The 72,089-nt window shown below is 41.2% G+C and overlaps 1 protein-coding gene across 1 annotated transcript; it reads right to left on the bottom strand.

Moving 5' to 3' along the window:
- Nucleotides 1–46,029: 46,029 nt before the first annotated feature.
- On the bottom strand, nt 46,030–52,105 carry LOC139326238 (vomeronasal type-2 receptor 26-like; the record flags this gene model as incomplete). The annotated part of the gene is made up of 2 exons (XM_070956394.1): nt 46,030–46,940; nt 51,988–52,105. Coding segments are annotated over 2 exons (1,029 nt in total), but the record flags the coding sequence as incomplete, so codon positions are not given.
- Between the last annotated feature and the right edge of the window lie 19,984 nt (nt 52,106–72,089).

The following is a 72,089-nucleotide window of genomic DNA, read 5'->3' as shown; positions in this document are numbered from 1 at the left end:
GGAACTACATCTGCATGGAGGGAAACAAGCAGTGGGGGACCCCAAGGTTCCATTTTAGGCCCAGTTCTCTTCAACATCTTCATGAATGATTTGGATGAGAGGAGAAATGGAAAAAATCATCAAATTTGAAGACAACACTAAAGTGGCAGGAATAGCCAACACCCCAGAAGATAGGCTCAAGATCCAGATGGATCTAGGTAGACTTGAATCCTGGGTCTATCTAACAAAATGAAATTTAATGTAGAGAAAGGTAAAGTTTTATACTTAGGCTAGAAAAACCAAATGTACACTTACAGATGAGGTGAAACCTGGCTCAATAAGTGTAACTGTGAAAAGGATCTTGGAGTCCTAGTGGACAATCACTTAAATATGAGCCAGCCACAGCTAAAAAAGCTAATTCAATCCTAGGTTGCATTAACAGAGGGATAAAATCAAGATTACATGAAATATTGGTACTGCTTTATAATGCCTTGGCAAGACCACACTTGGAATAGTGCATCCAGTTTTAGTCTCCATATTATAAAAAAGATGTAGAGACTCTGGAAAGAGTGCAGAAAAGATGATTAAGGGCCTGGAGACTAAAACATATGAGGAACAGTTGCAGGAATTCAGGATGTCTAGTCTAGTGAAAAGGACTAAGGGTGACATCATAGCAATGTACCAATATTTGGGGGGCTGCCACAGAGAAGAGGAGGTTGAATCCAGGTTGAATCTCTCCTTGTTCAGTTTCCATCCATTATTCCTTGTCCGGCCTTTGGGTGCTTTGGAAAATAGCTTGACCCCCTCCTCTCTGTGGCAGCCCCTCAAATATTGGAAGACTGCTGTCATGTCTCCCCTGGTCCTTCTCTTCACTAAACCAGCCATGCCCAGTTCCTGCAACTGTTCATTGTATGTTTTAGCCTCCAGTCTCTTAATCCTCTTGGTTGTTCTTCTCTGCACTTTTTCTAGAGTCTCAACATCTTTTTTATAGTGTGGTGACCAAAACTGGATGCAGTATTCTAGGTGTGGTTTTACTAGGGCTTTATAGGGTGGTATTAGTACCTTATTTTTTTTTTGTAATTTTTTTTTTATTTTCAAATAAAACCAACATAAAAGCATCATCCTTTCAAACAATTACAGACAGCGTTTCGGTCAGTTAAAATCCTTTCGTGCTCACAAAATCTTCAAAATATCAATATATGACACATACTTCTTTTCTCCTAAAAAAACACAAATTTTTACACATTTTATCTTAATTTCACTTCATATATCATATTTAATCTCCATATTTTATTATCTATCCAACAATGAAACAAGCCCTATATCAAATAATATTGATTATCTTCCTGTTCTCTAATTTCAAATGTCAGTTTACTCATTTCGGCACACTCCATCATTTTCTTAATAATTTCTTCATCAGTAGGTATTTTCTCTCCTTTCCAGTTTTTTGCAGATACAATTCTATCCGCTGTTAAGACATTCACAATTAAATATTGCAATTCTCTATTAAATGTCTCTGGTAAGATCCCTTATAATAATATCTCTCGTTTAAAATCAATATGTCTCTGTCATTTTTTCCAACCACGTATGAATCTTAGTCCAATATCTCTTTGCTTTTCCACATGTCCACCACATATGGTAGTATGTTCCTGGCGTCTGGTGACACTTCCAACATTTCTCCGATTTGTTCTTGAACATTCTGGCTATCCTTGCTGGGAGTAGATGTCACCTGTAAAACATCTTATACAAATTCTCCTTATATGCTGCAGACATTGTCATCTTATAATTATGCAACCACAGTTTTTGCCAATTCTCTAAATCGATACCATGACCAAAATTTTTTCCCCAAGCTATCATTGATTCTTTAACTTGTTCTTCTTCCAATTTCATTTCTAACAAATAACCATATAATTTTTTTAATTACATGGTCGTCAGAGCCCATTAAAATCTTATCTAAATTAGTTAAACCATTATAAAAACTTTCTTGTTTAAGATCTTCTTCATATCTAGAGCGTATTTGCATATATGAAAACCAGTCCATCTTATATCCCAAATCGTCTAGTTCTTGCTTCAGTTTAAGTTCATCCTTTTCATTCAATAGTTCACTATACCTAACAATTTGTTCCTTTTTAAATACTATCAAATATGTAAAAGCTTCAATTGTAGACTGGAATTTTCAAATAATATTGCTTTTTGACCTTCTCCCAATTCAACAATAAAGCTTCCTGTATCTGATGTTTTCTAAAATACCCCTGTATTTTTGCACCCTTATACCATAAGAAAGCATGCCAACCCATCAATAAATCATGACCCTCCAAGTTCAATAATCTTGTATTTCTCAAAGTTATCCATTCTTTAATCCACATTAAACATGCTGCTTGATAATAAAGTTCAAAGTTAGGTAAACCAAAGCCACCTCTCATTTTAGCATCTTGTAACAACTTTAACGTTATCCTCACCTTTTCCCCCTGCCAAATATATTTCAATATCATTTTATTGAAATCCTCAAAAAATTCCTTCCCCAACTTAATTGGAATTGTCTGAAATAAGTACAGAATTCTAGGTAAAATATTCATCTTAATAGTTGAAATCCTACCAATCAATAATAATTGCAAGTTTCCCCATTTCACCAAATCTTGCCCTATCTGTTGTTTAAGCTTGTTATAATTATTTTCTTTAAGTGCACCACATCTTGCTGTCAAATGTATCCCCAAATATTTTACCTTGCATCTTTGATATCTCAATCAGTTCTTCTTTTTGTTTTTTCAACATATTTTTAGTCATTATCTTCATTTTATAATTATTAATTTTCAGGCCTGCTACTTTCCCAAATTCACCTATAGTTTCTATCAGTTTATTTATTGTTTTTAATGGTTCTTCTATTATAAAGACCAGGTCATCAGCAAAAGTTAGCAATTTGTATTCCTCTTTTTGGATTTTCATGCCTTTTATTTCTTTTTCTTCTCTGATGTTTCTATTTAAAACTTCCAACGTCAATATAAACAAAAGTGGTGATAACGGGCATCCCTGTCTTGTACCTTTTTCTATCTCAATAGCTTCAGTCATTTCTCCATTAATTATTACTTTTGCAGTCTGCTTATTGTATATAGCTTCAATTGCCTGGATAAATTTCCTACCAAAACCCATCTCTCCCATTTGAAGTGTCATAAATCGCCAATTAACATTATCAAAAGCTTTTGAGCGTCTAAAAATTTCAAAGCCATCTGTTTTTCGGGGTGAGCTTCATAGTATTCTAGTGTATCTAAAATTACTCTTATATTGTCTCTTAAATTTGTCTTTTTGGGAGGAATCCATTCTGGTCTATATGTATAAAATTGTTCAAGTATCTCTTTAAACTGTCTGCCAATATTGAAGCAAAAATTTTATAATCCGAGTTTAACAAAGATGTAGGTCTGTAATTTTTGATTTGTTGCGGGTCTGTGTCTTCTTTATGTATCAGCATAATATACGCCTCAGTCCATGAATTGGGTATTTCCTTCTTTGTCATCACTTCATTCATAACCTCTAATAATGGGAGAGCCAAAGGTTCTTGTAATGCCCTATAGTATTCAACCGGTAAGCCATCTGGTCCTGGTGCCTTCCCATTCTTTTGCTTCTTAATTGCTTCTGTTAACTCTATCATTGTTATGTTTCCTTCCAACATTTCCTCAGTATCTGTGGGAATCTGAGGTAATTTTGCTTCTTGTAAGTAGTTTGCCACTTTTCCCTCTTCTATTATCTCTCTTTTATAGAGGTGACTATAATATTCTTGTATTATTTTCCACATCTCTTTATTTCCAAATTTACTTTGTCCTTGATTATCAACTAGTTGAATTATTTTTCTTGATTCTCTTTCTTTTTTCAATTTTTTTTTAAATTTTTATTATTAAAGAATTACGGTACAATTTCACTATTTCCGGTTACATGGTGTTAATATATATATATATATATATATATATATATATATATATATATATATATATATATATATATATATATATATATATATGCATATTCTTTCTAGCCAGGTTTTACCTATGTAAACTTAGTTGTTCTTCAGCCCTAGGTTCTGTGAAATCTCATTCACAAGTTCTTGGGCCCTTTTTCTGCTGCCAAACTGCAACTCTGTGTTGCTTCCTTTTACATAGGTAAAACCTGGCTAGAAAGAATATGCACATAAAAGCCTATGAAAAAAGAAAAAAGATATATATATATATATATATATATATATATATATATATATATATATATATATATATATATATATATATATATATACACAGTAATAGCTTTGCATTAATTACATTGTCATTTACATGGTATTAATTCATTGTCTCAATTCAAGAGTATTATCTGTAGGATTTCTTACTGTTATAATTTGATACCTAGAATTACCTCTCTTTTTCATAAAATTGCATTCTTACTCCCTTTTACCTCCTATCCATATACCCATTTAGCTAATCACCCTTCCAGACTCCTTTATCTCTCTCAAATTCACTTCACTTTTCTTTTCTTCAGCCACTCGTACCACATGTCCCAAACACTGTAATAGTCAGTTTCTTCTCTGTCATTGATTTCTAGCATCAGTTTATTCATTTCGGCACAATATAGTATTTTTCTGATTACGTGCTCTTCAGATGGCAACTTTTTCTCCTTCCAGTGTTGAGCAAAAGAGATTCTCGCTGCTGTTATTATATGTGTAATGAGGTATTTCTACTTTCTTGTGATTTCTTTCTTTAAGATTCCCAGGAGAAATATTTTTGGTTCTAATTCGATTTTTTCTCCTATTATTTCTGACACCCATTTATGTATCCTCCTCCAAAAATTTTTAGCTTGTGGGCATGTCCACCAACAATGATAATAAGTACCTTGCTGATAGTCGCACTTCCAACAATTTGGGGCCATATTTGGATAAATTTTAGCAATCCTGGCCGGTGCTAGGTGCCATCTGTATATCATCTTGTATTGATTTTCCCTATAAGTTGTTGCCCTAGTCATTTTTAAATTATTATTCCAGATTTGGTCCCACTCATTTAAATTTATTGTTTGTCCGAAATTTTTAGCCCAGGATCCTTAACTACTTCCTCCATCAGATCATAGTCTACCAGATAGTTGTAAAGTTTAGCTAAAATTTTATTGTCCGTGCCCATCCATATTTTATCAAAGCCATTGGTACCTATTTCTATGCCATACTCTTCTTTATCTTTTTTGTGTCCTGATTTGATTTGTGTGTATGTCCACCAATCTATATGTGTGCCCTGTTCTTTTAATTCTTCCATCATTTTAAGATTCCCTGCCCCATCTAATATTTCTTTATAATTCGCTGTTTTGCCCAATTCCAATACATTTGGATAGATAATTGCCTCCATAGTTGATAACCATCTGGGAACTTGAGTATATTGTTTTCACCTTATTTCTGCCCATGTTGACATTAGAGTATCCCTAATTTTATGTTTGTAAAAGTATGCTCCTTTTCTTTTCTCTGTGTCCCATAAGTGGGCATGCCATCCCTTCTGGAGATCATGCCCCTCCAGTGTCAAGATTCTTTTATTTCTCAACGTTGCCCATTCTTTTAGCCATACTAAATTTGCTGCTTTTTGATATATTTCCCAGATTGGTAATCCAAGGCCTCCCTTTGTCTTTTTTATCTTGTAAATTTCTAATTGCAATTCTAGGTTTCTTCCCTCCCCAAATAAATTTCCTAATAATAGAATTTAGTTCCCGAAAAAATTTCCTGTCTAATTTAACTGGGGCAGTTTGGAATAAATATAGCATCTTTGGTAAGACGCTCATTTTGATTGCAGCGATCCTCCCTAGGAAGGATATCTGGAGCTTTGCCCATTTTTCTAGGTCTTGTTTGATATTCTTAACTAGAGGTATGTAATTGTCCTCTTTGATGGCTGAACATTTTATTGAGATCCATACTCCCAGATATTTTATTTTCTTTATAATTTGTATCCCCATTGACTCCTCCAACAATTTCTTTTGATCTTCAGTCATATTTTTCGTTAACATTTTAGTTTTCGATTTATTTAACTTGAACCCTGCCACCTTTCCATACTTACCAATTTCTTCCAAAATTTGAATGCCTGTTTCTAATGGTTCCTCCATAATTAATGCCACATCATCCGCAAAGGCTTGGGTTTTATATGTTTCCTTTCTAATTTCAAGTCCCTTAATTTGCTTATTTTCTCTGATCCTTTTTAGTAACACTTCTAATGCCAAGATAAATAAAAGCGGTGATAAGGGGCATCCCTGTCTCACCCCTTTTCTGATTTGGAAGGTTTTTGTTAGTTTTCCGTTCACTAATATGTTGGCCCTTTGTTTCTCATAGATCACATTTATTGTATTCATAAAATTGTATCCGAATCCCATTTTGTTAATTTGTTGCTTCATAAATTCCCAGTTCAAATTATCAAAGGCCTTTTGGGCGTCTAAAAAGACCAGCGCCAGTTCTTTATCAGGGTGTTCCTCCTAGTACTCTAGCACATCTAGAACTGTTCTTATATTGTTTCTTATTTGCCTCCCTGGCAGGAATCCATTTTGGTCGCTATGTATTATCTTATTTAAAATTACCTTTAACCTTTCCGCCATAATACTGATGTAGATTTTATAGTCAGTGTTAAGGAGGGAAATCGGTCTATAGTTTTTTATCAATTTAATGAGGGAAGAATCTGTTCCTTCTTTTTGCAGAAGTGTGACATACGCCTCCCTCCATGATTCTGGGATTTTAGATTTTATCAAAGCCTCATTGAAAATATCTAATAATTTTGGTAGGAGGATATCCTCTAAGTCTAAATTTTGGTATAGTTCCGCTGGGAGTCTGTCCGGTCCCGGTGATTTGTTCTTTTTCAATTTAGCTATCGCGGTCTTCAACTCTGTCCTTGTGATTTCTTTGTTTAACATCTCTCTTTCTTCCTCTCCAATCACTGGAAGGTCTTTTTCCAATAAATATTGCTCTACTTTTTCTTTGGAGATGTCTTCTTCCTTATACAGGGTAGAATAATACTCACGAATGATCTCTAATTTCTCTTCTTCCGTATTAATGATATGGCCCTCTTGGTCTTCTAATTGGTAAATAATCCCTTTCTCTTTTTCTTTTTTATATATAAACTTTATTGAGGTTTTTTACAAAACAAAAAAAAATAAAAAATAGAAAAAAGAAAAAAGGAAAAACAAACATTCAAACAGAAACATAAAACATAAAACACATAAGTATGATAACATTTTCAATTAGTATCGGATGTGCAGTGTTTTAACTATTTACATAAATAGTATTTGGTGACATTTCAACTCACTTTTAACCAATATTTAACACACCTTTAGATCTTTCTTTCATTTTGTCATGTAACCACTTGTACCACCTTTCCCATACCATATAGTAAACTGACTTCTCATCATTTAATTCATAAGTTAATTTAGTCATCTCTGCGCACTCGAGTATTTTCTTAATTGTAAGCTCTTCTGGTGGTTGAGTTTTCTCTTTCCAGTACTGTGCGTATGCCAATCTAGTGGCTGTAATTATGTGGATCATTAAATGTATCATTTCCTTTCTATATGGTTTCTTTATTATTCCCAGGAGGAAAATCTCTGGTGTTAGTTCAATATCTTCGTCAATTATTTCTTGTAACCACCTCCTAATTTTATTCCAGTATCCTTTCGCTTCCGGGCATGTCCACCACATGTGAAAGAAGGTGCCTTGACCATGGCCACATTTCCAACAGTTGGGATGTATATTGGAATATATCTTTGCTAGTCTGGCCGGGGCTAGGTACCATCTATGCAACATTTTGTAATGGTTTTCCTTATATGCCACCGCTCTAGTAAGTTTAAGATTTCTGTTCCATGCCTCCTCCCATTCCCCAAAATTTATATCACGCCCTATATTTTTCTCCCATGCAATTATTTGGTTCTTTGTGACATCTTCGAACTTACCCTCGCCTAATAAATAATTGTATAGTTTTGCCAGAATCTTTTTATTTGTTCCCATCAGGACTTTATCCAATCCATTTGGTCCAAGTTCTAAACCATATTGTTCTTTATCTCTCTGATATCTGGATTTTATTTGTGAGTAGGTCCACCAATCTAGGATTATTCCTTGCTCTCGTAAGGTGTCATTTGGTTTAAGCCTCCCTCCTTCGTCCAAAATATCTTTGTATCTGCCCATTTTCTCCCTCTCCCACCTATTTGGGTGGGTCAGGGCCTCCATCGTTGAGAGCCAATTTGGAATTTTTTTGTAATATTTCTGCCTAATCTGAGTCCATGTTTGAACCAAGGAGTCTCTAATTTTATGTCTGTGGAAATGTGTCTTCCTTTTCTTCTCCATGTCCCAAATGTGGGCGTGCCAGCCTTTTTGCAAGTCATGGCCTTCTAAAGTGAGAATCCTCTCATTTTCCAGGGTGATCCAGTCTCTTAACCATACTAGCTTAGCTGCCCTGTAGTATGTTTCCCAATCCGGGAGTCCAAATCCGCCTATATCTCTTTTGCCCCTTAAAATTTTAATGGAAAATCTCGGTTTTTTTCCCTCCCATATAAATTTTCTAATGATTTGGTCTAATTCTAAAAAAAAATTTTTGTTTAGATTTATCGGTATATTTTGGAATAAGAATAATATTCTGGGGAGGATGTTCATCTTAATTGTGGCTATCTTGCCCAAAAGTGATAGTTTTATTTTTTTCCAGCTATCTAGGTCTTGTTTCATTTTTCTAATTAGGGGAATATAATTATCGTCTTTCAAGGTCGAACATCTAGATGTAATCCAAATTCCTAGGTATTTAATTTTTTTGGCAACCTGTAATCCTAATACTTCTTCTATCTCGTTCTTCTGGCTCTCAGTTGTGTTCTTGATCAATACTTTGGTTTTAGTTTTGTTCAGTATAAAGCCTGCCACCTCTCCATATTTACTTAATTCCTCTAATACTTTAGGTCCCGATTCTATGGGGTCTTCAAGGATTAAAGCTACGTCGTCCGCAAATGCTTGCGTCTTGTAGGTCTCCTTCCTGATCTTCAAACCTTTTATTTCCTCGTTAGATCTAATTTTCCGGAGAAGAACTTCTAGGGCCAAAATAAACAATAAGGGGGATAGGGGACAACCTTGCCTTACTCCCTTACTAATTTGGAATGTTTTGGTCCTATCCCCATTCACCAGGATGCTCGCCTTTTGGTTATTATATATAGATTTAATCATCATTTCAAAATTTGTTCCGAATTTCATAATCTCAATTTGTTTAATCATAAATTTCCAATTTAGATTGTCGAATGCTTTTTGAGCATCAACAAAGATCAGAGCCATCTGTTTTCCGGGGTGTTCTTCATAATACTCTAGTGTGTCTAGCACGATTCTCAAATTATCCCTAATTTGTCTCCCCGGTAAAAATCCGTTCTGGTCTTTGTATATCCAATTATTTAAAATCTTTTTCATTCTTTCTGCCATTATACCCATGAATAATTTGTAGTCAGTATTTAGGAGCGAAATTGGTCTGTAATTTTGAATTTGTTTTAGGTCGGCACCTTCTTTCGGCACAAGTGTAACATGCGCCTCTTTCCATGACTCTGGGATTTTTTGGTCTAACAATACATCATTAAAAATTTCTACTAATTTCGGTTGGAGTATTTCTTCTAATTTTTTATATATTTCCCCTGGGAATCCGTCAGGTCCTGGAGCTTTATTATTTTTCAATTTGGAGAGGGCTGTTTTTAATTCTTCAATTGTAATCTTTCTGTTGAGCATTTCTTTCTCATCTTCAGTTATTTGTGGGAGCTCTGCTTTTATCAAATATTGTTCTATTTTGTCATCCGGTATCGCCTCTTCTTTGTATAGGGATTCGTAGTATTCTCTCACCCTATCCCGTTTTCCTTCCTCGTTAGTCAATAATTCGCCCTTAGAGTCTTCTAAGGTATGAATTATTCCCCTTTCATTTTCCTTTTTTAATTTATAAGCCAGCCACCTGCCCGATTTGTTAGTATTCTCAAAAAGATATTGTTTCGTTCTTTTCATTCTTTGTGCCAGCTCTTCTTGCTCCATGATATTTACTTTATGCTTCCACATCATCCAATTTTCTTTGGCAGCTTCATCTTCTGGGTTATCTTGGAGTTTTCTTTCTGATTCACCTATGTGATTTAAATAGTCTTCCAGGATCTTCCTTTCTTCTTTATTTTTATGTGCAGTATATGAAATCGCGACTCCTCTCAGATAGGCCTTCATTGTATCCCATACTATTGCGCGAGATGTGCCTTTGTTTTCATTTTCCTTAAAAAAGAGGTTTATTTCTTCTTTGAATTTTTGTATACAGTCTTTGTCGCCCAATAATTTAGCATTTAACCTCCACCTCCGTTGGTATTTCCTCTGAACAAGCTTCCATCTAATTTCTAGCGGATTATGATCTGCCCAATCATTTGGGTTAATTACTGCTGTTCCGATTTCTAACCCCAAATTCCTACTAACCCATGCCATGTCAATTCTGGACCACGACTTTTGTGCATTTGAAAAGAAGGTATATTGCCTATCGTTTGGATGCAAGGTACGCCAAATGTCAATTAAATCTAATTCATCGACTAACTCGAAAAAAGCTCTCGGTAAATTTGTCCTTTTATTTTTTTTTTCTTTATTGTTCTTGTGGTCCTTCTCCGGGTCCACAATACCATTGAAATCCCCTATCATACAGATTTCGTTATATGCCATTTTCACTAATTGTTCATGGAGTTTCTTAAAAAATTCTCCCTGTTTTTTATTTGGGGCATAAATGCCCACTAATAATACCTTGGAATTCCCTCTCTTAATTTCAATCATGAGGATTCTACTTTTTGTATCTTTGAATTTCAATTCTGCTTCAATTCCTTTTTTTACGTAAATTACCACCCCCCTTTTCTTTTTCTCTGCCAGCGAATCGAATGTTTGACCGAATTTTTTATATTCTAAACATTTACTCTCTTCTTTTTTTATGTGTACCTCCTGTAAACACATTATATCAACATTTTGTTTACCTAATTTTGTTAAAATTCTTTTCCTCTTTTTGTAATCATTTAGTCCATTGACATTTACAGATATTAGCTTCAAGTCATTCATCTCTATACCTCTATCTGATTATTGGTTCTTGTTTGTTTCTTACGGCCCTTACTGGTCTTGTTTTCTTCTCTTTGGCTTCTTCTTCTTCTTCTGTCTTCCCCTCTGCAGTTGCTTCGTTCGTATTCTGTTGGTGTAGGGCTTCCTCCTCCACTACTGCTGTTTCTAGTTCTTCCTTGCTACCCTGCTCTTCTTCCACACCTCTCAACTGGTCAAGGAAATCTTGTGCTGTACTCAGGCTTTCTATTTTGATTTTTCTTCTTTAATTGATTTTTCTTTTTTAATTCTATAGGACAACCATCTGCCCGACTTATTGGCATTTTCAAAGTGGTATTGTTTAGATCGTTTAATTTCATATGCCAATTTTTCCTCGTCAATTATATTTATTCTGTGCCATATGACATCCAATTTTCTTTTGCCGTTTCGTTGTCCGGGTTCTGTTGTACTTCTTTCTCTGCTTTCTGCAATTCTTCCGACAGTCTCTTCTGGGTCTCCCTTTTTTCTTTATTTTTGTGTGCACCATAGGCTATTGCCAATCCTCTTAGGAACGCCTTCATTGTATCCCAAATTATTCCTCGATCGGTTGGTTCCTTTTCGTTTTCTTCAAAGAAGGTCTTTAATTCTCCCTTAATTCTCTCAATATTTTGTTTATCCCGGAAGAATTGCATATTTAATCTCCATCGGCTATTACCCTTTTTATATTCGCTCCTCCATTTAATCTCCAATGGATTGTGGTCCGCCCAGATATTGAGTGGAATCTCGGCTGACATGATATCCATTCCTACATTTCTACTTGCCCACATCATATCGATTCTGGACCAGGAATTTTGGGGGTTTGAGTAGAAAGTATACTGTCTTTTGTATGGGTGTAAGGTTTGCCAGATGTCTACCAAGTTCAGTTTGTCCACCATCTCAAAGAAGGATTTTGGTAGGTTTTCCTCCTTTTCTTTGGGCCTTTAGGTCTTTTATAGTCTTTATTTGGGTCTACCACTCCATTGAAGTCTCCAATTAAGCAAATATTGTTATTGTTTAATATTATTAATATTAATTATTGGGGTGTTTTAAATTTGTCTTGGGCCAAATTGTTTAATTCTGTTTTATTCTGCTTTTAAATTTTGTATTTATGTGTTTTACTTTATGGCTGTTCAGTGCCCTGAGTCCTTCAGGAGTAGGGCAGTATATAAATCTAATAAAACAAACAAACAAACAAACAAAGGAAAAAACAAAAAAGTATGAAAAAAATATAACAAAAAGCTGAAATCTTCAGGCTCTTGAATACCTTAATCCAATACCGTTATAAAAAATCCCAAAAACAATGAAAATGAGAGATATAAAAAGAAAATAGAAACAACAAAAAAGAAAATAAAAATTAAAAAAAGAAAGTCCTTCAGGCACATTTATATCCAGAAAGCATTCAGAGAGTGATTTCTTAGAAGCCACAAGTTTAAAAAAAATAAGAGAAAAGCAAGTAGCAGCTCAAAAGAGAACAAAAGCCATCAACAATATTTCTAGGCTCCTACTCCACGCAAATACAAGAGAGACACCTGTATAAACAATACAGATTCACTTTCTCAGATGTTCTCCACTCTTATCAGGATGCTAGTACAGAGCCACTTAATTATGGCTACAATGAATCTCTAGACTGTTACTTAAAGAAAAATAGAAATAAAATATCTTTATTACCAGTAGGTGGCAGTATTAAACACTCTCCTATCTTTCCTATTTTAAAGTCCAAACCTTTTCCCTTTGAAATTAATAAAAAGATACAAAAAGAAGGAGAAAAAAAAAAAGAATAAAGCTTCCATCTAAGTAATCAAACCAGTTTCTTCAATTATTTTCTTTTAAAAAGGCAAAATTTTTTAAAAAAATAACATTGCTAATCTTCTCACTTTCAATCCAGTCCCGGTCAATAGTGAAAGTTTTGAGTTTTATTAAATTTGTATACCGCCCTACTCCCGAAGGACTCAGGGCAGTGAACAGGCACAGGATAAAATACAGAAATACAAAAGTTAAAAACAATTTAAAACCAAATTAAATAATATTGGCCCATGACAATTAAAATCCCAATAAATTTAAAACAAATTAAAATTTCAATTTAAAATTTAAAATTTAAAAGAAAGGGGAGAAAAATTAGGCCAGACCGGCTTGCTGGAATAAGAGGGTCTTAAGAGCACGGCGGAAGGTGCGCAGATCCGGGATCTCCGTATCTCCGGGGGGAGCTCGTTCCAGATAGTGGGTGCCCCCATAGAGAAGGCTCTCCCCCTGGGGGCCGCCAGTCGACACTGCTTGGCTGACGGCACCCGGAGAAGACCCTCTCTATGAGAGCGTACCGGCCGGTGGGAGGCTATTTGTGGTAGTAGGCGGTCCCATAAATAACCAGGTCCTAAGCCATGGAGCGCTTTAAAGGTGGTAACCAAAACCTTGAAGTGCATACGGAAGACCACCGGGAGCCAGTGCAGCTCACGCAGGAGAGGTGTTACACGGGAGCGCCATGTTGCTCCCATAACAACCCACGCAGCCGCACTCTGCGCCAGTTGGAGCCTCCGCGTGCTCCTCAAGGGGAGCCCCATGTAGAGAGCATTACAATAGTCAAGGCGGGAGGTGACGAGGGCATGAGTGACTGTGTGTAGGGAGTCCCAATCCAGAAAGGGACGCAACTGGCGGATCAGGCGAACCTGATGAAAAATCCTCCCGGTCACGGCCGTCAAGTGCTCTTCTAAAGACAGCCGTGAATCCAGGAGGACACCCAAGTTGCGAGCCCTCTCCGTGGGGGCCAGCGATTCGCCCCCAATAGTCAGCGATGGCGTCAACTGACTATATCAGGACATCGGAAACCACAGCCACTTGGTCTTGGATGGGTTGAGCCTGAGCCTGTTCCTCCCCATCCAGATCCGCACAGCCTCCAGACACCGGGACATCACTTCAAGGGCATCGTTGGGGTGGTCTGGGGTGGAGATGTACAACTGAGTATCATCAGCGTACTGATGGAACTTCACCCCGAAACCACGGATGATCTCGCCCAGCGGCTTTACATAAATGTTGAACAGAAGGGGCGAGAGGACTGATCCTTGTGGCACCCCACATATGAGGGGCCTCGGGGACGACCTCTGCCCCCCTGCCAACACAGATTGCAACCGGTCAGAGAGAAAGGAGGAGAACCGCTGTAGAACAGTGCCCCCCACCCCTAACTCTTCCAGCTGGTGCAGCATGATACCATGGTCGATGGTATCAAAAGCCGCTGAGAGATCTAATAGGACCAGGACAGAGGAGCAGCCCCTGTCCCGAGCCCTCCAGAGATCATCAACCAACGCGACCAATGCCGTTTCCATGCTGTACCCAGGCCTGAAGCCCGACTGGAACGGATCCAAATACGTCGTTTCATCCAGGTACTGGGGGAGCTGTTGCGCAACCACACTCTCAACAACCTTCGCCACAAAACGAAGGTTGGAGACTGGACGATAAGTAGCCAACACTGCTGGGTCCAGGGAAGGCTTCTTGAGGAGAGTCCTCACCACCGCCTCTTTCAAGGTGGCAGGGAAGTCACCCTCACCCAACGATGCATTTATAATCCCCTGGAGCCAGCCTCGCGTCACCGCCTGGGAAGCCAGCACTAACCAGGAGGGGCATGGGTCCAATAAACAAGTGGTCACGTTCAGTCTACCCAGAATCCGGTCCACGTCCTCAGGGGTCACAGGATCAAACTCATCCCAGATAACATTCTCAAGACCTGCCCCAGTCCCTCCCCCTGAGACTACCCAGTCGGAGTCCAAATCTTCCCATATCTGAGTGATTTTGTCATGCAGATACTGAACAAAATCCTCGGCTCTACCCTCCAAGGGGTCCTCCCGTGCTTCCTGGTGGAGCAGGGAGCAGGTCACCCTAAACAGGGCGGCCGGGCGGTTATCTGATGATGCAATAAGAGCAGCAAAATAACTACATTTCGCTGCTTTTATCGCCACTAGGTAATTCCTAATATGAGATCTTACCAGTGTCCGGTCCGATTCTGAAAGACTGGCCCTCTAATACTCTCTAGGCATCTTTTCCGGTGCTTCAACTCACTTAGCTCCTCGGTAAACCAAGGAGCCAAATGAGATCGGCGCCGGGTTAGAGGCCGCAAAGGCACGACCCGGTCCAGAGCTCCAGCGGCCGCCCTATCCCAGGCGGCCACTAGGTCTCCAGCCGAGGCGTGTGCCAGAGCTTCAGGAAATGGCCCAAGCTCCATCTGGAACCTATCAGGTTCCATCAGGCGCCTGGGGCGGAACCATCTTACCAGCTCCGCCTCCCTGTGGCAGGGTGCAGCGGTTCGGAGGTCAAGACGAAGGAGAGAGTGATCTGACCATGACAAGGGCTCGGTAACTATATCCCCTATCTCAAGATCACTCAACCACTGTCCAGAGACAAAAACCAGATCCAGCACATTTCCCCCCGTGTGGGTAGGGCCATGAATTAACTGGGTCAGGTCCATGGCTGTCATGGAAGCCATGAACTCCCGAGCCACCTCAGATGCCTCACCGATGGACGGCAAGTTGAAATCCCCCATGACCATAAGCCTAGGGGTCTCAACCGCCACCGTGGTGATGACGCTGAGTAGCTCGGGCAGGGCTGCTGCCACATGGCAGGGAGCCAGGTACGTGATCAGCAAACCCATCTGAACCCCGTGACCCCATTTCACAAGGAGGGATTCACAGCCAGCCCTCTGAGGAACAGTGGCCTCCCTTGGTCTCAGACCTTCGTTAATAATAACCGCTACCCCCCCCCCCCCGCCCATACCCTGCAACCTCAGCTGATGGAATGCACGGAAACCTGGTGGGCACATTTCAACGAGAGGGACCGCCCCCTCTTGGCCCAACCAGGTTTCCGTAATACCTGCCAGGTCCACTCCCCCCTCCTGAACAAGATCACAAATGAGGGGGGCTTTATTTACTACAGACCTGGCATTGCATAACATCACACAGAGGCCAGGGCCCTGAGGATCTGTGCCACCTGGAGAACGAGTGGAGCTTTGGGGACTGGAGCATGCCACCACTCGAAGACAGCGGGCGCGCGCTCCCCTAACATGATATGGCCCCCTGCTCCCACCATATCTACCCCTCCCACCCACAGTACTGATGGTAAAAACTTTATCTGGATGAACTTTAGCCCCCCCCTCGACCCCAGCCCCCCACCCCCTGCGCCGTGCTCCACAGCCATACCTGGCCCTCCCCTTAGTGGGTTATCCCCCATACCCACGGCCTTACTTCTGATCCAACCCTCCCCCCCCGGAACCCCTTAAGACATTTGTTAAAACTTTATATAAAAAACCCCTCAACCCCCTCTTCGCAACATGCCACCTCTCTGGGTTCCAAAGCCCTTCATCGAGGTAGGCCTTCCATAACGTGAAAGGCCAGGCTTGCAAGATGGGGGAGTCTCGCAAGGCAAAGAGCTCAGCCGGTGAATACATTCCTGCAAGTCCACCTGGGGAAATGGAATAAGGCTAAGGATTCAATGATGGTACATTTAAAGGTCCAGGAGAGATAGTTCACCATTTTGGCGCATATCAAAACCGGGACTCCACTGTCCTCTCACAGCAGTGGAGAGGAGTCTCAAGCCGATTCCCCAAAAAGCAATGACCAAGCCATCCTCTCACGGCGGCTGGTATCGACAGGTCTAATTCAGTGGCAATAACAGCAAGGTGACTCCCTCGGTGACCACACCCAGGCTTCAGCCTCTCCTCACAGCAAGGCATTGTAAATGTGACTGGGACTGATGATATAGCCGGAAACCGGGGGTCAATTATAGTCAGGTCAGGGGTCCAATAAGTCCAATGCAGTCCAGTGCCGGTGCAGATAAGGTCCAGATCAAATGGCCACGGCCCCGCCCACGCCCATAACCAGGCCGCGGCAGGGATTGGGGCTGGGGAGGGGAAAATGGATACAGGCCAGGGGGAGGCAGGCCAGTCACCCAACTTTGCCAAACCCCCAGTTTCCATAGGGTCTTCTAATCCCCTTTAAGTCCTCGGTCTTCAGGGGTCTTCAGGAGTCAGCAACCAGTCAGACTGCATTCTTCCCTTCCTCCCCTCCGCAGTAAATAACCGACCCTGGTAGAAAGGGCTAAAGTCGGTCTGAAAACAGCCAGGGTAGCGCCGTTCCACCCAGCACCGCCCCAGCGGCCGTTGTTTCATCCCCAGCCACCGCAGCCGCCGCTCCAACTGTCGCGGCCGCTGCTGACAGCCGGGAACCATGTCGGGGTGCTTTTCCGGGGGGGGTATGTCCAGCGACGCTCCAACGAGCTGCTGTCTCCCCACATCCCTCCCTGCTCCGGCCGCCGCTGGGAGGGGCACCAAGGCAAACCGGCGCCGCCCCAACCTTGCTCCAGCCTCCCGTTCGCCGCCGCCGCCATAGCCTCGCGGCGTTTTTCGGCTCCAGCCGCCCACGCCGATTGTCCAGGGGAGCTCAAAAGCTCACAACAGGCCGCCCACACATTCCTCTTGCTGGGCCGGGGCCAACAGCTGATATTCGGGCCCCCGAGAGTCCTCAACAGGCCCTACTTCTCCCCTGAGGCATTGGAGCTTCACCTACGAGCCGCCATCTTTGCGCATGCTCAGAAGGTCTCAGCTAGTACAGAGCCACTTAATTATGGCTACAATGTATTTCTAGACTGTTACTTAAAGAAAAATAGAAATAAAATATCTTTATTACCAGTAGGTGGCAGTATTAAACACTCTCCTATCTTTCCTGTTTTAAAGTCCAAACCTTTTCCCTTTGAAATTAATAAAAAGATACAAAAAAAGGAGAAAAAAAAGAATAAAGCTTCCATCTAAGTAATCAAACCAGTTTCTTCAATTATTTTCTTTTAAAAAGGCAAAATTAAAAAAAAAAATAACATTGCTAATCTTCTCACTTTCAATCTAGTCATGGTCAATAGTGAAAGTAAAACACTTAAGTCTTTCAAATTGAATAATTGGGTGTTAAAAAGAAAAGATTATTTCCAATTCAGTTTGTTGCTTCTCCTCTCTTACTCCCAGTCTCCAATTTCCAAATCTTTTTTCCTTTAGGGTGTTCTTTGTATCATTTAAAAAAGTAAAACTCTCTCATCGGTCCGATTCGCTGTCATTCCTTTCCCTCTTCCTGAAACTGCCTCAGCCTCGGCAGCCACAAAGACTGCTGCTCCGCCGCTAGAAAAAGAGCTTTCCTGGGTCAACCAGGGACTTTATAGTGTCCCTGGGATCCACAGGATGTGCTCTCTCCACTAGCACAGTCAAAACTAAACTGTGGGGTCCGAAATGGACCATCCAGAAGCGTAGTTTTCAGCAGGAATTCTGGCGCCCCAGCAATTCCTGTCCGTCTCGCCGCAATGTCAGCTTCCAGTCCAGTACTTCTTTTGATCTTGATTGTCTCCCTCTGTTAATGCAATTTAGGATTGCATTGGCTTTTTTGGCTGCCGCTGCACACTCTTGACTCATATTTAATTGGTTGTCCACCAAGAGTCCAGGATCCCTCTCACAGTTACTGCTATTATGCCTGGTTTACTGCTTGAAAAGGGGGTTGGACTAGAAGACCTCCAAGGTCCCTTCCAACCCTTTTACTTTGTTTTAAATTCTGTTATAGGTACACATGTTTAGCCTGCTAAATTCCTATTGGAATACACTGATTTATACAGATAATGTGATATTATCAAACTTACACATTGTATTGTATAGACTTGGATTGTTTTGTCTTAATAATTATCTGATAATTAATAAAGCAAATTCAAAAGTTATGGTCTTTGGAAAATGTCATCATAGCCATAGATGGTCAGTCATTAGAGCAAGTAACACCTTTCCTTACCTGGGGTTGTTTTCTCTGAGCCTGAATCTTGGCTCCCTCATCATCCAAGGAGCTCAGTTAGAGAAAGGGCAGGAGTGAAAGTGGTGCTTAAATGAAAACCTCATAGCTCTCCAGCTTCCTCAGCCCCAAATTATTAAAGTATCTGAGGCCCAGTTTTCCCCCATGTTCTTACATCAATCTGATATTTGGGGCTCCAGAGAGAAACCACCAGCAGAACCAACCCAATCTCAGCCTCTGAGGAGGATCTTGGGGTGGGTAAAAGGACTCCAGCTGCTGCCCTCAGAGCTGATTTGGGAATTTACACAATTTTTGCTTTGTCTAAATTCAGAAAATATGGGTATTGTTGGCATAAAATTTAATCTATGGAAACTGACAGACTCTGAAAATTGTGGCTGTTGGAACAGACAAAACTTCAATTAAAGACCAAACTTGGATTATGCAACTGACAAATCTTATTAGGCTTTGAGGTCTGCCTGTTTCTTGTATAATTGGAGAAAGAAGTTTAAAAATTTCCTCCAGAAAAAATCTGGGATATAGAAGCAAAAAAAGATGCAGCAATCCTCAAAAATTATAATAGGCCCTTTATTGGAATAGAATACTCCAGTTGGCATTTGCATGTGTTAATTTAATTGTGATCAATTGTAGGGGTGATACAGTAATAGGATTTACATTTTTATTGTTTTTTAATTTGGTTATTATTTTCCATTATTATGATTCAATCTTGCTAATATTCTGTCTTAAATATTTTAAACAATGTCTGATTAACAAACTATTCTAATACATTCAGGAAAACCAGGTTGGATTTATTAAAATCTAATATTTTGGACTTGATCTGACCCCAAATGTAACACAGCATTCTTCATTGCTTTTTCAGATCAGTCATGACATTGCTTCAGAGGCTCTGAGTGATAAAAGGAAATTCCCCTTTTTCCACAAAATGTTCCCCAAAGAAGGGATCCAGTACCCAGCAACTGTCCAACTGCTCCTCCATTTCAGATGGACCCTGATTGGCCTTTTTGCTTCAGACACAGAAAATGGAGAAAATTTCATGAGGATTTTTCCTCCTATGCTTGTCAGGAATGGAATTTGTGTTGTTATATCACAACTGTTCTCAACAACTGGATACACAACAGCCCTCAGGGATTCCCTCTCTAAGTGGAGACATGTCAACGTCTTTGTTCATTTCATGGAACTTGATTCCATTTGGGTGAGAATCCTTCCTTTCCATTTAACATTTATGCGTCTGCCAGGACCCATTGAAGGGAAAGTCTGGATCCTCACAAATTTTTTGGGGTATGCAATGATCAGGCGTAGACTTCTCAAATACATCCATAGTATTTGGAACTTTGGTTATTTGCCAAAAAAAAGGTCAGAGGATTCTGCCTTTGAACCCCATTTCTTTGTGAAAGGAAAGTTTCAAGATCATTATTTTCTCTGTTCTCTTTCAAATAACGTCTTTTCCGTCAAAGGCCGCAGAAGATGCACCCAGAAAGCCCCACTGGGGAAAAGGGACAGGATCCGGATCCCAAATGACCATCACTTTTACAGTATGATGAAGACTCTGGCCCAGGCCTTGAATGCCGCTTATTCCTCCAGATCCAGGAGGAGAAAGAAGGAGGGAGAAAAGACTTTGGGGTCTCCAAGGCTGCAGCCGTGGCAGGTATGGGGGTCCTGATATGGATCCATTAATCTTAGATCCTTTGGAGGAGGAATCCAGAGGAGAAGGAGGGGAACCAACTCAACAGATCTGTCCAATTCAATTACTCAGGGATTAATGGTTCCAAAGAGTAGATACCATGACATTTTGATATTAAACTCTGCTCATTTGAAAATGCTGTATTCTTTCTTAAATATATTCCCGTATTTCTGGGTTTGTGATGAGCATGATGGAATTTCCCCTTTGTTCCGTCCCCACTGCAGGTGGGTCTGTGTGCAGCTCAACAGGCAGCTAACCCCCCTCTTCTCCTCCAGTGAAAGGGAGCCTGGGGTGGATCTGGGTGTTTCATTGGGAGAAAAGGGCACGGAGAAACTGAGGAGATGCAAAGAGTGAGAATCAAAGATAAATAGGAGATAGGCAGCATTAACTAACAGCCATCAAAGAAGCAGCTGGAACCTCTCCAGCGATGCTCCGTGTGAGGGACGGAGGCTGTCTCTGGATGACCATGTGTCTCGGTCAAACCGGCTGCTTCCGTCTCCTCCAAAGGCTGAGAGAAAAGGGAGTCTGGCTTCAGACCATACAGTTAGGCTTATCTGCCCCCGTCCACTAGGTGGGGCTACAGCAACAATAGCACAATAGTTACATGTTGTGGCATGACAACCTTTATAAATTTGGAGGAGACCCTGAGACCATGTAGCCCAACCCCTCCTCTCTGCAGGAATTCCAGTTAAAGCTTCTCTGACTGATGGCTGCTCCGTCTTTGCATTCAGACAATCCATGAAGAGGAGACTGAACTTCTCTGCTTTACTGGCTCAGCTCTAAAACAGCAAATTCTCCTCCAAGCCTGGTGCCTGCAAGGGGACCTGGTTCTTGAGTTGGGGTCTCCCCAAACCAGAACGTTCACTTCCTGAGATACTTATGGCTGCATTTGCCTTCTTTCCATGAACATCTCCCTGCTAACTCAGATTCTGTTTCCAGTTACCGTATTTTTTGGAGTGTAAGACACACCTTCCCCCCCCCCCTAAAAGGGGGTGAAAATTTAGGTGTGTCTTATACACCAAATATAGCCCTTTCCACCCACTGGCCCCCACCCTTTGGCCTCTGTCTCCTTGAAAGCAAACAGCAAGAAAAAACAGCTCTTTTCAGCTTCAGCACAGACTGATTAGCTCAAGTTGATTGGATCAACCTCCCGACTCTCCACTGATTTGCTCTCAGCTATTTTCTGCAGGGCTTTGCTGGGTTACTGCAAAGAGGTAAATTGCTGGAGCAGATTTTTTTTTCCTTGTGCTAATCAAGCTATGCTGAAAACGAAAATGAAAGTAAAGCAGGCTGTTTGCTGTTTGTTACAACGAGGCAAAATTTCTCAGAGGCAGAGGGAGATTTCTTTTTCTTCTTTTCCTCACCAAAAAAGGTAGGTAAAAGGGTCTTGTATTCCGAAAAATACAGTAACTACGATTTTGAGATCATTTTCACAAACATACATATGAAGTTTGGTGTCCCTCATCTTTCTTCCAGTCCACCATTAATGTTCTTATAGGAGACTCTATTGTTAGTCAAGTCCTAGTTGCTAAAAATCAGATATTTTTCTACTGCTTTTTACATATACACCCTTCTGTGTGTGCTGATGAAAAATATTTTTCTGGAAACTTGATATTCCTCTCATTAAATTTTATTTTATTCAAAAAGGTAAAATATAAACTTTAAAAAATAAAACTATTACAAAGACAAAAATTAGATGAAATGTTTTTTTTAAAAAAATTGTGCATTAAAAACAGATAAAACCACATTCGCATATATTGTTCCCCAGTTGAATACTGACAGATGTACATTTCTCCTACTTGCAAAATAGGCCCACAATTATAAACTTCTACTGATATATTTGCAACCACTTGACTTGTCATCTGTCTGTTGTATATAAAAAATGTAGTTAACAGCAGTGGTGAAATCTAAAATTTTTTACTACCAGTTCTGGTGTGGTGTGCTTGGTGGGCATGGCAGGGAAAGGATACTGCAAAATCCCCATTCCCTCCCCACTCTGGGGCCAGCCAGAGGTGGTATTTGCCGGTTCCCCAAACTACTCAAAATTTCCACTACCGATTCTCCAGAATCTGTCAGAACCTGCTGGATTTCACCCCTGGTTTATTTATTTATTTATTTATTTATTTATTTATTTATTTATTTGTTTAAATTTCTATACCGCCCTTCTCCAAATAGGACTCAGGGCGGTGCACAGCCTAAGTAAAAACAAAGCATACAAAATTTAAAAAACAGTATTAAAATAATTAAATATTCTGGCCGTAAATTAAAACAACCCAATTTAAAATCAATTTAAAATTTAGCTCAAGCCAGCCCAGCTAGTTGAAATAAATAGGTTTTCAGGGCCCGACGAAAAATCCGGAGGTCTGTTATTATACGTAACTCTGGGGGAAGGTTATTCCAGAGGGTGGGCGCCGTCACAGAGAAGGCTCTCCCCCTGGGGGTCGCCAGCCGACATTGTCTGGCGGATGGCACCCTGAGGAGGCCCACTCTGTGCGAGCGTACTGGCCGGTGGAAGGCTATTGGTGGCAGTAGGCGGTCTCGTAAGTACCCCGGCCCTAAGCCATGGAGCGCTTTAAAGGTGGTCACCAACACCTTGAAGCACACCCGGAAGACCACCGGGAGCCAGTGCAGCTCGCGCAGGAGAGGTGTCACATGGGAGCGCCTCGTCGCCCCCATAATCCCCCCGCGCGGCCGCGTCCTGGACCAGCTGGAGCCTCCGGGTGCACCCCAGGGGGAGCCCCATGTAGAGAGCGTTGCAGTAGTCCAGGCGGGAAGTGACTAGTGCCTGAGTGACTGTGCGTAGAGAGTCCCGATCTAGAAAGGGGCGCAACTGGCGTATCAGGCGAACCATGGCTTAGGGCCGGGGTACTTACGAGACCGCCTTCTGCCACCAATAGCCTCCCACCGGCCAGTACGCTCCCACAGAGTGGGCCTCCTCAGGGTGCCGTCCGCCAGACAATGTCGGCTGGCGACCCCCAGGGGGAGAGCCTTCTCTGTGGCGGCGCCCGCCCTCTGGAACAACCTCCCCCCAGAGCTACATACAATAACAGACCTCCGGATTTTTCGTCGGGCCCTGAAAACCCATTTATTTCAACTAGCTGGGCTGGCTTGAGTCAAATTTTAAACGGATTTTAAATTGGAATGTTTTAATTACGGCCAAAATTATTTAATTATTTTAAACAGTTTTAGATTTTGTATGCTTTGTATGTATGTCTTGTTTTTACTTTGGCTGTTCACCGCCCTGAGTCCTACATTGGAGAAGGGCGGTATAGAAATTTAAACAAATAAATAAATAAATAAACCTGATAAAAAGCCCCCCTGGCCACGGCCGTCAAATGGTCTTCTAGAGACAGCCGTGCGCCCAGGAGGACGCCCAAGTTGCGAGCCCTCTCCGTGGGGGCGAGTGATTCGCCCCCAATAGCCAGCGATGGCATCAGCTGGCTATATCGGGACGCTGGAAGCCACAGCCACTCGGTCTTGGAGGGGTTGAGTCGGAGCCTGTTTCTCCCCATCCAGGCCCTCACGGCCTCCAGGCACTGGGACATCACTTCAAGGGCATTGTTGGGATGGCCTGGGGTGGAGATGTACAGCTGGGTGTCATCAGCATACTGATGGAACTCCACCCCGAAGCCACGGATGATCTCACCCAGCGGCTTTACATAAATGTTGAACAGAAGGGGTGAGAGGACTGACCCTTGTGGCACCCCACAAGCAAGGTGCCTCGGGGTCGACCGCTGCCCCCCCCGTCAACACAGATTGCGACCGGTCAGAGAGGTAGGAGGAGAACCACCGCAGAACTGTGCCCCCCACCCCCAACCCCGCCAACCGGTGCAACATGATACCATGGTCGATGGTATCAAAAGCCGCTGAGAGGTCTAACAGGACCAGGATAGAGGAGCAACCCCTATCCCGAGCCCTCCAGAGATCATCCACCAACGCGACCAATGCCGTTTCCATGCTGTGCCCAGGCCGGAAGCCGGACTGGAGCGGGTCTAGATAGACAGTTTCATCCAGGTACCGGGGAAGCTGTTGCGCTACCACACTCTCAACAACCTTCGCAACAAAGCGAAGGTTGGAGACTGGACGATAGTTAGCCAAAACAGCCGGATCCAGAGAGGGCTTCTTGAGGAGGGGCCTCACAACCGCTTCTTTCAAAGCGGCCGGCAGGACCCCCTCACTCAAAGAAGCGTTAACAATCTTCTGGAGCCAGCCTCGTGTCACCTCCCGGGAAGCCAGTACCAACCAGGAGGGACACGGGTCCAATAAACATGTGGTCGCGTTCAGCCGTCCCAGGACCCTGTCCATGTCCTCGGGAGCCACAGGATCGAACTCCCCCCAGATAACACTCTCAAGACCTGCCTCAGTCATCCCGTCCGGACATACCCAGTCAGAGGCCAGCCCTTCCCGAATCTGAGCAATTTTGTCATACAGATACTGCACAAAGTCCTCAGCTCGGCCCTGCAAGGGGTCATCCTGCGCTTCCAGATGGAGGAGGGAGTGGGTCACCCTAAACAGGGCGGCCGGGCGATTATCTGATGACGCGATAAGAGCGGCAAAATAGCTAGATTTTGCCGCTTTTATTGCCACTAGGTAGGTCTTAATATGAGACCTCACCAGTGTTTGGTCGGATTCGGAGCGGCTGGTCCTCCAACTACTCTCCAGGCGTCTTTTCTGGCGCTTCATCTCCCTAAGCTCCTCGGAGAACCAAGGAGCTAGGTGAGTTCGGTGCCGGGTCAGAGGCCGCAAAGGCACGACACGGTCCAAGGCCCCGGCAGCCGCACTATCCCAGGCGGCCACCAGGTCCTCAGCCGAGTCATGAGCCAGAGTCTCAGGAAATGGCCCAAGCTCCATCTGGAACCTATCAGGGTCCATCAGGCGCCTGGGGCGGAACCACCTGGTCGGTCCCGCCTCCCTGCGGCGGGGTGCAGCAGTTAGAAAGTCCAGTCGAAGGAGCGAGTGGTCAGACCATGACAAGGGTTCGATGACTATATCCCCTGTATCAAGGCCACTCGACCACTGACCAGAGACAAAAACTAAGTCCAGAGTGTGTCCACCCATGTGAGTGGGGTCATGAATTAACTGAGTAAGGTCCATGGCCGTCATGGAAGCCATGAACTCCCGAGCCACCTCAGATGTTTCGCCGACAGATGGCAGATTGAAATCCTCCATGACTAGAAGTCTGGGGGTACCAACCGCCACCTCAGCTATGACGTTGAGCAGCTCAAGCAGGGCCATTGCCACGCGGCAGGGAGCCAGGTACGTGATCAACAAGCCCATCTGTACTCCACGACCCCATCTCACAAAAAGGGACTCACATCCGGCTATCTGTGGAACAGTGGTCTCCCTCGGATCAAGACTTTCCTTTATAATAACCGCCACCCCCCCCACCCCTGCCCTGAGCTCTCGGCTGATGGAATGCTCGGAAACCTGGTGGGCACATATCCACGAGGGGAACCCCCCCCATGGCCCAACCAGGTCTCCGTAATACCTGCCAGGTTAACAGGCAATCCAAAAATAAATAAATAAATAAAATTAAAAAAAAAATTAAATTTCAAAACTTAAACTGTCTGTTATCTGCTATTATATTTAACTCTCAGACAATTTGCCGGGGCTTATTATGTACCACAAACCACCACAATCATTATCTCTGAGCCATCCTGAATCTGTTCATGATTCAATATCAAACAATATCTTTGTTTGATTCTTAATAATAATTCACTTCCTTAAAACTTTAATTAGGATCTTTCCCAGCAACTGCTTTCCATTCCCCAAAGTCACAGCACCTCCTGTAAATTGAAACACGATGACTTTTTAAGATTTGTTTTCCAGTTAAATATGACAAGTCCATTCCCTCAATCTCCCTCAATCTCCTTGAAATAATCCATTTTATCAGTCATCCGTTCTGTCCACTTTGAGTCTTCAGGGTCCATGGCCTCTCCAGCCATCTCCAAGCAGCCTGCCTTCAAACCAGACTCCTTCTTCAGGGATCCCAGCAGCAAATTCAGTCCCAGTCCATCCATCCAATCCATCCGATTCAACAATTGTTGCTTGCTTCTGATTATCGTCTTTAAGTTGATTTAAAACCATTCTTATTTTATCAAACTTTTTAAATGAAGTTTAAAATAAGGCTTGTAAGTTGAAAGACTTTATATTCTTTAAATTAAATCACATCAAATTAGCTTACTCTAGGACCATGATGGCGAACCTATGGCACGGGTGCCACAGGTGGCACACGGACACATATCAGTGGGCACGTGAGCATTGCCATAGCTCAGCTCCAGCGTGTATGCGTGCGCTGGCCAGCTGATTTTTGGGCCTTCCGGTCCCACCAGAAGTTGGGAAATGGGCTGTTTCCTGCCTCCGGAGGGCCTCCAGGATGTGTGGGGAAGGCCGTTTTCGCCCTCCCCAGGCTCCTAGAAAGCCTCTGGAGCCCGGGGAGGGTGAAAAACGGGCGTACCGGGCCCACCATGCCATTGCGTTGTTAAAAGCGGGGGAGAGGTGTGCGCACATGCGCAGGGCGCATTGAATTATGGGTGTGGGCACGCACATGGGCAACCTCCCCGCGCTCCCTCCGCTTTTGGCATGTGATGGCAAAAAGGTTAGCCATCACTGCTCTAGGATCTACATCTTAGATCAAATCTTGTGTGAAGGGGATTTATCAACTTGACTGTATTAATGATAACCTAGAAAAATTGATATCCAATAGCAAAAAGTTATCCCTAACCTTCAATCCCTGGCCCATTAATTAAAGTATATAAAGGTTACCCCTGTTATGTTAAAAAGGATCAAGCCAAACAACCCAATATAAATAGAATCAAAATATATGTTTTATTTTGTTTCTAAACTATTAAGTCTATCCATTGACATTCTTTCTAGGTACAATGTATCACTGGTACACAAACGAGAGTGAAGCACAAAGAGAAGGTGATTACCTTTTATATCAGGTGGGAGGGGAAAGTGGAACATTGCATTATGGGACATGTAGTTTAAATAGAACATGTTATATTGGTAATGTTTATTCCAGATTAAAACACTCATCTCAACAATACCCCTTCTAATACCAGATTGGTTTAATCGAAATAATTACAAGTACTGTAACTATAATACACTATTTATATATTTACACATAGTCTCTTTGTTAAATACATATGCTGATTTGATGGTAGTGGTTTAGTTAATATATCTGCGGTTTGTTCTTTCGTTTTACAATGTACCACCTTTATAAATCCCATTTCTGATAACTGTCTCACGTTTATATTTAATGTCTATATGTCTGGATCTTTGACCAATTGCGTCAGCTTTAGATATGTCAATGGCGGCTTTGTTGTCTTCCCATATGATTATTGGATATGCAGGCTCTTTCCAAATGTCTATCATTAAATCATCGAACCATATTAAATTGTTTGCCACTTTCGACAAACATATGAACTCTGCTTCTGTAGTTGAGGTTGATACAAGCTTTTGTTTTCCCATGTACCAATGTATTGGGCTTTCATTTAAATATATGACATAACCTGAGGTGCTTTTTCTCATTTTAATGTCACTAGCCCAATCTGCATCTGCATAACATGAGAGTATTGGTGACTTGGATATGTTTGGGGTGAGTGTTAATGTGGCATTCATTGTATGTTTTAGATACTTTAGCAGTCTTTTAACAGCTTTCCAGTGACATATCTTCGGGTTATTTACATGTCTAGATAGTAAGTTGACAGGGAGAGATATATTGGGTATGGTCCAATTAGCTTTATAGAGCAATGAACCGATTGTTGATCGATATAGTGTATTTTCATTAAAAATTTCATCATCATTATACATATTTCTTATAAAATCAGCCTGCATAGGCGTATCAGATGGTTTAGCATTGGTCATGTTGCATTTCAATAACAATTCTAAAAAAATTTCTTTTTGGGAAAGTATGAAACCATTCTCAGTTTTGGTAATTTGAACTCCCAGGTATTTATCAATCTTTCCTAATGATTTTAGTGAAAAATGTTCATTGAGCTTTTGAGCAAATTGATCACGCTTGGATTTACTTTTACCAATGTCCAAAATATCGTCAACATATACCAATACTTTTTCATAGGAATCTTGATCTCTCTTGACAAACACACATTTGTCAGCTGATGTTGCGGTGAAACCTAACAACCTAAGTGTTTTAGAAAGACAATCATACCAACGCTTACCCAATTGTTGCAGACCATAGAGCCTTTTCTTTAATAATCATGTTTTGCCCTCATCTTGGTCAATTCCTGGTGGTGCTCTGACATAATTTTTTTTATCTAGTTGTGCATGTAAGTACGCTGTCTGTACATCAAATTGAAACACATGTTCATTTAGAATTGATGCAATGACTAGTGCGGTTTTTACACTTTCTGACCTGACTGTAGGAGAATAGGTATCTGTATAATCATCTGGAAATCTTTGAGAAAACCCTTGTGCTACAAGTCTTGCCTTATATAAATTTTTGTTATCTTCTAAATGTTTTATTTTGAATACCCATCGTGTTCCAATTGTTTTTTTGTGTTTTGGAACTGTAGCTGGTGTATATACTTTTAGTGCCCTTATACTATTCATCTCTTTTTGCATGGCGTTTTTCCACTTTATTTGTTCCTCCTCGGGAAGAGTCAAAATGTCCTCATAGTTTTTGGGCATAGTGACATCACAATTAATGGACATCACATAGTCCTTTAAGATTTTAAGTGTGTTTGATCTAGGTGATCTTCTGATGTTTTTGTCTGCATTATTAGTATTTTCAGATGATTTGTTGGTGTCCTCTTTATCAATGTCTCATGTATTAATGATGTTTCCATGCACTTTCCACACCGAGCTGAAGACATGGCTTTTTCAGCAAATTCCCTGATCTGCCATGAGGTTTTTTAATTGTCTGGGGATTTTAAATTGACTAATCTTAGTATTTGGACTGTTGTGTTGTTTTTATTTTGTGAGCCGCCCTGAGTCCTACGGGAGAAGGGCGGCATATAAATTTGAAAAATAAATAAATAAATAAATAAATAAATAAATAAATAAATAAATAAATGTGATGGCCTTCTTTCCAATCCTTAGTTGCTATTTTATGTTTGATTGATTTGTTGATGTGTATGTGAGATTTTGATTGTGTTTGATTACCTTTATATGTGTGTTTTTGTCTATTATGATTTTGTTTGAATGTATTTTGCTCCAATTTGCATTTTCATCAAAATTCGCCAATCCTGAAATTATTATTTTATGATTGTTGTCCATAAATCTATATGCTTTGGTTTTGGACTCATAATCTACGAATCTCAGTCTTTTTGAGATTTTGTCCCCATTTTTCTAAGTTGTTTGGGAATATGTATGTTGGCCATTACCCCAAAAACGTGAAAGTGAGATAATTTCGGTTTGCATGATTTCATATGGGGTTTTTTGAATTACTCTAGACCATAACCTATTCAACGTATAATTTAAATATAGAATGGCCTCTCCCCAATATGAAAAACTTAATCCTGTGACTTCCAACACACACCTAACCATACTCTGTAAAACATCATTTCTGCGTTCAACTACTCCATTTTGATATGCCAAAAACGGTGAAGTTTTGTAATGTATCAAACCATTTTTGTTAATCCAATTAACAAATTCTTTGCACATGAATTCAGAACCTCTATCTGACATTATCTGTTTGACTTTGATATTATGTTGAGTTTTGACTCTCTTATAAAATTCTTTGAATTTTTCAAATGTTTCGCTTTTGTGTTTGAGGGTGTATACAAAACCGTACCTACTATGATCGTCGACAATCGAAAGGAAGAAACGTTTGTTGCCAATTGAAGGCTTCAATGGGCCTACTATATCCATGTGCACCAGCTGAAAAATGTGTGTGGTGCTCCTTATAGATTTCTTTGGTCGGGGTCTGTTTTTTTAATTTTGAGCTTTTACAAATAGAACACTCTAAATAATTATCACAGTTGTTTACTTTAAGACCCTTTGAACAGTTTAACATCTTTCTTATAATCGGGAAACCAATGTGTCCCAATCTTCGGTGTAATAGGTGGGCGCAATTATCATGTATAGGTTTACCGATAAAAATACATTTGTTATTGATTGGTTCAGTTACAACATGTTCAACATCAATGTTATCAACATTGTTACTATTTTCCCCTTCTGTGTTACAATCATTAGTATTACAACCATCATCTAATTTCTCTTCCCCTTCTTTTCCATAGTCATCAGTATTACAATTGTCATCTATGTTCTCTTCCCCTTCTTTTTCCTCTACACCATCACTATTTTAATCTTCGTTACTAAAGTTAGAATTTATCTGTTCAATAGACTCGTGAGATGGTATATAGTAAGGTAGTCTTCCTGATATGACTATGTTTCCAACTTCTTTTCCATTGTTAGTTAACAATACATTACCATCTCTGAATAATACTTCTATTTTTGTTTCTTTACTTAATTTTACAATAGCAAGAACATTGTAAGGTATTTCTGGTATGAAAAGAACTTCGCTTACATTACCAATACCTGGAATATGAACATTTCTTTTCCCATCAACTTTTAGGAGTTTTTGATTGGCTACTTTTATGTTGAATGACATTTTGTTGAAGGAAGTAAAAGAGCCTTGGTAGTACAGGGGTTTAAGGCACCCTGTTATTAAGCTGGTTATTAAGACCAGCTGCCTGCAATTACTGCAGGGTTCGAATCTCGCCAAGGCTCAAGGTTAACTCAGCCTTCCATCCTTTCTAAGGTAGGTGAAATTAGGACCCAGTTGTGGGGGCAATAAGCTGACTTTGTATAAATATACAAAAGGATGAAGGCTATTGCTGAGCACATTGTAAGCCGCCCTGAGTCTTCGGAGAAGGGCGGCATATAAATCAAATTAAAAAAAAATTCTTATACACATGAACTATGTGACGTAGCTCCAGAGTCTAATAACCAGTAATTTCCTTTCTTACTCATGTTAAAGATGGGATCAATATCCCTGAATCCTTTTACAGATTCACTATTATTCCTATCATTTTCTCTTTCGGATACTCTACCCCTTCTTGGACTAGGTGATTTCTTGCGTCTTGAGTTAATACTTAATCTTTGATTACTAGGGATCCTATCATAATATCTCTGCCTGGAATTACATCTCTTTCTGTTAAAATTGACATTGTATGTTCGGGCATATTCATTAATTGGTCTTCCTCTAAAATTTCTTGGGCAATTTAACCATATTTAACCATATTTGGAGATTAGACAATTGTGGAAGAAAGATTCAATGTCGGATAAGAAACAAAGTTTTCTGTTGTTCAAATTCCTGGATGTTCCCATTCTAGTTTCATCCCTTTCTGGAGAAGAATGAATGTTGGAATATTTCTCGAAGAAAACTGTACTTGGACCAAAATGGAGAGATAACAGCAGATCTTTTCATCAAAATCTTCTTGGTTCTCCCCAAGGAGGATGTCAGGAAAGTGACTCTGGCATATTTTGAAAGGCAGAGACTTACTATCGACCAAGATGCTCTTTCACAGCTAAAGTTGCTCAATAAGGTGGGAGAAATTTTGCTGTCTTTTCTCTCTTTTCCAAAGCCAGAGGTCCCATTTCAAGTGGGCAAAGCCTAGAGTCTCCAGGGTGGTTGGCCTCCCATGCCAGGTGGTGTCATCTCATGGAGCTCTTCAACAGATGGGACCTAAGTGGAGTGGCTTTGCCATGTTTTATGGAAACCGTTCAAGATCTTACTGGTCAGAGGATTCTTTCTTCATCACAATTTAACTTCATATTAAAAAATCTAACAGAATAAAAGTTTCCTAAATATTTTACAGTAAACTTTTTTCAATTCCATTGAACTAAATGAAGAATCTGCCAGTTGTTTTACCTCCTGCATTTGTTTGGAAGGAGTCAGAGATTTCATATTTACCCCAATGACGATCAGACGCTACTTGTCTCCATCCATTTCTACCTCCATTTTCCATGGACGGAGAGTCCTAACACCTTTTCTTTGGCATTCTTTGTTTTTCTCCTTAGTCTCTGCCTCAGTCCAAATGTGTGGAAAGTTGTCATCCTGGATTTGTCAAGAGGGCTCGAGAAGGAGAGCCAGTTTGCTGCTATGACTGCGTTCCTTGTCCGGAGGGGACTTTCTCCACTCAGGAAGGTGGGTCACACTGAGGAAAATGGGAGGCTTTGTGGAACTGGATCCATCCAGAACCTTTTCATGAAAGTGGAAGTTAAAAGACAGATTGAAGCTCACCTCATTTTTTATTTTTAACCTTCATAATTTCTTACCTAAAAGGAAGTAAATCAAAAAGACTTTGAAGGAGGGGTTGGGAAGAGATGGGAGCTGAGAGATAGTGGCTGGCTCAAACCTATCTATTCCGATTTCAAGTGAAAATTTCTCTTTAGTGTGGATGTTTCCTACCACATTTAACTCTCTGGGACCATCCGAGTTCTTTGAAACTTGAAGAACTCTCTTAGGTCCATCACCTGGAAGGATTACTATGATACCTTCTACATGGGCCTTGCCTTGAGGATCTCCGAGTTGCTGGTCCACAGGGAGGTAGTGTGGACAGTTATGAGGGAACCTCATTACACAGATATTCTGACAGCCAATTAGATATCCCAGGATAGGAACCCTCTGATATTAAGAAGTGCCATGGGTCAGGTCTCAGGATGTTTGCTTAGAAAGATTAGCTGATTCATTATTAACCTCTAATAATGTAGGTTCCTATGAAGATTCTGCACATTAACCAGGAAATAATTAACATCCTAGGACTTCCTCCAGTTTCATAGACTTTGCTCTACATTTGTTTGAAAATACCTATTCTTTTGATGAGATTGTTAAGGAACACATCTTGGAAATTGATTCTGCTATCAGTTTAAGATCTTTGTTGAAAGATAGAATGATAGAATATTAAAGAAATATTATTTTTTGGCTTTCTCAGATACACAAATTTGCACCAAGTGTCCAGATGATAAACATCCAAATGTGGACAGAGTCCAATGTATCCCCAAAGTTATAACCTTCCTGTCTTATGAAGAACATATGGGCATCATCCTGGTCTCTTTTGCCCTCCTCTTGTTCCTAACAACAGGCCTTGTTTTGATCTTCTTCATTCAATACCGAGAAACTCCCCTTCTCAAAGCCAACAACCGGGACCTCTCCTACATCCTCCTGGTCTCTCTCCTGCTTTGCTTCTTGTCTCCTTCTCTCTTCATTGGTCAACCAAGGAAAGCCACCTGCCTTCTCCGACAAACGGTTTTCAGCCTCATCTTCTCAATTGCAGTTTCTTCTCTCTTGGCCAAAACCATCACGGTGGTGCTGGTTTTCCTGGCCACAAAACCAGGAAACCGAGTGAAGAGATGGTTGGGGAAGAGCTTGGCCAACTCCATCATCCTTTCTTGTTCTGCTGTCCAAGTTATCATCTGCTCCACCTGGCTGGGAGTTTCTCCCCCCTTCCCTGACTCTGACCTCCACTCCCAGCCTGGAGAGATCATCCTGCAATGCAACGAAGGGGCCATTGTCATGTTCTACGTCACCCTCAGCTACATGGGCTTCCTGGCTGCCATCTGCTTCACGGTGGCTTTCCTGGCCAGGAATCTGCCTGGGGCCTTCAACGAAGCCAAGCTGATCACCTTCAGCATGCTGGTCTTCTGCAGTGTCTGGGTGACTTTTGTGCCCACCTACCTGAGCACCAAAGGGAAATCCATGGTGGCTGTGCAGGTCTTCTCCATCCTGGCCTCCAGTGCTGGTCTACTGGGCTGCATCTTCATCCCCAAGTGCTACATTATCTTTCTGAGGCCAGACCTCAACACAAAGGAGCAGCTCACAGCCAGAACAAATGTAAAAACATGAGTTAGAACACCATTGCAATATTGGAGAATTGTTAAAGTTTCTTTTCTTTGAAAGGAGATATTCTTTCCATTTAGATAGTATGCAGGAATCAAAGAAAATGATATCTAAATGTTCCACAATGGAAATTTTTGAATTACTAGAATTCTTGTTGTTCCCTCCCCTTTCAATAAATCTTGCTAAAGAGAACTCTGAAAGTTATTCAGAGGAATTTGCCAGCTACTTTATGGGACACTTATAGAAAATAATGTGAGCACTTGTTCCTACTGACAGCAGCTAAAAGTGTGTTTGTGAGAGAGAATGAGTAGGAGAAGAGGTCAGGAGGAAGCTGTGGGAACCAAGCACCAGCCTGGTTGCCTGATCACCTCCGTGAAAATGCCGGAATGATGTGAAATGCCATGTTTGACTGGCTGTCAGCTGGGGAGGGAAATCTTATATAATTCTTTCTTCTTTTTTTTTCCAAATCATTTTTTACTTTAAAACAAAAAAAGAAAAAGAAAACATACAAACATCGTTCATTCAATCAAGTACAGACAGTACATCGGTCGGTTTGCATCCCTAGTGCCCTCTCCTCTCTTCACAATAGTGCTACATATCCAAAATTTAATCTTACATGAAATATATCAGTTGTATCATCATTTAAGTATTTTGACATTTGCTTACATATCACCATTTTTTGTTATCTACCCAGTGGTAAAATAAATCCCATATCAAATAATATTGTTTTTCTTCCTGCTCTCTTATTTCAAATGTCAGTTTACTCATTTCGGCATAGTCCAACATTTTCCTAATAATTTCTTCATCCGAAGGTATCATTTCTTCTTTCCAATGTTTTGCAAATATAATTCTAGCTGCTGTTAACAGATTCACGATTAAATACTGCAATTCTTTGTTGTATATTTCTGGTAAAATCCCTAATAAAAATATCTCTGGTTTAAAGTCTATGTGTCTCTTGGTCATTTTTTCCAACCACATGTGTATCTTAGTCCAATATCTCCTTGCTTCTAGACATGTCCACCACATGTGGTAATAGGACCCTGGGGTCTGATGACATTTCCAACACTTCTCCAATTTGTTCTGGAACATTCTGGCGATTCTCGATGGGGATAAGTGCCACCTGTAAAACATCTTATACAATTTTTCCTTATATGCTGTAGATATTGTCATTTTATAATTATGAGACCACAATTTTTGTCATTTTTCTAAATCAATCCCATAACCAAAAATTTTTCCCCCATGCTACCATCGATTCTTTTAACTTGTTCTTCTTCCAGTTTTAACTCTAGCAAAAACCCATACAAATTTTTAATAATATAATCATCAGCTCCCATTAAAATCTTATCTAAATTAGTCAAAGCATTGTAAAACCCTTCTTGTTTACAATCTTCTCGATACCTAGAAAATATTTGCATATATGAAAACCAATCCATCTTAAATCCCTGTTCCTTTAGTTTCTGTTTTAATTGGAGTTCACCCTTTTCATCCAATAGTTCACTATACCTGATAGTTTGTTCCTTTGTAAATATTATGGGATAAGAAAAAGCCTCTGCTATGGATATCCAAACAGGTATTTTCAAATAATAAAGTTTTTTAACCTTCTCCCAATTCAACCATAAAGCTTCACGTATTTGATGTCTTCTAAAACACCCTTGTATTTTTGTTCCTTTATACCATAAGAAAGCATGCCAACCCATCAACAAATCATGTCCCTCCAAATTTAATAGTCTAGTATTGAGTTATCCTTCTTTTATCCACGTTAAACTTGCAGCTTGATAGTACCATTCAAAATTGGGCAGACCGAAGCCCCCCCTTGATTTAGCATCTTGTAACAGCTTTAACTTTATTCTCACCTTTTTCCTTTGCCATATATATCTCATTATCATTTTATCTAAGTCTATAAAAAATTCTTTATCCAACTTAATTGGAATTGTACAAGATTCTAGGCAAGACATTCATCTTAATGGTTGAAATCCTGCCAATCAAAGACAATTGGAAGTTGCCCCATTTCAACAAATCTTGCCCTATCTGTGGTTTAAGCTTGTTGTAATTGTTTTCTTTCAGAGCACTACATCTTGGTGTTAAATGTATCCCCAAGTATTTCACTTTGTTTGTGATCTGCATTTTTGAAATCTCCATCAACTCTTCTTTCTGTTTTTTCAACATATTTTTAGTCATTACTTTCGTTTTATCCTTGTTAATTTTCAAACCAGCTACTTTTCCAAAATCTCCAATAATTTCTATTAATTTACTTATTGTTGAATGGTTCTTCAATAATAATAAAAACCAAATCATCTGCAAAAGCTTGGAGCTTGTCTTCTTCCTTTCAAATCTTCATGCCCTTTATCTCTTTTTCTCCTCTGACACGCCTATTTAAAACTTCTAATGTCAATATAAACAACCATGGGGATAAAGGACATCCTTGTTTCGTGCCTTTTTCTATTTCAATTGCATCCGTCAATCCTCCATTTATCATTACTTTTGCCGTTTGCTTAGAATAGATAGTTTCAATGGCCTGTACAAATTATCTCCCGAAGAGAGCCTTTGAGCACAGAATAATAGGGCATTCTGATGCCCATAGAGAAAAAAAAACGCACATCACCTACAGATTGGGGAAGAGCCGTGTAGTGTGGAGATAGATGGTGGATCCTAGATCTCCATAGTCTCCTGGGCAACTATAAAGAAGGCAGCCCCATGATCAAGGAAACAGCATCCCAGTCCTGGGAAGAGGATTTTCCCCTGTGAAATTCAAGACGTTCAGGGGCCACTAACAATCCTGGATAAGGACCTGCCCAGCCTGCTTGGGGGAGAAAGGTTTAAAGACATTGGCAGAGAAGGAACCATACACACCCTACAAGGAGAGGACTTTCATGTGGGGGGCTGGTGTCCTTGTCCCAACTTTCCCCGGGTGCAAAGGGAGGGGGACACGCAAGGGGCGGCCGCCACGGCTGTGTCTTTGGGCAAGGCAAGGGGGGGGGGTGAGGAGGCGCTTTACTGTCCATCCATCCATCCATCCATCCGTCTGTCTACTAGGTTGAGTAGGTTGAGGCACAGCAGCCCCCCAGCCCCTCCGCTGCCTTTGAAGCCTTTGCGCCGCGCTCCCCGAACCCCTCCCCGCCCTTTGGAGAGGAGCCTTCACCTGCCGTCGCCCCTCCAGCCTCCCACCCGCGGAGGACGCATCACGCTGCGCCGCCAATCAACCGACTCCCCCCCCATTTTCTCCCCCCCCAGGCTTCCCTTGAATGGCCTCATCCCCCCACCACCTCCTCCGCTCAGCGCCTCCGTCTCTGAGGAACGGGGGAGGTTCTGCACCTGGAGGGCCCCGCCTCTCCTATCTCCTCGCCTGGCCCAGATGTTGCCGCCTGGAGTTTGGGGGGCGGAGACGGGCTGAGCTTCCCCATCGCCCCCGCAGCTTCCCCACCAACAGAGGATGCGGGTCTTGGGGGGGGTCTGGAGGGGCCTCAGCGCAGCCCTTGGCAGAGGCAGGAAGGGGGCTTCTCAGTCCTGGGGGGGGAGGGACCTCCGGGGCTTCTGGGCAGCAGCTGCCAGGCAGGAGGAGGGCCGGGTCGGAGGAAGAGCGGAGGAGCGACTGAGGGGGGTGGGAGGGAGAAGGGGAGCCCCTTATCTGGGTGCAGTTCAAAGGGGCGATTCTGACACAGTCACGCAAAGAGCCGCTTCCTCCTTCCAGGAGCCTCCGACTTCACCCCTCCGGCCTCTGCGGGGAGCCCCGCCCGACGGCTACCACCTCGGAGGGAGCGAAACCTTCCAGGGAGCCCGGTGGGGGCCGATCCGCTCCTCCCAAGCGCGGCTTCCCCGCCGCCGCCCCCTCCACAGCGCCCGCCTCGCCCGCCCGCCTCGCAGCGTCTGTGGGAAGAGGGAGAGAGGCTCCCCCTGCAGCCCCCGGGGGTCCCTCCTCGGTTCAGAGCCCCAGAGGCCGCCCGCCCTCCCCCCCCGGGCTTCTCCCGCTCCCAGCCACGCTCGCCTCCCCCGGGTCCTCCGGCCGCTCTCCTCGGTGGGGCCGCCGCAGCCTCTGGAGCCGGAGCCCCGACGTGGCCCGGGAGGGAAGAGGCGCCGGGAGCCCCGCCAGCCACCCCCGCAGCCCGGTTGGGAAGAAGCCGCTCCAGGCGTTCGCTCGCCCGCTGCTCTCCGACCGGCTCCCTGGCGAGGCTCCCTGTCACTGCGTTATTTTATTTACCAGCTGAGCTTCATTATTTCTGGACTGTCAGACTCTCCGTAGCTTTGCCAACTTCTTATCAGTAAGCTACGTGTTTCTGTATCCACCCACATTCCTTCACTTGCTTCTCACACTCTCTTTCCTTTGTTCTCCTGCCAGCAAGGTCCGTCTTGGACCGGCAGGAAAATTATTTTCAAAAATGTAACAATTAACTTTTCTTAGTTAGTGAGGTGTTTTATTTTCTTTATAACAAATAAATGAGTTTTATTAGAAACCTTTTCTCGCGTTTCTTTTCAGATTATTGCAACTTGGATTAAGCCACGACCCATCTCCTCTAAACCAGGGTAATTAGTCCCAGAGCCAAACATGGGATTAATAAATGCCCTGACATTCTGGTAGCAGAGGATGGTTTGATTTATGGCTTTTTTCCTTGTTTTATTATTTCTGATAAGAGCGCATAGGCAATTAGTTTTTAGCTACTGAGGTACGCTAATTATATTGCTGAGATGCCGAAACAGAAGAAGAAAAAAGGAAAAATGAAGCACAGAGCTTTATCCTCTTTGGAAGAAGAACAGGAGATAGTAACACCCTCAAGATTCCAGCCTCTTGCTACGGCTACGCAATTGGAACAAGAAGGTGCCATGGGTGAAGAAGATCTGAAAATGCTTTCGGAAACACATCAAAGGACAGATATCAGAACAGCTGCTTTTGAAGATAATGAACTGCGACTGAGGTCGGTAGCTTTTTCTTCTCAATTTGCATGCTATGAATCTATTCTACCAGAGCCCACAGATTACGATGTGCATGGTGCCAGGCCAAGAAAGTTTCCACAAACGGCAAAGCTTTTTCACCCCCACGCAGAGAGAGAAGTAATTCATTACTCTTCTCAAAGCCCTGAGCTCACCCAGCGTGAGATGGCCATCAAATCCTATCGTGAGCATGTAAAATATTATGAAAATGAACTGTCTCGATTTAAGAGAGATTTGTTTATGCTTGAGCATGATAAGGAAGAATCCCGTGACTTAAATTTTTCAAAAAGCGCCATATTGTCTTCTTGCTCAGAGCCAAAGACACTCCCCCTGGTGGATTCTGTGTCAGGCCAATTAAGACAGACGGCACTGCATACGTCACATGAAAGTCTCCCTGATCAAGTTACATATAAACATGCCACGTCTGCAAAGCTGCCCAAAGGTGCAGCACCATCTGCTGGCGAAAGTAATTTACTACAGGAAGCTGAAATGCCACAAGTGTTTCCACAGGCCCAAACTCAAACACCCCCTGGCGGTGTTGGTGTCCTTTTAGATGGAATGCAGCAAAGGCAAATGACTGCATCTCCAGCAGGTCATGCCAATATTGCAGCTCAAGCACAAATGGCAACTGGAATACAGCAGATTCCAGTGCATCAGCCACAGCAGCTACAAATGCCTGCATATGTGCCCCAGCCACAAGTGCAAATAGGGCCACCTCCTGGCCCACCTCCAATGGCACAACCAAGACCATTTTTAGGTCCACAACAGGCACAGCAAATACCACAGGCATTTCTGCCAGCACAGCCAGCATACCAAGTGCAGGCTCCTCACCAGGCATTTTCTGTCTCTCCACTATCTGGTGAGTCAAAACTAAAAATGTCTGAACTCCACGGTTCGAGACTGAAACCTGGTGAACAAATTGGAGGACATTTGACCAAACTGAAAGGTCTGAGAACAGAATTGAGAGAAAGAGGCCATAACATTGAAGATATTCAAATGATCAGCATCATTATTAACTCTTTGAACTATGAATGGAAAGATGCTGTTACAAAGATTAACCAAGTCCCAATTGCTCAACGCACAGTGGACAATGTTTGTAGACTTTTAATTGAAGAAGAGGCATTCATGTTGGCCACGCCACACTTGAGAGGACCACCCGCATCAAGAGCTCCAGCTAGGCGCCCCTTCCGAGGAAGGACCTACACTCCAAGGATGCCAAGATGCTACACCTGCAACCGTGTGGGACATGCCACCCGGGATTGTCCCCAACGAGTTCCAGCTCCCGTCACGTACCAGCCCAGAGGAACAGATTCCAGAGGCAGAGGCAGAGGCGGTAGACAAGGTCGTCGTGGTCCCCGGCGTGATCCACAAACTCCACTCGCCACATTGGCTTTAACCAATGATCCACAACCTCAACCAGAGTACGACAGACGACTCCTGTGGACTTTGGACAGTGGTGCAGCATTGCATGTTACCTATAGAAAGGAACTTTTCACAGAAATGCACGAGCCTGAACCAGAACTACGTGAACTTTATTCTTTCTCAAATCATCCTTGTCAGGTCAAAGGAAAAGGAACTGTTTATGTTGAAGAGCTCGATGCATTCATTCCTGATGTTTATTACATACCAACAGCAACCAGTAATTTGCTTAGTCAGTGTCACTTGTCTAGAATGTTAAAATTTCAGGTTCACCACCTTGAAAAAGCAAGTTACATAGTTAAAGATGGAGATATTGTTGCTGAAACCATATTAATTGGTGGTGTTTATTACTTAAAGCCAAAGCCTAAACCGCAAACACAGGCAAGTATGCAAACTCCAAAAACGGAAAGCACAGGCCCAGAGAGAGATGCTCCAGTGAGAGATCCTGTTGCTATTCCTAAGGCTCCTAAAGCCAACAAAAATAGAGTTGGTAAACAGGTTGCTCAGAGCAAGCCTGAGGTTCCGCATAAAAATGTTAATGTTGAGAATTCACTAACAGGTAAACCTTTGCATTCCAGGTGTATCCACAAATGGCATAGAAGATTGGGGCATGCCAGTTTCCGTGTTCTTAGGAAGATGCCGGAGTTCGCAAAAGGTTTGGATCTAAAGGGGTGTAAGGTGTTTTTGGATTGTGCTGTATGCAAGAAGGCCAAATCCAAAGCAGCAGCCATTCCCAAACGCGCTACACGCCTGTCAACACGCATTTTTGATTTGGTTCACATTGACATAGTTGGTCCATTCCCGCCATCATTTGGTGGTAGAAAATATTTTCTAACAATTGTTGATAATTACTCTAGATATGGATATATATATCCTATGAAAGAAAAATCAGAGACCTTTCAGATCTTTAAAGACTTTGCAACCCTTGTTTCTACCCAACACCAAGTTCGCATCGCCAGAATCCAGAGTGATCGTGGTGCCGAGTTCATGTCTCAGCGTTTCCAGGACTGGATGCGTAAGAATGGAATTCTTCATCAGACTTCAGCCCCTGACACATCGGCTCACAACGGAGAGGTACTGCAAACCATGATGCGTTGTCTTCTAGAAGACGCCAACCTTGATATGATATACTGGGGTGAAGCTATCAAGTATGCAAATTACATTGTCAACCGTACTTGGAGCAGTGTAACAAATCAGACTCCTTTCTTCATGTTGTATGGCTACAAGCCCGATCTTAAAAACATCCATATTTTTGGTTCATACGCTATGGTGAACATTCCCTTAGCTCAAAGAAGAAAAGGAGGTCCAGCAGCAAAGAGACTGAGATTTATGGGTATTGATGATAACTCAAAGTGGAGCAAATTTATTGACTCTAAACATGCAATTGTGATTTCCCAATCTGCTAATTTTGAAGAAGATATTGACTGGTCCAGGATTCATTCAAATGATCCTGGAGTTTATTTTCCCAGAGATGATACTGCTGATGCCACGCAGATTGATGATCAAGATTCCACTGATTCTTCTCAACCCGATGTTCCGTCTTCGCAAGCCGCGGATGCTGACGCTAGCGACGAAAGTGAGGACGAGGACGAAGAAGAAGACTGGACAGTTGTTCCGAGACGTTCCAAGAGGGCCACAAAAGGGATCCCTCCACAACGATATTCTTGGCAACTGACAAAAGCACCCTTGCCTTTGATTTGCAATGTCACACTTCCACCTGATAATTTCACACAAATCAAGCAGCTCCCTAATTCAGAGCAAGACAAATGGTATGATGCAATGCAGGTTGAAATGGACAGTCTAAAGAAACTTAAAGTATTTACACCTGCAAAACCTCCAGCAAACAAAAAGATCATTGGCACTCGATGGGTCTACAGAATCAAAAAGAAACCAAATGGTGAGTCACTGTACAAGGCCAGACTTGTAGCTCAGGGTTTCGCTCAACGTTATCCTGAGGACTACACAAATACCTACTCACCGACAGTCAGAACTGAGAGTGTAAAAATTGCTTTAGCAACTGCAACTATCCTTGGTTTAGAAGTTTTCCAGTTTGATGTTGACACGGCTTATCTACATGCAGACCTAGACGAAGAGATCTACGTGAAAAGTCCTCCAGGATTCCGACAGCAAGAAGGGGATACCTGGTTCCTAAACAAAAGTCTCTATGGTCTGAAACAATCTGGTTTAATGTGGTATTTATGTCTTACTGACAAACTAAATTCAATGGGCTTTATTAAGTCCGAAACTGATGAGTGCGTGTTCACAAAAAGATCTAACAATGCATATGAGATAGTTCTTGTTTATGTTGATGATATTGTTTATATTGGTCCAAATAAGCAAATGAGTGAAATTTTTGCCAAAGCTTTGCAGAGATACTTCACATTGAAATCATTAGGTCACATTAGCACTTATTTAGGTGTTCAGATTGAAAAGACACAGAAGGGGTTTAGTCTTTCACAAGAAGATAAAATTGAACAAGTTTTGCATCATTGCAACATGAAAGATGCTAACACAACAAAGACACCCATGCAAACAGATTTTCACAACTTGACACAAGAAGAAAGTCCTGAGTTCGAGGATCAAACACTTTATCGTTCAGTCATTGGGTCACTGTTATACATTAGTAGTTGGACCAGACCCGACATTGCACTTAGTGTTAATCTCTTATCTCGACACGTAGGTAAGGCAAAACAGTTTCATTGGACATGTATTAAGAAATTATTGAGATACCTAAAATACACTAAACACATGAAGTTATTGTTAGAACCAACACATACTGATTATGCAGAATTATGTTGTTATGCAGATTCTGATTGGGCAAGTGATAAGAAATCACGTAAAAGTACTTCAGGTTATATGATGTTCTTAAATGGATGTCCTGTTTATTGGCAAGTACGTAAACAGAATTTTGTTTCTTGTTCATCTACTGAAGCTGAATATGCTTGTGTTTCAGATGCATGTAATTCCCTAACTTGGTTTGATGCTTTAGTCACAGATATCTGGACACACCCGATCCGACCGATCACCGTGATGGAAGACAATGAATCGGTGGTTTATATTTCTGAATCTCATTTTACAGGTTCTAGGTCCAGACACATTGACATCCGTTATCAAAACATAAAACATTTAGTGAAAAAAGGTTTTGTCAAAATGCAATATGTATCTACACATGATCAAATTGCTGATATGCTCAACAAACCACTTCCAGCAGCTCAACACGAGTATCTGCGCGAGAAGATGTGCCTTATTTGATGATGAACTGATATTCGCTCAACTGGCAAAAGAAGGGGAATGTCACTGCGTTATTTTATTTACCAGCTGAGCTTCATTATTTCTGGACTGTCAGACTCTCCGTAGCTTTGCCAACTTCTTATCAGTAAGCTACGTGTTTCCGTATCCACCCACATTCCTTCACTTGCTTCTCACACTCTCTTTCCTTTGTTCTCCTGCCAGCAAGGTCCGTCTTGGACCGGCAGAAAAATTATTTTCAAAAATGTAACAATTAACTTTTCTTAGTTAGTGAGGTGTTTTTATTTTCTTTATAACAAATAAATGAGTTTTATTAGAAACCTTCCTCGAGTTTCTTTTCAGATTATTGACAACTTGGATTAAGCCACGACCCATCTCCTCTAAACCAGGGTAATTAGTCCCAGAGCCAAACATGGGATTAATAAATGCCCTGACACTCCCGGCCAGCCCCGAAGAGGCTCCTGTGGGGACAAGGCGGCGGGAGGGGAGGGGAGGGAGGGCCTCAGGCAGACCCCCTGCTGGGGGTGGCCCTGCCCGACCTGGGCGCGAGGGAGCGGGACAGGATGCTTGAGTGACAGCTGTCTTTTTGGGGGAGGGGGGAGGGGAGCCGGGAGGCGCAGGGGCAGGAGGAGCCTTTGATGTGGGGGGGGAGAAGGGGGGCCAGGAGCGCCCAGGGAGGGTGCAGAGAAGCAAATCCAGCCGAGGGACTTTTCTCCCCTCACTACAGTTTTCAAACCAACTTTAGAATAGAATCCAAATGGGCGCCTTTGAGACAATCACTGGGAGATTGTGAGTTCTAGCTCTGCCTTAGGCAGGAAAGCCAGTTGGGGGAGTTTGGGCCAAGGTCCAGGAGGCTCTGAGTTCTAATCTTCCCACAGGCATGAAATCTTCCTGAGTGACTTTGGGCCAATCCCCAGGAGACTCTTGACTTCCAGTCCCGCCTTAGTCCTTTTTGATTGCGAGTGTGAAACTTGGAAATGTATTCTCAGATATATTTGGGAGACCAGAATTGGGGATTCCTAGACTGTGAGATGGCCAAGTGTCCAATATTATGTGATGTGATGGGGGAAATTGTGGGAAAAGACCAGTTCCATGGTGGGCAAAGCCATAAGTCTCTCTGCCTTCTGCTTGTGGGAGAACCAGAGGGATTTGTGTGGTCACTGTGAATCTTAGACTGATCTTGGTCTGATCCATCAGAGCTTTTCTTATCTCCTTAAAATGGAATTTGCAAATTATTCGCAATTAGGAGCCATTCTGAGAACTAAACATTGATTCCCAATTGATCAGCAATCTGTGTGGTTGGAGAGCAGAACAGCTTCCATGGGTGCCTTTTCCTAGAAACCAGGAAGTCCCCCCCCCTCTATTCACCCCCTTCTTGGACCTGGATGAATATTATGCAGCATTGAAGGTTTGTGACCTGGTCAGTGATGCGGCTGCCTTTAGACAGGATCCCCTCAACCTCCTCCTGGGCAGAGTCTCCAGGTCCCCTTTCTCTGGGCTTCTTCTCCAGCCCTTCACAGACAAGACAAGCTTGGAAGAGGAGCAGAGAAAAGGCTTTAGGTAGAAATTGTAGAATGGAAAATTAAAGAAGCTCTTCTGCTGAACACTTTCTGCAAAGGAGACTTTTATGAGGAAATCAAGACAGAACAATATAAGAGAGATGAAGATTTCCCTCTTCAGCTGAGAGCCAGTCAAACACGGCACTTCACATCATTCTGACATTCTCAGGGAGAGGATCAGGCAACCAGGCTGGTTCCCACAGCTTCCTCCTGGCCTCTTTTTCTGGTCACTTTCTCTCACACACAGCTTTAGCTGTAGGAAGAAGTGCCCGAATTATTTTTTATAAGGTGTCACATTCAGTAGCTGTTACTGAACAGAAAATTTCTTTGAATGACTCTTACAGAGTTCTCTTTATTGAGCTGAAAGGGAAGAGAGCTAGAATTACAGTCATGCAAGAATTTCCCATTTTGAAACATATAGAAATGATTTTCTTTTACTCCTGCATACTATCTAAATGGAAAGAATTAATATCTCCTTTCAAATAAAAGAACCGTTAACAATTCTTCCAATATCACAATGGTGTTAGATCTCATGTTTTTACATTGGTTCTGGCTGTGAGATGCTCCTTTGTGTTGAGGTCTGGCCTCAGAAGGATAATGTAGCACTTGGGGATGAAGATGCAGCCCAGCAGACCAGCACTGGAGGCCAGGATGGAGAAGACCTGCACAGCCACCATGGATTTCCCTTTGGTGCTCAGGTAGGTGGGCACAAAAGTCACCCAGACACTGCAGAAGACCAGCATGCTGAAGGTGATCAGCTTGGCTTCGTTGAAGGCCCCAGGCAGGTTCCTGGCCAGGAAAGCCACCGTGAAGCAGATGGCAGCCAGGAAGCCCATGTAGCTGAGGGTGACATAGAACATGACAACGGCCCCTTCGTTGCATTGCAGGATGATCTCTCCAGGCTGGGAGTGGAGGTCAGAGTCAGGGAAGGGGGGAGAAACTCCCAGCCAGATGGAGCAGATGATAATTTGGACAGCAGAAGAAGAAAGGATGATGGAGTTGGCCAAGCTCTTCCCCAACCATCTCTTCACTCGGTTTCCTGGTTTTGTGGCCAGGAAGGCCAGCACCACCGTGATGGTTTTGGCCAAGAGAGAAGAAACAGCAACTGAGAAGATGATGCTGAAAACTGTTTGCCGGAGAAGGCAGGTGGCTTTCCTTGGTTGACCAATGAAGAGAAGAGGAGATAAGAGGCAAAGCAGGAGGGAGACCAGGAGGATGTAGGAGAGGTCCCGGTTGTTGGCTTTGACAAGGGGAGTTTCCCGGTATTTAATGAAGATGATTAAAACAAGGTCTGTGATTAAGAACAAGAGTAGGGCAAAGGAGACCAGGATGATGCCCAGATGTTCTTCATAAGACAGGAAGGTTATGACTTTGGAGATACATTGGACTCTGTCCTCATTTGGGTATTTATCATCTGGACACTTGGTGCATTTTTCCATATCTGAGAAAGCAAAAAAGCAATATTTCTTTAATATTCTGTTCCTTTCTCTTGCAAGAAAAACCTTCTTTGGATAACAGCTGATACCACAGACATTTTCCAAGAAGTATTTCTTAATTATTTCATTAAAAAGAGCATAAGAAGGATATTTTGGGGGTTGGGGGGTGGGTGGGGTAGGGGTTGGCGTTGCGGCGAGACAGCCGGGGAAATAGCAGGTTCTGAGTAGCCCAGCGAAAACCCTGACTGCTGAACCACTGCCGATGGGTCTCCGGACCAGAACCGTCCTGCAGGGACGGGGTAGAAGGAGAGGCACCTCAGACGACCAAGAGGAACAGGGAAGGTCCTCAGAAGGCGGAGGGAACTCTCGGTAAGTCGGCAGTGGGGGGCGGCAGCCATGGCGGCTGCCACGAAGCTGGGACAAACCGGGCTAAGTGATGTGCAGGAGGAAAGCGGAAAGGAACGATGCTCTTTGAAGTCGGGTGAGTGACAACCAACCCAGGCTAGAAACAACGTTTGGAGTAATGGTTTTTTATTTGTAAGACCCCTAGCCTTAAAACAGCAGCTGAGTAACTATGGGGCATAGAAGATTTTAGAATGAAATTTTTAAAAGAAAAGAAAAAGTCCCGACTGAAAATTGATGTTTGAATAGACCAAATTGGAAAAATAAACATTGAGACCTGGTTCAAAACTGATCAAGCTTTAAATTTGAATTGGACTCTTAATGAAAAGAAGCGGAAAAAAAAGAATTATTATTTTTAAAACACAGAAGAAGGAGAGAATCAAGCAGGAATGTTATATGATTGAAACAAAATGGCGATTTGCAGGACTAATGGAAATTGTGGATTGTAGAGAGACACCTTCTGGTTCAAAAGAAACATTGTAACTTGCTCTTTGTTTGGGAACATTGTGAATATTACAGATAACAACCGTGGGATTTTGGCGGTGGAGCTGTTTTTTCTTTGTCTGCAGGCGGCTGGACTTTGGTGAAAAGAAAGGGAAAATATAATGGAACTCCTATAATTGGACTAATTGGCGCAGGAACAAAAGAAGTCAAATGGCGCAGGAACAAAAGAAGAAAATTGATGTGATTTGCTTGAAATAGAAGAAAAAGAATTAAATTGATATATGGAGAATTTAATTGAGAACATTGAAATTGAATATATGCTAACTGACAAGGAAATGAAGAATAAGATGCACACAGCTGGAAAAAAGAAGATAAAAACAATGTGATTAAAAATGAAAAAGCAGTGTATAGATGGATAGTAATAATAAAAAGGAGGTTTTAAAAGAGGGATAAGAATGAATATGAATATGAGAAGAATTTGTTATAGATACATAAAAATTGAAATAAAGAGGGAAGTTAGAATATAAGAGGAACAGAATAGGTTAAAAGAAATTTATTAATTTATATAAGGACGTGTTTGGTGCAAGAACTATGTCTAAATTATTTTAAATTATGGGTATTAATTCAGCCAAATTTATTTAATTCATTTTATTCGATTTTAAATTTTGTATATGTATGTGTTTTATTTCATGGCTGTTCACCGCCCTGAGTCCTTCGGGAGTAGGGCGGTATAGAAATTCAATAAAATAAATAAATAAATAAATGTTAAAGTGCTACAAAGATGATAATGATAATGTGATTGAATATGAATAAGTAATGTATAGATAGATGGTAAAATAAAAGAAAAGTGATTATGCTGATAGGCAGCAAAAATAAAGATGATTCTACTGGGTATAACAGTAAAAATAAAGATAATTATGCTGGGATTGACAGTAAAATAAGATGATTATACTGGGTATAACAGTAAAATTTAAGAAGTTTATGCTGATATTAACAGCCAAAAAAGATGATTAAGATGAAGATTATATACTGGGAGATGATTATACTGGAATTAATATTAATAATGAAATGATTATGTTGTGATGAAGAGTTAAAATAAAGGTGACTATGTTGAGATAAACAGTAAAATGAAGATGATAAATGTTAACAGTTAAAATACTGTGTAAATATCTTGATGATTTATATTTTTAAGATATATCCATCCATGCTAAAAGAAAAAGAAATTGAAATGATATTTGGTTAAGGATTTTAAGATTTAGGTAATGGGTTTTAAGACATTTTTAATTAGATAGAATTTATGGCAATAATGGTATAGAATATTAAGTTGTGTTATTTGGAAATTAAGATTTGAGGTGAAATAATAGAAAGGTAATTGATTTGTGTAAATTAATATAAGTTAGACATTTTTCTTTAAAAAAAAAGATGGTAATTAGTGGGGATTTGGAAAAAGTTTTTGTTAAAAGGAAATTAGTAATTGTACCTACTTATGACCAAATAAGATGTATTGTATGTTTGTGTATTTTAAAAAATAAAAAAAATGTTTTTTTAAAAAAGGATATTTTTATTAAAAATGTAGCTGGGTATATGAAGTTGAGGGAAGTCCTAGGATCTTAATTATTTCCTGTGTAATGTGTAGAATCTTCATAGGAACCTACATTATTAGAGGTTAATAATGAATCATATAAACTTTTTAGACAAACATCCTGAGTCCTGCCTCATGGCAGTTAATATCCTGGACTTGGAGGATACCTACAGCATCTTGTAACATCTGGAAGCAACCTGGAATTAAGGAGAAACTTCCTATCACAGAGCAATTAACCAGTGGAACAGCTGGCCTCCAGAAGTTGTGGGTTCTTCAACATTGAAGGTTTTTAAGAAGAGACTGGACAATCACTTGTCTGAAATGGTATAGGGTCTCCTGCTTGAGGAGGGGGCTGGACTAGAAGACCTCCAAAGTTCCTTCTACTCTATTCTGATTGATTGATTGATTGATCTACATGACTGGCAGAATATTTGTGTAATGAGTTCCCCCCATAACTATCCACAGCACCACATTATGGCCCAGTGACACCTTCTCAGTGATCCTCAAGGGGAGGAGCCAATATACAGTGGATTGCAAGGTCTTTCAGAAGGTGGACCTCAAACAATTCATCTAGTTTCAAAGAACTCAGATGTTCCTAGAAAGGTGAACTTAGCAGCACATATCCAAGCAGGAGAGATGTTTCCTCTGCTGTTAGTAAAGCTTGCCCAGTCTGCCACCCCCTCCTCCCATCTCTTCTCAGCCCCTCCTTCCAAATCTTTTTTTTAAAATATTTTTTATTAATTTTAATAATGAAAAAAATAAAATAAAAAATATATTTTTTTTCAAACATAAACATAAAATATATCTTTTAAGAATGAAGTCTTGATCCGGTCATAGATAGGTACAATCGCTTATATTTGTTAACAAACTCCATTCAAAATTTCCTCATTGCATCTTTTAAAATTACAAATCAAAACAAAATTTTTTAACATAAATTCTAACATCTTAATTTAAGCCATACTATTATATCACCACAAATCTTAATTCCCAAATAAACTCCATTCATTTTTATATGCAATTATAAATCAAAATTCATTCTAACTCCTTCCTAAATTTTCTCCATTACTTCTTTTAACATCAATATCAAAACACAAATTTAAGACCTCTGGATCTAAGTATTTACCTTACTATTTTATCACCACGAATCTTAATTTTCAATATATACAATTCTATTTTTATTTCACTTTATAAATCAAAATTCTATCTGTATTTCTTAATGTCTGGACCCATTTCATCCAATCTTTAGATCTTAAACTTTGTCAATTTTCTTGAGTTTATCATCTATTACACATTTCATTTTACACAAAATAATCTCAAAATCGTTTTGCTTCATTTTAATTGTCTTCCAACATATTTTTTTTCACCCCATATTAATTTGGCTATTTTCCAGTTTTTTCTCCTCTGTATCTCCCACTATTATTTGGCTGATTTCCAGCATATTTTATTTTGGCTGAGTTTCAGCATATTCTCCTCCATAACTCAAACTGTTATTTGGCTGATTTCCAGCATTTTTTTATTTTGGCTGATTTCCAGCATATTTTATTTTGGCTGATTTCCAGCATATTCTCCTCCATACCTCCAACTATCGTTTGGCTGATACCCTGCATACCTTGTTTTGAGTGTTTTCTTTTCAATATATTTATCTGTTATTTAATTATTTCCAAATATACTCTTCCAGGGTGTTTCCTGGAAATCTATTAAGAACCTATTTCTTAATGTTGATCATTTCCAACATACATTAAATTCATTCACAATTTGTTGCTTAAATCTGTGTTTCTTATTTTATCATCCAATAGTTCATTAATCATTCACATTTAATCATATTTACCATTCTCAATTTTGTTTACAGTTTAAAATTAAAACATGTTACATCAAACATATTCTCCACTTGTTCTCCCATAGTCTAATAAATTTTACAATTTAAAATTACATGTTGCATCAGACATATTCTCCACTTATTCTCCCATAGTCTAATAAATTTTCTTAAGTTTGTCTCATATCAATATATACTCTTATGCTTTTATAAAAATATCATTTAACCACCTTAACATCAAATTTCTATTTTAATTACCTTCCTTTATTTTCCATCTTTATTTCTCCATATATATCTCCTGTTTATATTTAAAACTCATTTAAACATTTAGACATTAGACAACCTTGGCGAAGAGGTTGTAAAAAAATGCTTTCAAAAGGCTCTGACGATCCCAGCTGAGTTGCCTGATCAGCAGAGGCTTTTTTAAAAAACCTCTGCCGATCAGGCAATTCAGCTTGGATCATCAGAGGCATTTAAAAGAAAAAAAAAGGTTTTTTTCTTTTAAAAGCCTTTGATGATCCCAGCTGAGCCACGCGATCATCAGAGGCTTTTTAAAAAAACTTTTAAAAGCATTTTTTGGCTGAAGAGGTTATAGAAAAAATGCTTTTAAAAGTAAAAAAAAAAAGCCTCTGATGATTGTATGGCTCAGCTGGGCATGGGGGGGGGGCGGGGATTTTTGCTACCGGTTCTCCGAACCACCCGCCACCATCGCTACCAGATCAGGTGATCCAGTCCAAACCGGGAGCATTTCAGCCCTGTTCTGGATGGATCCAGTTCCACAAAGCCTCCCATTTTCCTCAGTGTGACCCACCTTCCTGAGTGGAGAAGGTCCCCTCCGGACAAGGAACACAGTCATAGCAGCAAACTGGCTCTCCTTCTCGAGCCCTCTTGACAAATCCAGGATGACAACTTTCCACACATTTGGACTGAGGCAGGGACTAAGCAGAAAAAAATAGGAATGCCAAAGAAAATATGTTAGGATTCTCCGTCCATGGAAAATGGAGGGAGAAATGGATGGAGGCAAGTAGCCTCTGGTCTTCTCTGAGGTAAATAGGAAACCTCTGACTACTTCTAAACAGATGCAGGAGGTAAAACAATTGGCAGATTCTTCCTTTAGTTCCTCCCTTTTGCTTTTGGAATTTAACATTATAATAAATACACCAGCTGCCTGCAATTACTGCAAGTTCAAATCTCACCAGGCTCAAGGTTGACTCAGCCTTCCATCCTTTCGAGGTAGGTAAAATGAGGACTCGGATTGTGGGGGCAATAAGCTGACTTTGTATAAAAAAGAACCGCTTGGGGGGGGGAAGCCCTACTAAGCAGGTATATACAAAAGTATGACGGCTATTGCTTAACGCATGTAAGCCGCCCTGAGTCTCTGGAGAAGGGCGGCATATAAATTGAACCAATAAATAAATAAATAAATAAATAAAATACTTTTCTATTTAATGTAGTCTAGAGGGATGGAATTGAAAAAAGATTTAAATATGATGATATATTCTTATTAAAACTAATAATAAAGTTTACTATAAAAGATTTAGGAAATTTTATTCTATTAGTTTTTTTAATATGAAATTAAACTGTGATGAAGAAAGAACCCTCTGACCAGTAAGATCTTGAAAGGTTTCCATAAAACATGGCAAAGCCACTCCACTTAGGTCCCGTCTGTTGAAGAACTTCCATGAGATGACACCACCTGGCATGGGAGGCCAACCACCCTGGAGACTCTAGGCTTTCCCCACTTGAAATGGGACCTCAGGCTTTGGAAAAGAGAGAAAAGACAGCAAAATTTCTCCCACCTTATTGAGCAACTTTAGCCGTGAAAGAGCATCTTGGATGATAGAAAGTCTCTGTCTTTCAAAATACGCCAGTCTCTCTCTCCTGGGATCCTCCTTGGGGAGAACCAGGTAACTGCCAATGGTCAGATCTGCTGTTATCTCTCCACTTTGGTCCAAGTACACTTCAAAGTGGGAAATATTCCAAAATTCATTCTTCTCCAGAAAGGGATGAAACTAGAATGGCAACATCCAGGAATTTGAAAAACAGAAAACTTTGTTTCTTATGCCACATTGAATCTTTCTTCTACAATTGTCTGATCTTCAAATATGCTTAATTAGGATACAAATACTGTTATCACCTTCATAAGTGAATGAAAAAGTTTGAGAAAAATTTGTCAATCCTATACTGACAAAATATAGAAAAAGTATATAACTGATACAATTGGTCAAATATAGGGAACATTCTAGAGCAGATGAAAATAAAATGAATAGAGAAAAAAAATCATTCATAAACTCTTTGAAAACAACAGGTTGATTCCCAGAAAGCATGGGTTGATCAAGAAGACAGTTCTCAGGCTAATCTTCTCCCTGGTCATCCTGATGGAAAACATCTCCAGATGTGCTAATTCTATTTAATTTTAATGCAACATTAACAAAATTTTGCAAATCTGAAAGAACAAATCTCCCACCAACTTTTTTCTCAGCCTGAAAAGTTAGCCAGGATCCTTTCTGAGTTTCTTTCTCTCCCATTATGCAGCTGCAGGATTCTCCCCTCTTCTCTGATCCTTCCCTAGGCAGCCTCTCTTCCCCTCATCCCAAAAGTCATTCTCACCCATCATTACACTTCCTAAATAGATTACGGGAACTCTGGTGATATCACTGGATTTCAGTAAAGGACTCACAAACAATTTTGTGATGTGATTAGAAACCTGAGGCCTGGATAATAAGTGGATAAAAACTGTCTTCAAAATGATACTCAAATAGTTTTTAACCCTTTTCAATCTTTCCTAGGAAACCTGAAGGTGATGGATAACAATTTGCCATTGGTCATCAATTTTTCTATGTTGTCATTAATACGGTAATTAATACGATCTTAGAATAAGCTAATTTGATGTGATTTAAAGAATATAAAGTCTTTCAATTTACAAGCCTTATTTGAAATTTCATTTAAAAAGTTTGTTAAATTAATAATGGTTTTAAATCAACTTAAAGGCGATAATCAGAAGCAAGCAACAATTGTTGAATCGGATGGATTGAATGGATGGATGTACTGGAGCTGAATTTGCTGCTGGCATCCCTGAAAAAAGAATCTGGTTTGAAGGGAGGCTGCTTGGAGATGGCTGGAGAGGCCATGGACCCTGAAGACTCAAAGTGGACAGAACGGATGACTGATGAAATGGATTCTTTCAGGAAGATTGAGGGAAATTGGGGAATGGACTTGTCATATTTAACTGGAAAACAAGTCTTAAGAGTCATCGTGTTTCAATTTATAGGAGGTCCTATGACTTTGGGGAATGGAAAGCAGTTGTTGGGAAAGATCCTAATTAAAATTTTAAGGAAATGCATTATTATTAAGAATCAAACAAAGATGTTTAAACCTGGACAGATTCTGGATGGATCAGAGATAATGATTGTGGTGGTCTGAGGTAGATAAGAAGCTCCTGTAAATTTTCTCTGAGTTAAATACAATAGCAGATAACAGACCATTTTGAAGTTTTTAAATTTAACTTTATTGTTGGATTGCCTGTTAACTCCGTTTTTTATATACAGCAGATAGATGACAAGTCAAGTAGTTGCAAATAGATGTGTAGTTTATAATTGTGGGCCTATTTTGCAAGGGGGAGAAACTATTATTGCTGTATTGTATTCAACTGGGGGGACAATATGCAAGTTTTTGTCTGTTTTTAATGCACAATTTTAAAAAAATCTTTTGTCTAGTTTTGTTTTGTCTTTGTAATAGTTTTATTTTCCAAAACTTGTATTTTACCTTTTTGAATAAAATAAAATTTAATAAGAGGAATATCAAGTTTCCAGAAACAATATTTATCATTAGCACACAGAGAAGGGTACATGAGTAAAAAGCAGGAGAAAAAAAAAATCTGTTTTTTTTACAGGTTGTCATGCCACAACATGTATCTATTGTGCTGTTGTTGCTCTAGCCCCACCTAGTGGCCGGGGGCAGATAAGCCTAACTGTATGGTCTGAAGCCAGACTCCCTTTTCTCTCAGCCTTTGGAGGAGACGGAAGCAGCCGGTTTGACCGAGACACATGGTCATCCGGAGGCCTCCGTCCCTCACACGGAGCATCGCTGGAGAGGTTCCAGCTGCTTCTTTGTTGGCTGTTAGTTAATGCTGCCTATCTCCTATTTCTATTTGATTCTCACTCTTTGCACTTCCTCAGTTTCTCCTTTTCTCCCAATGAAACATCTAGATCCACCCCAGGCTCCCTTTCACTGGAGGAGAAGAGGGGGGTTTAACTGCCTCTTGAGCTGCACACAGACCCACCTGCAGTGGGGACGGAACAAAGGGGAAATTCCACCATGGTCATCACAAACCCACAAATACAGGAATTTATTTAAGAAGGAATACAGCATTTTCAAATGAGCAGTGTGTAATATTAAAATGCGATGGTATCTACTCTTTGGAACCATTATTCCCTGAGTAATTGAATTGGCCAGATCTGTTGAGATGGTCCCCCTCTTTCTCCTCTGGATTCCTCCTCCAAAGGATCTCAGATTAATGGATCCATATTGGGACCCCATACCTGCCACGGCTGCAGCCTTGGAGACCCCAAAGTCTTTTCTCCCTCCTTCCTTCTCCTCCTCGATCTGGAGGAATAAGCGGCATTCAAGGCCTGAGCCAGAGTCTTCATGAAATTGTAATCATGGTATTGATTTAGTATCCTTTTTCTGTCCCATATCTCCTGGGTCTCCAGTGGGGCTTTCTGGGTGCATCTTCTGCGGCCTTTGACAGAAAAGACGTTCTTTGAAAGAGAACAGCGGAAATAAGAATCTTGAAACTTTCCTTCCACAAAGAAAAGGGGTTCAAAGGCAGAATCCCTTGGCCTTTTTTTTAACAGATAATGAAAGTTCCAAATACTATGGATGTATTCGAGAAGTCTACGGTTTTTCATTTTATACCCAAAAAAATTTGTGAGGATCCAGATTTTCCCTTCAATGGGTCCTGGCAGATGCATAAATGTTTCATGGAAAGGAAGGATTCTCTCCCAAATGGAAATATCTTCTATGAAGTGAACAAAGACGTTGACTTGTCTCCACTTAGAGAGGGAATCCCTGAGGGCTGTTGTGTGTCCAGTTGTTGAGAACAGTTGTGATATAACAACACAAATTCCACTCCTGACAAGCACAGGAGGAAAAATCCTCATGAAATTCTCTCCCTTCTCTGTGTCTGAAGCAAAGAGGCCAATCAGGGTCCATCTGAAGTGGAGGAGCAGGTGGACAATTGCTGGGTACTGGAATCCTTCTTTGGGATTCATCTGGTGGAAAAAGGGGAATTGGCTTTTATCACTCAGAGCCTCTGAAACAATTTTATGACTGATCTAAAAAAGCAATGAAGAAAAAGCTGTGTGATATTTGGGATCAGATCAAGTCCAAAATATTAGATTTATTAGATAAATCCAACCTGGTTCTCATGAATGTATTAGAATACTTTGTTAATCAGACATTGTTTAAAATATTAAAGGCAGAAGATTAGGAAGATTGTATCATAATAATGGAAAATAATAAGCAAATTAAAAAACAATAAAAATGTAAATCATATTACTGTATCACCCCTATAATTTATCACAATTAGATTAACACGTGCAAATGCCAACTGGAATATTCTATTCCAATAAAGGGCCTATTATAATTTTTGAGGATTGCTGCATCTTTTTCTGCTTCTGTATCCCAGATTCTTTCTTGAAGGACATTTTTTAACTTCTTTCTCCAGTTACACAAGAAACAGGCAGACCTCAAAGCCTAATAAGATTTATCAGGTGCATAATCCAAGATTGTTCTTTAATTGAAGTTTTGTCTGTTCCAACAGCCACAATTTTCAGAGTCTGTCAGTTTCCATAGATTACATTTTATGCCAATAATGCCCATATTTTCTGAATTTAGACAAAGCAGAAATTGTGTAAATTCCCAAATCAGCTCTGAGGGCAGCAGCTGGAGTCCTTTTGCCCACCCCAAGATCCTCCTCAGAGGCTGAGATGGGGTTGGTTCTGCTGGTGGTTTCTCTCTGAAGCCCCAAACATCAGATTGATGGAAGAACATGGGGGAAAAACTGGCCTCAGATACTTTAATAATTGGGGCTGAGGAAGCTGGAGAGCTGAGAGGTTTTCATTTAAGCACCACTTTCACTCCTGCCCTTTCTCTAACTGAGCTCCTTGGATGATGAGGGAGCCAAGATTCAGGCTCAGAGAAAACAACCCCAGGTAAGGAAAGGTGTTACTTGCTCTAATGGCTGACCATCTATGGCTATGATGTCATTTCCCAAAGACCATCACTTTTGAACTTGTTTTATAAATTATCAGATAATTATTAAGACAAAAACAATCCAAGTCTATACAATCCAATGTGTAAGTATGAGAATATCACATTATCTGTATAAATCAGTGTATTCCAATAGGAATTTAGCAGGCTAAACATGTGTACCTATAACAGAACTTATAACAAAATAAAAGGGTTGGAAGGGACCTTGGAGGTCCTCTAGTCCAACCCCCTGTTCAAGCAGTAAACCAGGCATAATAGCAGTAACTGTGAGAGGAATCCTGGAGTCTTGGTGGACAACCAATTAAATATGAGTCAAGAGTTTGCAGCGGCAGCCAAAAAAGCCAATGCAATCCTAAATTGCATTAACAGAGGGATACAATCAAGATCAAGAGAGGTACTAATATTTATTTATTTGTTCAACTTGTATGCCGCCTTTCTCTGAAGACTCAAGGCAGTTTACAATGCATTTAAAAACCATATATAAAACATTAAAAGTTAAACCATTAAAAATAATTAAAACCCAATAATTTATACCACCCTATAAAGCCTTATTAATACCACACCTAGAATACTGCATCCACTTTTGGTCACCACACTATAAAAAAGATGTTGAGACTCTAGAAAAAGTGCAGAGAAGAGCAACCAAGAGGATTAGGGGACTGGAGGCTAAAACATACAATGAACGGTTGCAGGAACTGGGCATGGCTGGTCTAGTGAAGAGAAGGACCAGGGGAGACATGATAGCAGTCTTCCAGTATTTGAGGGGCTGCCACAGAGAGGAGGGGGTCAAGCTATTTTCCAAAGCACCCAAAGCCCAGACAAAGGCTAGAGAAGGAATAATGGATGGAAACTGAACAAGGAGAGATTCAACCTGGAAATAAAGAGATAAAGTTGCCTTCAGAAGTTGTGGGAGCTTCATCACTGGAAGCTTTCAAGAAGAGACTGGACCGTCATCTGTCAGAAACGGTGTAGGGTCTGCTTGGACTAGATGACCTACAAGGTCCCTTCCAACTCTGTTAATCTGTATCTATCTATACTATTCCAGACAAGTGGCTGTCCAGTCTCTTCTTAAAAGCCTCCAGTGATGGACCACCCACCATTTCTGAAGGGGAGACGTTCCATTCCTCACAGTTAGGAAATTTCTCCTTAGTTCTAGGTTGTTTCTCTCCTTGATTAGTTTCCATCCATTGTTTCTTGTCTTGCCTTCTAGTACTTTGGAAAATAGGTGGACCTCCTCTTCTCTGTGGCAGCTCCCCAAATATTGGTACATTGCTATGATGTCACCCTTAGTCCTTTTCACTAGACTAGACATACAGAATTCCTGCAACTCTTCCTCATATGTTTTAGTCTCCAGGCCCTTAATCATCTTTTCTGCACTCTTTCCAGAGTCTCTACATCTTTTTTATAATATGGAGACTAAAACTGGATGCACTATTCCAAGTGTGGTCTTGCCAAGGCATTATAAAGCAGTACCAATACTTCATGTGATCTTGATTTTATCCCTCTGTTAATGCAACCTATGACTAAATTAGTTTTTTTATCTGCTGCTGGCTCATATTTAAGTGATTGTCCACTAAGACTCCAAGATCCCTCTCACAGTTACACTTATTGAGCCAGGTTTCACCTCTTCTGTAAGTGGACATTTGGTTTTTCTAGCCTAAGTATAAAACCTTACTTTTGTCTGCATTAAATTTCATTTTGTTAGATAGGCCCAGGGTTCAAGTCTACCTAGATCCATCTGGATCTTGAGCCTATCTTCTGGGGTATTGGCTATTCCTGCCACTTTAGTGTTGTCTTCAAATTTGATGATTTCCCCATTTCTCTCCTCATCCAAATCATTCATGAAGGTGTTGAAGAGAACTGGGCCTAAAATGGAACCTTGGGGTCCCCCACTGCTTGTTTCCCTCCATGCAGACGTAGTTCCACTGAGGACCACAGACTGACTCCATCTGGGGGTGATGCTGTCCATCCCTCTTATTTTCAGGTTACCAAGAAATAGATTGTGGTTTACTTTGTCAAAGCCTTTCTGAAATCCAAGTACTGTATAATACATGCACTGCATTTCATTGGTCCAGTTATTTAGTCATTTTTGTCAAAAAATGAAATAACATTTATTTATGATCTGTTTTTTGATCCTTCATTAGTTGAAGTAAGTCATTCATATTTACACTGATTAAGAAGGGTTTAAATATGCATCTTTCCCTTCCCCCTTGGTAAGCACAGATCCTTCTTCTCATGGCTCCATTGAGCCCAAACCTCCCTCTCAAACAAGGGCTTGGATCAGGGCCAACAGTCTGAGCTCCATTTTGAGGGCAATCCATTTTCTCCATCATAGTTCTCTGTTTATTGAATCAAATGCTGCACTAACCTCTAGAAAGCAGCAAACCTTGTTTTACCTCACTGATATAGATTAGATATTTCAGGACAATTTTTTTGCCAATATTAGATTATTAACTTATGCATTATTTCTTACAAAATCAATATAGCATTTAACTCTACCTAAAACCTTCTGCAAGGAATGAATTTTTCTCAAGCTTAACTAAGAGGATCATGGCATAACTTTTAGCCACAGTATCTCCTAGTTTATTTGGCCTATAATTGCTAGAGTAATTTTTATTCCACATTTTAGATAGATAAAATGCTATTACTGCCAAATTCAATCTGACTGGATAGGGCAGGCATTATTTATCTGTGAAAATGAAGATGCCAATAGAGGCTCCAACAACCAGGGATATTTTTTGATCAGTTAAATAGTTGTTAGAATATCTTCTCCAGGGAATGTATTGCTTGCATTTCAGGCCTTTTATGATTAATCTCAACATGAACATAATGGGGTAAAATATTGACGTTTTTGCTAATATGGAGAAAAGCAGCTCTTGAATTCCATGGAGAAGACATGATTGCATCTATTGCTCACCCACCACCACCCACCCCTCACTTTACTAGAAGGAGAAACACACACACAAACCTGTGGGACTTTGTAGGTGCCTCCTAATGTTGACATCTGGATGGAGATGCCCCTTCTAGCTCCATCAAGAAGAGCCAGTAGGTTTTCCTTCCTTCCACAGCTGTAGTTGGGGACATTGGCTTCTCCAGTGGAGAGCATGTCCAGCAAGGCATCTGAAGTGTGGAAAGTGCTGAAATAATTGTTATGGATGTTGTAGCCAATTGTGAGATTGTGCAAGAGATGGGAATTCTTGTTGACCATTTGAATGGCGAAAATGAATTTTAAGCAATACAAAAATTCATAAAAAGTCCTATTGAAAAAAAAGTTATTATAATCAACAGCCACAACAAATACTTTTGTTACATATAATATATATAATCCTCCACAAGCCTACTGAGCCTTAAACCAACGTTGATCCAAAAGCAATGATCAGTTACACAAATATGGGAATTGGTTGAGGTAAAACAACTACAACTGATTCAACCACTACTTTAAATAAAATTCATTATCCAAGTGATAAATTGAGGATTGAACCGAGAGAGGAAAATAATCTGCAGGCCTTTCAGCTTTTTTTCAGACTCCTTTTTGAGTCTCTTTCACAAAATCAGACAAAAGAGAGAAGCCATGGAAATCAAAATCACTCAGGAAATTAGACATATTCCCCAATATAGGAATAAATGAAGAAAAAAAACAGAAAAGAAGGAGAGTGTTAGAATGGAGGGACTGCAACTCCATCACCCTGAATGACTTACGGATCATGGAAAACGAACTGAAGAGAAGGAGCCACGTTGAAAAGCAACTTTGTATGTAATCTTTCCGATCCACTGGTGACTATACTGATTAGATGGTCTCCTGGTCTGTAGTAGCTCCATGGTTTCCCATCCTGGTTCTCCAAACTCAGCGGGCATTTCATTCTCAGCTTCCCAGAGACTGGATGGGACAAAAGCAGCATCAGAAGCAGAAGCAGGAGGTCCATAATTCATGGTATGAATCGATGAATCCCTTTCCTGTTTCTAAAGAAGAATTGGAAGAATTCAAAGGACTCTCAGAAGGTGGAATCTCCAGTTGCTTTTTCTCAACCCAGAGAAACACTCAGCTTCACCTGGAAAGGAGAGAGACGTACATTCAAGTGCAGAGACTCTGCCTGTCCCAAAACTCCATATTTCTCTGCCCAAAGTCTCCCCTGAAGGATTCGGCCAAACAGCAGAGCTGAAACTTTTACCATAATTCTCCCTCTCTGGAGGGATCCCTGGATAATTCAACTAGTTCTTGCAGTCAGAGATTGTTGGGAAATTCTCTGGAGGGAAATGAAAGGGAAATAATCTCCATGTGATTCAAAATAATAGGAGCAGAGATGGAATTAAATCCATCATCTAGAATTGAGAGTTTTGGGAGCTCCATGCAGGGAATACATGGCACCTGTGGCTGAAGAAATAAATAAATCTGATATTTGTTTGCATAATGATGAAAGACAAAACTCTGTGGGCCAATTAATGCCAGAGCTTTCCACAGATCTGAAATAGCTGCCAGCTGAGTTGGAGCCAAAATTTACTTTATTTTGAAAGCTAATGCTCAAGGGCATCGCACAAAAGAGCTGATGCAATAGTGTAGCCAGACTCCTAGAACAAAATAAATCTTAGTGAAAAACTAGTTTTTAGAACTTTGCGGAGTTAAAAAAAAATCACAGGGAGAGAGAGAGAGAGAGAGAGAGAGAGAGAGAGGGAGAGAGAGGGAGGGAGGGAGGGAGAGAGAGAGAGAGAGAAGTTAGAGAAAGCCAAGTGAAAAGAGATGGAGAAATCAAGGCTGCCTCTTTCTCCATGTAGGGAGGGGAGGGAGGGAAGGGGAGCTCAGGACCCTCATGTTGCAGATGGAAAGCTGATCTGCAAAATCCAAGTTCCATCTTCTGAGTCCTGGAAATGGGGGAGACCATATCCCATGTTGCTCAGCCACCTCTTTCCATGCATGGGGAACTCAGGGAGGAAAGCAAAGCCCAGACCCACGGAGAAAGCCCAGGATGGCCAGGAGGGCGGACGGGATCTGGGGAGAGACTAACCTGGTTTATGGGTCCCAGGGTTGAATGTTGGGGGACGCAGCCCCCGGGGTTTCTCGAGCCTCGCATGGGCTCCGTGTCTTTCCAGGAGAGGCTCCTGTGGGGGAGAAGCCATGCAGGGCTGGGTCTTCCAAGGGGGATCCGGGGTTGCCCTGGAGGAAAAGGTGACCAGCCTCACCCTGGAGGGGACCCTCCGTCACTCTGAGGAAGATGGGGGTCCCCTGTGGCCCCTCCAGAGCCCCCAGCTAAGGAGACCCTCTTCATTGCAGCCTTTTCTGGGGAAGGGTCTTAAGCCCCCCTCCCTCTGCAATTCTGGGAGCTTTTGCCTCTTTCTCATCCCCCCCAAAGCTCTGAATTTTGCTCTTTATTTGACCTCTCCCCCCTTTGGCTTGGCTTCTTCAGCCTCTTCTCCATCAGGCTGAGGGCAGGGAAGCTCCCAGGCAACCTCCTCTTCCCCCTCTTTGATTGGCTACAGGGTTGTCATGACGAAGGGGGTGGGCCAGGAATAGAAGCAGCCAGTAGAGAGAGAGAGAGAGAGAGAGGCGGGACTTTTGCCATCCCTGAGAACTGGAGGATTTGAATGTGAAATCTGCTTTCTTTTACAAAAACCATTTATATTATTATGGAAAAGTAAATAGTTGAGATTTGATTGTAATGCTTTATTTTACTGCAACAGAGGAAGTCTGAAGTCAGCACTTTTTTTCTTTTCTCCCTCCCCCCCTTCTCTTTCCCCTCCTCCCATTTCTTCCTCTTTGTTTTTTTATTTTTGTATTTTATTCTATAATCTAATAAAATGTTTTTTTTAAAAAAAAGAACTGGAGGATTTGAATGCGAAATCTGTTTTCTTCTGTTCAGATGCAGCCCAGAATCAGAAGGAGGGAAGGTCAGAGAAAATGAAGGAATGTTTAAAAATATATTTAAAAAAAAACAAAGGAAAACTTAGACTTTTAAAGAAGAAAATCAAAAGTGAACACCAAAAGAAAAGAGAAATTATCAAACTCTGTAGAAAAAGTTCTTTAGCTCTGTAGAATGTGATCCATGAGATATACAGCAATTAAAAGCAAAGAATGATAAAAGTCAGCCTAAGGAAATCTATGGGAGACGCAGAGCAAAAGGATCGGAAGATGAAGTGAAATTGGACATTAAAGAAAATAGTGTCATCAAACAGCTTATAGAAAATAGCTAAAATAGTTATAGTGTTAACATTACTTTCTGCACAGGTTGAAAGGATGTAGAATTTAGAAATTCTGTTTAATTTTAAAAATGTGTAAACTTTCCTTTTTGTGAAATAAAAATCTCACCCCAGCCATTGAAATGAGAGACAAAAAACCCCAAATCAAATTCAAGTTTCTAGTTCGTGAGTATGGAGTCTGGGTCAATCCGGTCTTTGGTGGTTTATATATATATATATGGAAAAGAGCCTCGGCTGTCGGAGGGAGAGAATTTGGTGCAGGGAGATCTCATCCCCTCCAGGCAACGGCCTCCCAAATACCCGGAGTTTCTCCTGGGCCTTCTGAGATGGGAGAGGCTGAAGGGGAAGCTCTTCCAGGGCAGGAGACCATCTCATGGGGAGAATCCTCAGTTGAACAAGAAGATCACATACAACAAGGATTTCCAACCAGGCTCCTCCTTGCCAGTTTCATTCCTAAATCATTCCCTGTGCTGGAGTTTCCTTTCCTCTCTTTGCATTCCTAACACTTTCCTTCTTTTCTCTTTATTTCACTTACTCCTGTATTAACGGACCTGTCTAATTTCCTGAATGGTCTGGATTTCCAAAGCTTCTCTCTTTTTCTCTTATTTTCTGGAAGTCGCTGGAATCCAAAGATGGGACGGAATAAAAACCGTAACAACTCCAGATTATTTCTCTCTCTCCATCCAAACTTGAGTTCATCACTTGAATGCTAACTTTTGTTTAAAGTAGTGATTAAAACAGTTGTAATGGCCCCTCCCCAGCCCAGTTCCGTATTTTTATAACTGCTGATTAATACACAATTCCTGATCCTTAGAAATAGAATAGAATTAGAATAGAATAGAGTAGAAACAGGAATGGAATGAAATACAATAGAATGGAATGGAATGGAATGGAATGGAATGGAATGGAATGGAATAGAATAGAATAGAATAGAATAGAATAGAATAGAATAGAATAGAATAGAATAGAATAGAATAGAATAAGAAATATTCTAGAAAGAAAAAAAAATCTTTTTTTATTCCACAGACTTTGCCTGAGACCTCCCAGGATCTCTACCTGGGCTTGCAACCCCTTCCTCCTGTGAGGCCCAGAGCTGCCCAAGGGGCACCCCTGGCCTCTCCCCACAGCTGGACCAAAGGTTGTGACATCGTAGCCCGTGTCATAGAAGGTCTCCTGGGCTGCTCTGGGTCACCCAAGGGGTTGAGTGCTGAAGGAAAGAGCATTTCCTCTGTGACAATGGCAGGCAATTTCCTACAACGGATGAGAATGAAGAGGAAGTTCTCAAATAGAGGTAGGATGAAATTAAAGAGAGGCTTATTATAACACTTGACTTTAGCAGTTAGAATAGTCATTACCCAACCCTGTAATGAAAAGGAAGGGAAAGTCTACAAATAGAGGTAGAATACAATTAAAAAAACAACATTTTCTCCTTAACTTGAGCAGGAAGGGTGAAGAGTTTAGATGCCAGAAGTATCAGCTGGCTCCTAATATTGGGGAATAAAGAACCCAGATCAAACTGTGGCTGAAAAAATGAATGTCTTTAATCGCAGTCAATAAGTTTGTGTTTTTAAAGAAGTCTATTTTTTCCCCCAGTGGTACCAGAAGAGACATTGGATTTGGGCTTATGGAGGCACACGGAGGTATGTAATATATAGTTCCAACCCATCTATAGGACCCAGGGTGCCTGTGTTAACTGGGCTTGGGGGTCTCCCTCGTGTCCAGGCCCAACGTCCTCATGATCTCCATGGCTTTTCAGCAGAAGGCTTCAGGTGCCGGCCAGCTGCCCCCCAACCAACAAGGGCCTCCTCCTCAGTGGTCCATCACCCCCCGGCCCCCTCAGGTAAGCAGTCTAAATCTTCTGGGGAATGGTCTAAGTGTCCATTACTAAGGATGGCAAATGTTCACATTATCCTTTTATTATGTGAACGAATCAGGCTGAGACAGTGGTGAAATCCAAATTTTTTTACTACCAGTTCTGTGGGCGTGGCTTTGGTGGGCGTGGTGTGGCTCAGTGGGCGTGGCTTGGTGGGCATGGCAGGGGAAGGATACTGCAAAATCCCCATTCCCTCCTCACTCCTAGGGCCAGCCAGAGGTGGTATTTGCTGGTTTTCCGAACTGCTCAAAATCTCCGCTACCGGTTCTCCAGAACCTGTTAGATTTCACCCCTGGGCTGAGAGATCAATTCTCTCACGTAGCAAATAACCTTGTGAAAACCCCATTTTTCTTTAACCAGGAGAGGTTATACCTGAAAAATTTTTCAGGTCATAATAAGATGTGAGGGTTGGGGATAGCGGAGGGTGAGTGAGCTGATTTATAAGTATATTCCACACCTGTTATTTATTTTAACTTTTCCAGGCTCCTACAACATCCGGGGGGGAACCGCTGAGGAGTGCGAGGGAGAAGAATGCCACGTAAGTCTACATTGCATCTCAAAAATATAAAATATAAAATTCTGGATCAGTGTGATCTGCTTCCACAGGTTGGAGAGTTATCTGTGCAGGGCTGAAAGGCAGGAGAACAGGGGCGAAATCTAAACATCTTCCCTACGGGTTCTGTGGGCGTGGCTTATTTTGTGGGCGTGTTTTCTGGGTCAGCGGCTGCTTCTTTCCCCTGCTGCTCTTGCTGGGAATGGGAAAGAGTCTTTCTCAGCACAGCGAAATTTAGCTTTGGGTCCGACTTCACTCCCAACAGGAAAGCTCTGCTGCCTGCAGCGTTTTCTGGACTGGGAGAACCCAAAGTGGCAACTCCTGGCTGTGTGCTTTCCCTGGGCCCTGAGGGCTGCCCTCCCGGAGCACCACTGCCACCGCTCTGAAGCTCTCCTTCCGCCACCGCTGCCGTGGCTGGAGCTCACCATCAGGATCAGGATCGGTAAGTTCTTGCTTTGCTCCCTGGGAAGGGCTTTATCATGGAGGGCTGTGTGCCCAGACCAGGCGCTTTCTCTAGGGCCTCCCACCTCGCATGTCTCGGGTGGGTTTCTCTTTCCTAGCCTTTGAAGGAGGAAGGAGGGGGGGGAGGGAGGGAGAGAGAGAGAGATAAGAAAGAGAGAGACAAGAAAGAAAGAAAGAGAAAGAAAGAAAGAAAGAAAGAAAGAAAGAAAGAAAGAAAGAAAGAAAGAAACAGAGAGAAAGAAAAAAAGAAAGAAAGAAAGAAAGAAAGAAAGAAAGAAAGAAAGAAAGAAAGAAAGAAAGAAAGAAAGAGAAAGAAAGAAAAAATAGAAAAAGAGAGAAAGAAAGAGGAAGGAAGGGAGAGAGAGAGAGAAGAGGAAGGAAGGACCACAAACCCTGGCACTAGACGTGGCTTCAGAAGATGCATTGAAACAGGACAGCAATCTAGGGCTGGAAGGGACCTTAGAGGCCATCTAGTCCAACCCCCTGCTGCAGCAGGAAACCTTATATCGTCTGGATTATTTGGGTGCCTCTAACAGAGAGGAAAAGTGCCAGAAAGGAGAAGGAGTTTACTAGGACAAGGCTGCCATGCAGAGGAAGGCAGAGATAGTCCTTGATTTATGACCACAATTGAGCCCAAAATTTTGGTTGCTAAGCAAGAGCGTTGTTAAGTGAGTTTCACCCCATTTTACTCCCTCCATGACATCACCGGGCTCTAACAGTCAGGCTAGGGAAGAAGATCTGAAGGCGTCTGTAATGTTCTCATGTACAGAAGTTACAGTTAAATGGGTGGCAGAAAGTGGACTCTGGGTGGGTTTCCCCAAATGCAGTAAGTGAGGCTGAATGTGTATCGTTTTAGAAGAGTTCTCTCTCTCTCTCTCTCTCTCTCTCTCTCTCTCTCTCTGTGTGTGTGTGTGTGTGTGTGTGTGTGTGTGTGTATACATACACAAGCAGTCTATATAGTAGATAATGTATCTTTTTGTGTGCCTATATACACTCTACACTATGTAATATGTATGTACACATATGGCATAGGTACATAGGATTACGTAGTATATTTTGGATGTGCAGTAGTAGTAAATAAATAGACAGGGAAATTGTATCTCGTTGAGGCCTTTGTGGTGAGGAGAGGCCAGGCACCCTAACCCTAACACTTGACGTGAGTGATGTCAAGTTAGCCACGCCCACCCAGTCACATGACCAACCAGCCACACCCACCCAGTCACATGACTAACCAGTCACATGACCACCAAGCCACGCCCACAAAACATGCCACCAAGCCACACCCACCCAGTCTCATGACCATCAAGCCATGCCCACCAATCAAGCCACGCCCACAGAATTTTGAATCCCACCACTGCACACAGGCATGGAGAGATACACATTTCCCTCACTTTTCTGGGCTCTAATGTTAAAATTTAGAGGGACTCAGCTCAAAACTCAAAACTCCCTTTACTACCCTGTTCCAAAGGGCCAAGCTCCAGGAAAAATCCACCCAGAGACTCAATGGGTCCGTCCAGCAAGGGAGGATTACCCGGGGAAGGTCCGTTGGTCAGGTTAGCTTGGAATCCCATCTTGGGGAGCCAAATTGTTGGAAGAAATATCCATCTGGCTCAGTTCCAAGCCGGGAGGAAGGCCCTGGAGACAAAATGGAGGCTGGAAGCTGATCGGAAAGAGGGTCCCTTTACTGATGAAGCAGAACCACGTAGTGGTTTGTGATTCTGGGCAGCTGACCACGTAGAGTGGAGAGTCAGGGATATTGGTACCTTCTCTTGGGCTTTGAACTTGAGCTTCCTATTCCTGTGCAGGAACATGTATTCTATTGGCTGTTGCCAGATTCCAATGGGGCCATGTGGGGTCATGTTTGTCTGAGATAAGTTTGGTTGAAGTTTGCCGGGTGATGCTATGTCCGTAGGAGATATTGCAATGCAGGGAGGTCTGCTACTGGATAATCCTATTATGTCCTGGAGGGTCATGTCTTAATCCCCTCACCCTGGAGCTGAAGGTCTTTTGTCTTGTAGATAGGATGGCCCAGTCTTTCTTCATGGGCACCAAACATCTGCTGGGAAGAGGGAGCTAGTTTCTGTCCTTAGAAACATGTTTCTCCTTTAGAGAAATATAATATTCTGCCTTTTTAAATATTTCTCAAAAGATTTCATTCTTCTAGGAAGGGGGTGACTTTCCTCAAGTGGATATGGAATGTCTACACACCTCTGACAAAATGCCCAGATTTTGAGAAGTAAAACAGATCACCCCAAGATAAATCTCTTCATTTTCTCCCCACCTTTAATATAAAGTGTAAACTATACAATTCAATTGAAAAACGGAAATCTTTTAGGAGGAAAAATGAGAATACAAAACCTACAGGAACGTGGCTGCATAAAGAGGCCTCCTTTAAAAGAATCCTTTGTTGAAACTCCTTTGGATTTTACGAGAGCATCCAGTCTTTCGGCCTTAGAGCCGATCTGCATGGCACATCCTGCCTTGGAAATCTTTGCCCACTCTTCCTTGCAAAAGGGCTCCAAAATTGTCAGATTCTCCTGTGCCCAGCCCTCTTCCGGTCCCCTCCCCAGGTCTCCACTTGGATTTGGGTCCAGGGCTCTGCCAGGGCCATTCCGAAACTTCGATCTCCTTGTAGGGAAGCCATTGTTGTGTTGACTTGGAGGCCTGGTTTGCATCTCTGTGGCATCGAAAGGGGAAATTCCTCTTCATCTTCAGCATTTTGTGCCGAAATTGACTGATACTTGGAACTGTTCATAATTCCCTCTCCTTGGCTGAAGCCCCAGTTCCAGCTGAAGAAAAGCAGCCCCAGAGCAGGATGCTGCCCTGTTGCGTAATTTTGAGGATCAGACTCAATAAATGATTCAGGAACGAAGTATTTGAACAAAGCACTATTTATTTACAGTAGGCATTCTATATTCTCTGAATGATCGTAGATAGAAGCAAGTGGGAGGTCCATACGTCCCCTTTTATATCAGTGAGGCGGAGTAATGGATGGGAGTGGTTACATATGAATACATTAAGAAGGAGATATAAATTCTGTGAATATACATTTTCCTCATTTGAGAATAAGGCATTTACTTGTGACAAATCCCCCTCTAAATGCCGATTCGATATACAACAATAATTGCATTCAGATTCAGAACAATATAAAACTTGTAGTTTGGAAGTTAAATATTTGTGTTGTTTAGATTGCAAAGGCTTAGTCAATATGTCAGCTATTTGTTCTGAAGTTTCGCAGTGAACGGCTTTAATGAAACCATCTTGAGATAATTGTCTTACGTGTTTGAATTTGATATCTATATGTCTGGATCTTTGACCAATAGCATCAGATCTAGATATCTCAATAGCAGCTTTGTTATCTTCATGTATGATAAATGGTAATGAAGGATTTTTCCAAACATCTGATAATAAATCATTAAACCATACAAGATTATTGGAGGCTTTAGACAAACAAACATATTCTGCCTCGGTTGTTGATGTGGCTACTAAATCTTGTTTTCCGGTATACCAGTAGACTGGACAATTATTAAGAAAGAATATATAACCTGATGTGCTTTTTCTGCATTTAGTATCACCTGCCCAATCCGCATCAGCGTAACAAGTGAGGATGGGCTCTTTAATATTATTGGGTTCCAGTAGTAGGCAGAAGTCTAAGCTGTGCTTTAAATACCTTAATATTCGTTTAATGGCTTCCCAGTGATACATTAAGGGTTTACCAACATATCTGGATAACAGATTGAGGGGTAAAGCAATATCAGGTCTAGTCCAATTAGATATATACAAAAGGGAACCAATAACTGATCTGTAAAGTGTATTATCTTTAAATTCAGGGGATGATTCATCCATGTTTCTTAAGAAATCAGCCTGCATTGGAGTATCACAAGTTTTGGCATCATTCAAATTACATTTGTTCAGGAGTTCTATAATTTTATCTTTTTGAGAAAATTTAAATCCTTTTTTGGTTTTACTGATTTGAACTCCAAGATATTTGTTTACTTTTCCCAATGTTTTTAAAGAAAAATGTTCATTTAGTTTTGTTACAAATGTATCTCTTTTCTCTTTATGTTTACCGATATATAAAATATCATCCACATAAATTAACACAAATTCTAATGAGTCACCTTCCTTTTTAACAAAGAAACAATTGTCTGCAGTTGTGGCATTGAAATTCATAGTTTTGAATACGTTGACTAAACATTCATACCATCGTTTGCCAGATTGTTTTAGTCCGTACAAACTTTTATTCAATAACCAAGTTTCATTTTTGTTTGTGTATTGGCTATGAGGTGCTCTTACATATATCTCTTTATCAAGCTTTGCGTGTAAATACGCGGTTTGTATGTCATATTGAAAGACATCAAGATTAAGTGCACAGGATTATAGCTATAATTAAAGCTGTCTTAACACTCTCAGTCCTTACTGTGGGAGAGTATGTGTCTGTGTAATCCTCAGGATACTTTTGAGCATAACCTTGTGCAACTAATCTAGCTTTATATAATGTGTTGCCTTCTTCCAGATTTTTAATTTTGAATATCCACCTGGTGCCTATAATAGTTTTTTCCTTAGGTGCAGGAGTAGGTGTAAATACATTTAATTCTCACAAACTGTCCATCTCTTTGGCCATAGCTAATTCCCATTTTTTTCTTTCTTCAATGGGGAGCTTTAATACTTCCTTGTATGTGTTAGGTGTTGATGTTTCATTATTCAAGTGCATTATGTAATCCTTATATTTACTTGGCACCTGATTTCTGTTACATCTGATTGTTTTTTCTGGTTTGCTATCGTTATCATGTAGATATCTTGTCTCCTTTTTTGTTAATGAATCTGTTTTTATTCTGGGGTGACTATTTGTCCATGTTTTATTTTTGTTTTCATGTGCATTGTGATTGAGTTCTTCTCTATCTATTTTGTCTTGATGTTCAGTGTCTGTTTTTGTAGTTGGGAATATCTCATTAAGATGTATTTTAGACCAATTGGCCTGTTCATGAAATACAGCTGTTCTAGAAATTATGAATTTGTTGTTATTATCAATAAATCTGTACCCTTTTGTGCCTGTTTCGTATCCCATGAATCTAAGTCTTCTGGATACGTTTTCTCCTTTACGCCTCAATTGTTTTGGTATGTGTACATCCGCTGTGACTCCAAATATGTGCATGTGTGTTATTTTGGGTTTTCTATTATACATTAGTTCATATGGCGTTTTGTTTATGATGCTGGACCAAGTTCTGTTTTGAGTATAATTGGAATATAGTAATGCTTCTGACCAGAATTGTTTTCCTAAGCCAGCATCTTCTAATGTACACCTAATCATGGTTTGTAGTGTCGAGTTCTTTCTTTCTACCACTCCATTTTGGAATGCAGAGAAGGGGCTAGATGTGAAGTGTAGCATTCCTTTGTTTTTTAGCCATTGGGAGAATTCTTTTGACATGAATTCAGATCCCCTGTCTGTCATGATTTGTTTTATTTTAATATTATGCTGTGTTTCTACACGTTTGTAAAACTCTTTAAATTTTTGAAATGTTTCATCTTTGTGTTTCAAAGTATAGACAAATCCATAACGACT

Source organism: Pituophis catenifer, unplaced genomic scaffold (assembly GCF_029215685.1).
Source record: "Pituophis catenifer annectens isolate HBS135680 unplaced genomic scaffold, rPitCat1.0.hap2 SCAF_19, whole genome shotgun sequence".
In the NCBI taxonomy this organism is placed as follows: domain Eukaryota; kingdom Metazoa; phylum Chordata; class Lepidosauria; order Squamata; family Colubridae; genus Pituophis; species Pituophis catenifer.
This window is presented reverse-complemented; position numbering and strand designations above follow the sequence as displayed.